Source organism: Phalacrocorax aristotelis, chromosome 5 (assembly GCF_949628215.1).
Source record: "Phalacrocorax aristotelis chromosome 5, bGulAri2.1, whole genome shotgun sequence".
Classification (NCBI taxonomy): domain Eukaryota; kingdom Metazoa; phylum Chordata; class Aves; order Suliformes; family Phalacrocoracidae; genus Phalacrocorax; species Phalacrocorax aristotelis.
The window spans coordinates 70,603,790-70,663,825 of record NC_134280.1 but is presented as its reverse complement, the minus strand read 5'-3'; the positions used below and the strand labels follow the sequence as shown (position 1 = coordinate 70,663,825).

General features: G+C 52.1%; 1 protein-coding gene across 1 annotated transcript; it reads right to left on the bottom strand.

Annotated features, from left to right (window-relative positions):
- Nucleotides 1-13,761: 13,761 nt before the first annotated feature.
- Nucleotides 13,762-54,548, bottom strand: BAHD1 (bromo adjacent homology domain containing 1). Its single transcript, XM_075095272.1, has 7 exons — nucleotides 54,116-54,548; nucleotides 28,033-29,685; nucleotides 24,201-24,562; nucleotides 22,042-22,201; nucleotides 20,970-21,046; nucleotides 18,456-18,547; nucleotides 13,762-17,084 (listed from the first exon to the last, which is right to left on the bottom strand). Exons 2-7 carry the CDS (start codon nucleotides 29,666-29,668, stop codon nucleotides 16,895-16,897), a joined length of 2,517 nt encoding a protein of 838 aa, XP_074951373.1. The 5' UTR covers nucleotides 29,669-29,685; nucleotides 54,116-54,548; the 3' UTR covers nucleotides 13,762-16,894.
- Between the last annotated feature and the right edge of the window lie 5,488 nt (nucleotides 54,549-60,036).

Here is a 60,036-nt window from a genome sequence, read left to right as displayed (position 1 = left end):
TACGTGTAGTGACACAGGCTTTAACTAAGTGGCTGTAGTGTTTTTTGCAACACTAGGCTAAACTACCATTAATTAATAGTTGCGCCGTGCTTTATTACCGTGCAGGTTTAGCAGCCCAGAGGAGAAGGAGACGCAAGTTACCTGTGCACAGAGCTACGCCGAGCCTGGGCCGAAAGCCAGAGGACAAGATTTGTAGAGCTTTGTGGGTATTTCCCCCAAGCTGCCTTCTTTGAATTACTCCAGCTGACCGGCTCCTAACACCACCTCTGCTTAAGGCAAACCGCTCGATGCTGAGGCTTTGACCAGTCAAAGTAGCAACAAGCTCTAACCGGCAGCTTGTCATTAGGGCCAGGTAGGCAGCCTGAACAGCCCGGAGCATTTTGCTCGCCGTAAGGATGCGTTTCTACATACAGCCCTTTCCGGAGAAGAAATCATTTCATGCTGCCATTGTTCTGCGTGTTTTTCCTCAATGCGTTTTCAGAGCGTACCGTGGGGCTTGTGCGTCGTAACGAGTCTTGCAGGGACTCTCGCTGTCAAAAAGCTTTCTTAACATCAAGAGAAAAAACAGCTTCCACTTAGTTTTCTTTGATCAAAAGCCAAGAGCGTTTTGTCAGCCAAGGCAGACAAAGCATTTGTAGTGAAGTACGAGAGCCTGAAGCTAGATTATTTTACATTTTACGGTTTTATTTTGATGTAAACATAGCGTTAGCGCTAGGAAGAGATGGTATATTCTACTCTGCCACCAGCAGCACAGCTGTAAATCTGCACGCCCTGTAGTGTTATTAGATCTTTGCTTTGATTTCAGAGGGCAGGTCCAAGGATCTGATCTGAATCTCAACACCAGCGTAAACCGAAGCCGCATCACCGTATATAACCTGTGGCCTCCTTGGAAAGCCCTCGTCTTAGAGAAGACGACTCTGATTACAGTAAACCCCAGCACAGGCACTGATACTAGTGCCAAAGCAGCCAAGGGAAGTTTTTATTTCTTAGGATGCATGTTAGTCTGGCACTGCTTGTCCTCTTTGGTTTCTATTCACCCCTAATATCTATAGGTCTGGAGGAGTTCTATATGATAACAGAGGGGTTCTGAAAATATATTCCAGACTGCTAGAAATAGGAGAGTGCCCATGACTGTGGGTTTATTTTTCTCCTTTCAATGCAAGGGAACTTTGAATTAAGGGCTGGTCTGAACAGCACAGGTGTCTGGTGGGACGCAGGGTCTCTATAGAAACACCACAGCCAAGCAGATGCACGGTTCAGGGGGCTGTTTAGTTCGCTTGCAAGGCTAAGGCCCGTGTTGCTGATGAAAAGCAACCGTGGTTATACTGAACGTACCTATTGCTCGCTCTGGGTGTTCATTAATGGGACTTTCAAAGCAGTTACAAGAAGCCTCGTGTTCAGAGTGTGCAAAACTACGGGAACGTGTTTCACAGATAGACCTATTTCTTCAGAAAAGGTATATTTAGCAAATAAAATGTCACCAAGGAAACCCAGCTTCAGGCTACCATGGTTTCCCTACCAGTCTATACTACAAACCACAAGTGATGGAAGCGTTTAGTTCTTTCTTCCAGATACAGGAGGAGGATTTTTATGATTCGCAGCCCTTTTCAAGGTGCTTTCAAACCCCACCGTTTACCTTTGTCACTTTATTCCAGATAGCTCAGGCAAACCCTCCTTGTTTTGGCCGAGTAAAGGTGTATTCTGGCTCTGCCCCAAGGACAGGAACCGCGCCGGGGGTGAACGTGGGAACAGAAGGCCCGGCAACGGCGGCATCTGCGCACATCTCGCTGATGCTAACGAGGAGCTGCGAGCCTGGGAAGGAAGAGGCTTGCTGGAAGAGGTGCTGCTTCATCTACGCGATGTGCCGACTCGTGGTGCTGGCGCACTCTGGACAACCTTTGGTACTTGTTTCTGTACTGCCGGTGAGTGTTTCCGCAGCCGTCATCATCCCGACTAGCGCGTAGCGACTAGCCACGGCCAACCGATGTTATCACTGGAGCTTGCCAGAGCACGCAGAGCACCGTGTGAAGAAACTCCCTTCGACACGGTCTGAAATAAAGCGTACCAACTTACTCTAACGTAAAATCTCAGAGTCTGTCCCTTTGCTTTTCCATGTTTGAAAAGACATCCACAGCAGCTGTAAAAGTCCACGCCTGCTGTGAGCTGGGGAGCGCATGCCGTGCGCGTTGCTGGTTGCCCCCCGCACCAGCAGCACTTGTAACTCTGCCCGGGGCAACGTTCTCTGTCCACCCGCCCCTGAGAGTGCCTGGGAAAGCAGGCAGGCTTTGCAGCATGCCCAATAGATTAACCAAAGCCAGCTGTCGCTACTACATATGGGTAAATCATGGCCTGCGCTTAAAGTGTGCCTTTTGTCCCCGGGAGTCCTGAAGTCCCTATAAATGGTGCAGAAGAGAGACCCAGTCGCCAGCCCCGAGTCATAGTAAATCGGTTGCATCCCATGGGCACACGCAGCTCCACGGGACAGGGGAAACCTGCACAGCCCTGCCCGTGGGGATGCTTTGCCAGATCTCAGACTGATCCTCATCCACCTGGGGGTGCAGCAGCAGCCTCTTCCCCACAATTACTTCTTACAGGTATTTAAGGAGGATTTTTGTAACTCTCAGGGCTTTCCAAGCTGCTTTCAAACCCCAACATTTGCCTTTGCCCGAAGAGCACCGCAGCAGCAGCAGCCCTCCACCCCCAGTAGCTGCCAGCTGGCGTCGAGCAACGCTCTGGGTCTTTTCCTCACTGCTAACTCACACGGGCAGAAAAGTGACATTAAAATGCGTTGCTATTATACGTGCTATAATTTTATACGTGTGACACCGAGCTAGTCTCCCAGCATCGTTTACACGGGGCGCGCTCAGGTTTAAAGCAGGCTGCGGGGCTCAGCCCTGGCTATCCGAGATGGTGGTCTAACAAGGGAAGTGCCAGTTCCTAGAGGGGGTGGAGAGAAAGACTGAGGGACACCCCTGTCCTTCGGCTGGGGGTGAGGTTGGGCACCGATTGGCATCACGAGCACCTCCACGTGCCCCACCAAGGCTCTGTGGGCTATTTGGGTAAGATCAGGTATTTATTTTGCTCTGGGAATCGGCAAAGAGGCCCCCTTGAAAAGCTTAGCAAGAGAAAGGAGGTTTCTTTAAAGTACCACGGCTTGAGCTGATGCCAACTTTCCAGACCAGCAACAGGACAGTGACTCCTCACACGGGCAAATGAGATGCCTTGGACGGCTCTGAGCCGCTTCGGATCAAAAAGTAAGACAAGCAAAGGAAGCAGAGATCCGACGTTGTGGCTGCGTGTCCGGAGATTATCCGGTAATTCAGTCTAATAAAGCCTCTTAACCAGTGGATAAGCACAGAAGCCATTTCACAAATCAGCAGAGTTTAATATCTCTAGGAAAAAAAAAAAAAAGCCTTTTTAAACAAAGTCAAACATGCTGGACGAATATGCTAAATAATTCAGAGGAGATTGTTATGATGGGCTCGGTCCGTCTCCCTCATAACAAAAATCACTATTTTCAAGGAAAATGTAGTGCTGAAGGATCTGCTTATCTTGCAACTGCAAATTAATTGATATGCAGCTGGCTGAACTTGCAAAGACCTTACGCTGAGCTTAGTTCCATTTCTCCCTGCTCCGTTGCGCAGAGCGATGGAATTGCTTTCGAACTGAGCCACTGCAGGCTTTTTAGTTCCTGCGCGCGAGGAAAACCGCCGCGCACCTACATGGTCAGTAGAAGCCGTAACAGCTCGTCCCTCCTTGGCTTCGCCCGGCTCGCCGGCACAGGGGCGCGACGCTGATGCGCGGAGGGAGGACGACAGCGCGCCCGGGTCCCTGGGCATCGCGAGGGCAGCAAGTCTGTGGGACACGACGCGGAGGCTGCCAGGAGCCTGCGGGGAAGCAGCTAGCACAGCTGGCAGGAGCCGCAGGGTTATACGTTCCCCCCAAGGGCTACGCACGCCGTATAGGAGCCGGCGTTGCACACTCCAATATGCTCCAGCTGGGCAGGAGGTCAGAGAGAGGTCAGAAATACCGCAGGCGCCAGCGCAACGGGGCCGGCGGTTCGGTAACTGTGTCTCTGTGGGTCGGAGCTTTCCCAGTGCTGCCACGGGCAGCTGCTCCTGGCTCTACCCAAACAGAGCGGGGCAGCGTGCAGGAACCCTTCCCAGGCTGGGCATGTTCAGTTTTAAAAGTCAGCAACAACCACAACTCCCTTTTTCTACCCTTCATCCTCCACAAACCCGCTGACCAACCTCTAACCCCTTTCCACCCTTTCAGACCGGGGCTACCTCTGCCTGCTGGATTCGCACGCGCCGAACGTCACTGGTGCCGGCAGCCAGCTGTGGTTTTACCATCAGTTTTCGACACAAGCACGTGTTAAATCCAACACAGCTATGAAACCTGCGTTGCAAGAGAGTCTCAAAGTCCCTTAACTCATTCTAGGAATAGCTGCTACCCTTTACAAGAAGCCGTTGCCTGAGGCTCCCAGGCGGCTCTCGCGGGGCTGTAATGAAGTCGCGCGTCCCGCAGGTCCTTTCCGGGGCTCACCCCCAGCCTCGCTCTCCCCTCGCACGCTTAAATAACGCCGAACGCTCAGGGCAGCCGCAGCGATCCGTACGGGCGGTAACCGGCTTCCCGCGCACGGCAGGGATGCCGCGGTGCCAGCACCGATCCGCGGAAATGGAAATCGCTGCAGGGTTTATGCTTTGCCACGTGCTAAATAGCTGACTTGCCTGGATTAGCGATCCAGTCTAAGCGTGCCAGGCAAGGCACTGTTTGCAGCAGAAAAATCATTTCAGAAGGGTTGGCCGTCTCGTGAAGACACGCCGTTGTCACTGATGCAAGCGTGATAGGTGGGCAGAGATGCTCCTCCATCATGAGTATTCCTCTCAAGCCTCAGCTAAGGGCAGAGATATCCATTAAGGAAGGGCGATACTGCACGGCTCCTGGTAACGCTTTTCTGGGCCTGATCTCTCTGAGCAGAAATCAATTATTTACATTCCTTAATAAACCAAATAAACCACCGTGCCCTGGGCGGCTCGCCAGTACGGCCTCTCTGCAGCACCAACAAGTTTTTTTGGCGTTTGTTGCTTAAATTTGTCCAAATAATGTTTTTTGTGACCCACTTAACCTCAGAGGCAAGCAAATGAGGGCCGAGTCTGCTCCAGCACCTCCAAAACCTGCAGCATCTCGTCTCTGACACCAGAAATCATCGTCACGGGGCAAAAAAAACCCAGTGTGTGGAAAGGGACTGATAATTACCCATTTGTCTCAGCCCTGTTTAGATTTTCAATATCCCTCCATGTGTCAGGAACAATAAATAGGCTGCAAACTACATGCTTTGCCCCAGGAAATTTGTTTAAGGGGGGAGGTTGGAGACTGGCGGCAGATGGATGCTGGAATAGGAAAGATGATGGGTCTGAGCTGAAAGAGAGAGGCTCCGGCTGGAACTACGGAGGAACTTGTCCTTGAGAGGACAGTCAAGTGTCAGAGGGGGTGGCCCGGAGAAGGGGTGCCATCTGCGTGGAGCCCAGGTGCCCTTTCAGACGAAGCCCGCAGGCGACGGCAAACCTCGTTGACCTCTCAGATGTGTCTCTTTTGGGGGAAAGGACCGGCTTTGGGTGAGGAAATAAATGCATCCCTTCCCCTCTTGCATCCCGCGAGCGTTCAGGAGATCAGCCGGGCCGGTCGCAGTAGGTACCTGCCACGAACCAGCCGGGAGGTCCTCACGTGGGTGGCGAAGGCTGGCTGAGGGCACGCCGCGCTCCTCCTGCGCCCTGCGGGTCTCTGCGTGCTTTGCAGACACGGGTTACCTCCCTGCCGCCCCACGCTGTGACTGATCGGCACCGGCGAGGCCAGCAGCGCGCCTGCTGGGACAAACCCCGAGATTTCAGCCGCGGTAGGTGCGTTGCAGGTATTATTTGGGGCGACAGGGAGGGCTGCACTTGAAGTGAGGAAGAAACCCAGCACCAGATGGCAGCCAGAGCTGGGTATGCGCCGTGCAGATCCCCGTCTCCACCGCAACGATCTGCACAGCCGGACCTGGAGGACGGAGCAAGCCCAGTCCCCGGTCACCTCCGCGAAGAGCCACGTCGCTGTCGCCACCGGGTCAGAGACAAAGAGCTGCCCTGGGAAGAGCTGGTGGGCAAAGCTAGGTCTGGAAGGAGATGCTGCAAGCAAAGGTTGATTTTTGTGGGTTTTGTTTTTAAATGAATAAACACGTATGATTAATCTCAGCATTTCTATAAATGCAGCGTATTTGGAAAGATGTTTCCAACGTTTTCAAGCCTTAAACGTGTCAGCATAAATGTGGTTTTGAAAACGAGCGCTGAGAAGGAGAAAATTAGGGAGGAAACTCAGGATCGGGGTAAAGAGAAACAGAAAAGAATAAGCAAATTCCATCCCTCATGAAAAATGAATTATTATAAAACATGCGCCATTGTTAATTAGACCAACTAATGCTCGAGCAAGAATTCCAGTCTGACATCTGTCCCAACAGGATTAATTTAAAATAAACATCAAGAAGAATAAAATAAATAAGTAAATCTGCCTCCTTTTCCTTCCTTACCGCGGAGGAATGAGCCTTTCTGCAGAACAGCACTGGAAAGTGGTTTTTTCCCCCCCATCTATAAATAACGTTGCATTCTTACCAGATTTTAGAAGAAAACTAATCAGGAATCTGAGCCAGGTGTTGCCATTCTCACACCAGATGATTAAGGACTGCAGTTTTGGCCCTTTAACAACGAAATCCTCTCCCCCCCAAGGGTTATCACACCGTTATACCCGTACCTTCCCAGCAGGGACTGTGCCCGGCGGGGACGCCTCGCACAGGACAGCCGGGGCAGAGCCAGCTCCCAGCGCAGCCCCGACCTGCCCCACGAGCCGCTTTGGGATGCGGTAATCCTCAGCCCCGCCATGGCTAGAACCTCACGGTAGCGGAGAAGTGGCTTATTCTCAAGCCAGGCCCATGATCATCCTCCTTAGACCACAAGTTCTAATGAAAGCCCTTGCAAGGGTGGGGGGGAGTTAAATTACAGGTAAACTTTCTCAAATATTAGGAAAAACCTGATCATCTGGGAGCAAGCCGCCTCTTCCTGCAGCTGGATGAAGTCCCTAGAAGGAGGGTCAGCGTACAGGCGTGCCCTGCTGCTTTCCTGGGCCCCGGTTTCCCAACCCATGCGTGTCTGTGGGGCTGCTGTCGCGGGGCGTTAAAGCGACCCCCGGCGTTGCCGAGACAGGGAGATCCCTCTGGGAAAGCCTCGCGGGGAGGCGAGAACAAAACCTGACCGTGCTCGTTTGCATGCATGAAAAGCGGCTAATACAGTAAAATAAATGGCACTAATATGCCATATAATTCCCTTTTTATAGACGGTAATTATACAACGTGGTATGAGTTCACCCTACTTATTCGTTGCACTTCGGCTGCGATACAGAAGGGGGCTGCGCTTGGTAACGGAGAAACATCCCCCAGCCAGGTCGGAGAACGTTTAATTGCCAAATCACCCTCGCTCTGAGCGGGCTGGAGTCCCCTCCGTGAGAAACCGATGTCCTCTGCCCCGCCGACAGCAGAGGAGGGCTGGGGGGGGAGGGCCACGCGTGTGCGCGTGAGGAAAAAGAGGCCTTAAGTAAAGGCAAGGGGACACGTGAGAGTGCAAACCGCAGCGCCGTAACCTGCTCACGGCTGCTCTTGCTGACCAGCACGAGGTTGCAAAGGGCCCCGTGCTCTGCTTTTTGAAGCAGGGTTCAGGGACTGCCAAAAAGACGTCTAGTGCTTCTAACGGAGGGGAGGCTGTAGCCGGCTTTGTGCGGTCTGATCTTTGCATATTAAAGAAGGAATAAAAATTCAAGGGACTGGGGAAAACCCAGAGGATTTGCTCCTGTGCCCTGAGCCGCGGCGTTAAGGGGTAGGGAGACTTCAGCTTCTGGAGGGGAAGGGAGGAAGGTTTTCTTACCAGCTCTTCCCAGAGCACTCGGTGCTTCCAAACCCACAACATTCCCAGCGCATGAAGCAGTAACGCTCTGGGAAGAGTCACACACCACTTCCTCGCAGGAAATCCTGCTGAGTGTCTGTGACCTCTTCGTTTATCAAGTGCTAAACGCTGCCAGGTGCCGCCGTCCCCATCGCGGCTTTCCCGCGGGATTCTCCACGCAGGTGCCTGCCCTCGTCCTGGCAGAGTCACCGGATCTTTGCGCTAGCAGCGGTGTGGGAATAACAGCGGGCACGGCTGTGAAAAAGAGCTGGATTAGTGATGAAACTCAGAGTAACAAAGAAAACTCCTCCTAACAAACCGGCCAGTGTTTAACAGATGTTTGCACAGGGGTTAATTTCTTTTCGGCTTTGCTCTGCCAACCTGCCGCGAAGGCTGCGCGGAAAAGCGCGGCATCACCCGCGCCGGGGTTTGTGACACACGCCTGACACGTGAAAGACCGAATTAATTTTACTCGAGAGCCGGCCGGGACCCAGATAACAGCCAGTTCACCCTGGCGTTCCTGGCTTACCCACGTCCTGTACGCTCACGCCTCCCCCGTCGGGGAAACGCAAACCAACAAACGGAGAACACGAAGGCAATCGCCCCCCGCTTGGCGCCCGGAGGCGTTTTGGTGGGAGCGCGCCGTGTCCTCAGCGCTACGCCGAGACGCAGGGAGGTGCCGGCAGCCCTGCGCCGGGGGAGGCCGTCGCGCGGGGGTTTGCAGAGACCCCAGGGAGGGCACAGCCCGGGACGGCGGCCGTCCGGCCACTGCGTGCAAATCATCGGCTCCTTTGCTTCCTCGCTTCATCCTAAACCTCCAGTCTCGCACAACTAGCAGAAGATGAGGTTTGCAGGGATGCAGGCACCAGCTGCCTCTGAAACCAGGCGCTCCCAATGCTGTTTTGCCCAGCTTTTCCTCAATATCCTTTTGAAAATACCTCTCCATTAGAACAGTTTGTTTGTTTTCTAACACACATATTTCAGCGCTCCCACTGCTGTGGAGGGCGGAAGAACATTCATTGAGATGCAGGATTTTTTCCCCAGCATTGTTAAATCGGTTTGTTTTTAAGAATTATTGGGCGGTCGAACCCGCTCCGACTCCAGCTTGTTTTTGCAGAACACTCTGGAGAGGTTTATTGAGATATTACAATTAAATACGAAGCCACAGAATAAATGGCGCTTCCATTCAGCGTATCTTGTAAATCCAGTTTAAATTGTTTCCTTTATTAAATATCCTTTCCTCTTAAAAATGGATTAACTGCTCTCACTGGAGCCTCTGACGGAAAAGCCATCTCATCTCTATAGCAACAAGTCACACAAACCACCCCTCGCTTCCACAGAGATGCTTGGCTTCGGAGGAGCCGGTGCATCGTCCCATTTCCAACATCGCCATCACGGCGCTTCCCGTTATCCATCACCTCCCTGGCGCCGGTACCGAGGGCAGCACCACGACCTCGCGTCGCGCCGGGGTTTCCTTTGCAAAGGCAACGCTAACCTTATTTCTCCTCCGTTCCCCTGATTTTGGGCTCGTTGCTTTCCTTTTTCTCAACAACTGCCCTCAATGTTTCCATGCTGCCCAGCAGCCGTGCGTGCCGGCGAGCGCCGGGGCGGCCCTCGAACGTGCCATTGCCGGTGGCCGTCCCCAAAGCTTCGCACAAGGGGCCCCGCGGAGCTCCCGACCCACGTTTCACGCTGGCGTTGGGAAGAACGTACCGACCCTGCGGCTAAAACACCCTCGTGGCGTCACAGGCAGAGTTCAGGTGTAACGGGCTGGTTTAGCTGAACTTTGGGGTTTGCAGGAGGCTGGAGCAGCGCAGTCCCAGCCGCTGCCCGCCACAGCGGGGTGGGAATTCCCCTTCTGCTGATGGCTTTTACCGCAGGAGGCGGCCTCCAGGAACACACACCTTGATGTGTCAGGAGAAACGGTGCTGGGCAGGGTGACCTGCAGCTTTCTGCTGCTCCCAGGCCCCGAGGCTGCGGCAGGGAATCGTTTCAGCCTCCGGTCCCAGCAGCGCAGGCCCAGGGATGCAGCGACTGGCAGAAGCAGCAGCCAGAGACGAACATTAACAGCTTAACCTTGTTTTTATTCAGCTTCAAATGAAACAGCCAGTGTGGGAGCAATACCAAAAGTGGCTTTGCGAGGCTGCGGATGCTTTGCCATCGGATGGAGCCTGCGCCGAGCGGAGCTGGTGTCTTGCTTTCGCTGCTGGTACAGAGCTGAAGCGTTCAGGGCAGCACTTACCTCGCGGCGGCAGAGCCAACGTCAGCACGTAGGGATCAGGGAGCGTTTGCCCCGTTATCTTCCCCCAAACGCCCCAGCTCGGTGCACCGAGCCTTTTTCCCGTATCAACAGGGTGAGAAGGGCGCAGTAAAAACAGGGAATTGCCCACGCTTCAGGTCCCTGGGGACACGGGGCTGATACGGGGGGGCTGCGCCCCTTCTCCCTGGGTGGCACCAACCCTGCAGGGTCAGGGGCCGCTCCTGCCACCGGCGAGGTGGCAAACCCCACGCAGCCCCACGCGCTGCTGCTCTGGCACAGCTCATTTATCAGCAGCTGCTTTAAAGGGACCGGGCTGGGAGAGTGACTGAGTGCTCCGTCACGTTAATATGACAGTCCAAATTGCTCCCGTCTCTTGGCTGGGATGAATTTTGGCACAATTACAATCAATTATAATTAGCAGCATTAAAGCAGCAGTTAAACGTAACCAGGAGCTCGTGGCTTTTGCTCCGGGTGGGAAGTCACTTGGGCAACAGGAGCAAATACCGAACCCCACTTCGGGTGTGCTTGGCTGGGAGATGTGGGAAGCAAGGCGCGCGGTGGCAAAGCCCCCGGGAAAGCCCCCGCAGCAGCGCGTGCCGGGGCCCAGCTGGCATCTCCTCTGGAGAAAGGAGAAGCTCCAAAACAAAGCACCAAGCCACAGAGCGAAGAGCCGCACCAGCATCCCCGAGGCTGCGGGAAACGGGAGCAATCATGTGGACGAACCATCCCGTGCTGCTCAAAGGATTGCATTCCCAAAGCTCGGCATGCGCTTTTGAGCACCTCCCACCCACCCAGCATGCTCGTCCCAGTGCCCGGACCTCATCCGAAGCCTCTGCAGGTACCCGTAGCCCCGACTGCTCCTTCCCAGCACCCCAAGTGCCACCTTGCCCCCCCAATTCCCGCAAGGCTGGTGATGCTCTGTCATCTGCAGACATCACACGTGGAAATGGGAGGAGATGTGAGGCAGCACGCTGCCTCTACCAGTTACCTTAATCGCTGCTGGGTCATCAAAACCACCCGCGGAGCCACCACGAGGAGCTCAGCTGGCCAAAGCAGTGCGGGATGCAGGCGGCAGCGCGGCGCTCTGCGTTACAGCCGGCGCGCCCGCCCCTGCCAGCGCACGGCGTCACCTCCAAGGCCGACCCTGCGGCCAGCGGGACCCCGGCGCGGCAGCAGAAGGGCCCCGGCAGCATCAGACGCGGCACGAGAGCAGGAGCGTGTTGAACGTCTGATGCAGGAGAGCTGGACACCGCTCGGCGCAGCTCCCTCGGGTAGCAGATTTCAACGGTAAATCCAATTTTGTTTGACATTAATCCCAACTTTTCAGTCCGCCACAGATTATCCTTTTGATGGCGGCTCACCCTGCGGGGAGAGCTGGGACAGAAAAGCTTTTTCTGAGTTTTCTTTTTAAATCAACCCCTACGAGAGGCTGCCTCCGCCCGGCAAAGCGCCGGAGCTGGCCAGAGGCGCGGGGCACACAGCGGGTGCAGGTCTCCACTCCGTTTCTGACGCCTCTGGGCAGCCGAGTCACGTTAAATACAACTGGAAAATTTTCAAGATGGATTTTTGCTGAAGAACCAAAGGCCACGGGGTCAGGAATATCATGCCTGCTGACCCCACACTGGCTCGCAGATTTAAACGTCACAGGACAAGCTCCTTACTCCCTTTGGGAAGATAACTCACAGCTTGATACACTTCATCAACAAGCCAGTTTCCTTTTTCAGCCTGAATTCTCTTGTTTTTAAGTGCTTCTCCAGGTCTATGCCTGACCTGCCCGCAGCTCCCTGCGAGGAGCTGTGCTGTAAGGAGGCTCCTCTTTAAATGCAACAGGCGCAGAAAGCAAAAGGCAGGGATCCTCTAGCAAAATCCCATGTCCCATGAACAAGTCCGACCAGGAACTTACGACCAGGCTACGAACGGCAGGGCTGTGGGGGGACGGTGATAAAGCAGCTTGGGAGCGGTGGTCCCAGCTCCCCGCACCCCGGCGCTGCTCCCCCGACAGGGCAATCTCAGAAATCTCCTGTTCGAGGTGACCTGGGAGGGAAAGATGCTGCAAAGCCCAGTTCTGCTGCTGCGCCGCTCCCTGGGTCGGCGAGGGGACAGCCGGGGATCCAAGGGTCGCGTTAAGAATGCGGTTACCGTGCCCAGCCCATCTGCATTCATCCCACAAACCACGCTCGCCACCCGCTCCCCTCTCTATAATTAGGAGCTAATTCAGCCTCAGTAACAGACGTTACATTTTCCTCCTGCTCATTTCGTTCCCTGAACTCATTCTCTCCTTCCCCAGGCGTGCAAGGGTCCAGCTCTAATTAATACATGGCATTATTTATCGAAATGGCCAATTCCGAGGGCCAGCCACCCGGCCAAGAACTACAGCATGTCCGTCGCCTCCCCAGCCCCCGGTGCCCACCCACGTGCGGACCCTCAGCGCGGCCTGGCCGCGGGACGGGCACCGAGCCCGCACCGAGGTCGCCGTGGCTTTGGGGCGAGTTCCCCGCCGCCCCAGCTGAGCAGCCCGCACCAGGAGCCTTGCCGCCCACGCCGAGCATCCCCGGCACGAGCGCAAGCAACACCAGAAGAGGGGCCGCAGCCCCAGGAAGCGGGAAACACCATCTTCGCGGGGAGTGAAAATCACAGAAGCCTGAGAGGAGCCTTCCCTGGGAAGCGGAAGGCAGCTAGAAATCATCACAGCGTTCGGTTAGTGCTGCAGAAGCCAGATAAGTCGGTCAAAACACCAAGTCAGCTACAGCCGAGGGAGCAAGGCTGGAGCAGACGTTCCCAGACGCGCGGGGAGCTGCACAGAGGAGGGTTTGTTGTGGAGAGATTCCCTTGCGGGGGTGAACTTTCTGTATTTACTCAGCGCCACAAAGGAAACCTTGACAAAGCCCTTTGGCTCGTCGAGCGGTAGCGCAGAGCCTGCAGCCAGCGCCACTGCTGGGGGCTGCGCGGGGACCATCGAGAGGCCACGGCGGCCGTTCTCACCGAGGACGAGTGCGCGAGAGCACTCGTAAGCCTCGCACACCCCTTGGGCGCGGGCAGCAGCTTTGGCCTTGCACCCCAAGAGCTGCCGCTCGCTGGCAGCGCCCTGAGCTCCCGGCTCCCGCCTGCGTGAGACCGCGGACGCTTCCGTGGGGAACGCAGCCCCGCTCCGGGACGGCGCTCCGAGGGGGGATGCTCCTCCCAAAGCAACCTTTCAAAAACGCCTCCTTCCCCGGTTCCTAAAGCACGGGCCGATACACCGAGCCTTGCGGAGACAAGCTTTGCCCCAGTGCCTTCCCTGCCTGAAAGGCAGAGACTTAAATATTCCTACGACAGCAGCTGCCAAGAGCAGATTAGAAAAAATAAGTCAAGCCCCAGCCGATCCTCCTTCCGCTGGTGCCGTTTTCACCCCAAAACCCAACAGCGGCTCCCCCCACGTCGCGCCCCCCGAGCCCCCGAGCCCGCTCCCGCACCTTCCAGCACGTCCGACCCCCGCGCCCCAACGGGCCCGAGCAGGAACCTCGGGCAAGGAAGAGAAGAACAGCGCGGCACCGGTTTGTTTTCTAAATCAATACGATTTTTCAAATTTATTTTTTAAGAATTACTTCTAATATATCTTTCTCACAGAAGGAGGGTATAGGGAATGTTCTCATTCCATCTGTAAACACTGAAATACAGATCTGGGAAACCGGGGAAGAGACACAAAAAAGTGCATTTTACAAAATTATCAACTAAAATATATTTTACATGTATTACGTTTCAATTTAAATTCTACCGACTGCATTTTCAGTTTCAAAAAATATTTCCATATCTAATAGATTAAAAAAGCATGAAATATTTTCATTATGGATAAGACATTTCAATTCATTTACATGCTGTTTGCACAACAGCATAAGCGACCACGTGAATCTCGAACAATGTTCTTGGCCTGAAGCAGGTTCTAACACGAGAAGAGCCAGGGTTTGTCCTCTCCAGACCCGGGCCAGAGCCCGTTCCAGACCCAGGGCAGGAGCAATTTCTCTTCTACCTGGAGAGGAGCCAGGACAAAGGTGGGAGCCAGGGGGAGGGGGGGCAAAAGAAGGGAATTTCAGCGAGTTACTGTGGTTTCCAAGGCCGGGTGGGTTTCTAACCCTTCCCCGATGGAGCAGCGATGCTCAGGGTTTGCCTGGCAGGTGGGTCTGGAAGCATCCTGCATCTCATGGCACTTCTGCGAGGGGCAGGCGGCCGCGGGCAGCTCGCCTGCCTCAGCCTGGGTGTCAAAGGAGTCCCTGCCAAAGGAGTCAAGCGCGTGCATTGAGGGCTTCCCGTCACCTTCCACGCCACCACCGTGTGCCCCCGGGTAGCTGCTCCGCTCCCCTCCCGCACCGCCCAGCGGCCACCATCCCCTTTTGCGATGGGCAGGAGCAGCTCGGCCTCTCCCGCGTCCCCCCAAGGAGGAGAGCCACTTCACGTCCTCTCCACGTCGCGTCAGAGACCACGTTCTCCACCGCCTCCTTGCGCCCCCCGTGGCACTTCCACCCGAGAGCCCCGAAGCGCTCCCGACTCCCCTCCACCGCCGCATCAGCGGCCCAACCGCGTCGTTCCAAGAGACCACCAGTGCCCAAGGTAATTGTTACGGAGAGAGCTCAGCAATTACTTTGACACTAACAGTATCTTGAGGTATAAATGAGATAAGATGCTTCACCCACAAAGTCTCGCTTGCGTGCGAGAGCCTCCCGGAGCTGGGTGTTTTCCCCTGGGCTACGCAGGCAAGAACGAACAGGGCTTTTCCAGCATCCTCCGCGACACCGAGCGGGAACCGTCCACCGGCGGCAGGGCGACGCGCGCCCCGCTCGCCCGCTGTGGCAGGTGCCAGATCTTGTCATCCCCTCCCGAGTCATCGTCTTCCAGACACGTCCCCCTCTTTGGTATGTAGAGCAGATCTCTGGAGAACTCCTGCGTTAACAAACCATTTCCACGTAACGGATTTGATGCTGTGGGGTTTCCTCTCTGGGCGTGGAGCCGTCGGAGCGAGCCAACAAGCCCTCCGTTCCCACCGTGCCAGCCTCCGCGGGGGGTACGGGTAGCGCTATTTCCACTGACAGGACAACATTAAAGCAGTATGAACACTTCCACCGTTCAATGTGAGTTCAGAAGCCCCAAAAGACCGGACAAATGCAGCTCCCTAGCTCCAATGAGTGACCCCATCCAGCAGGAACGTGGGCCGAGGTGGTGCTCGTTCTCCTTCTTTACGTTAGTGCAATCTAGAAACGGGCTCCCAGCTTGGTGCGAGCGACTCAACGGACTGTTACGCTGTCCTTTGGTTTGCTTTAGAGTTAACTCCAACAGTTTGCGTTAAGATAAACTAACGTCTATCTAGGATCTATACACGTAAGGCAAGAGGCAATATCTGCGGGGCTCGGGCCGCGTTTGGCGATGCGAACCTTTCCCAGCGCTCAGTTCCTTTCAGGAGCCGCACAGCCACTTTGGTGAGCTTGCTCAGATGCCAGGATGCGTTTGGAGGGGGGAGGCTGCTGATGGCTTCGACAGTACGGCCAGGATCAGGACACTCGCAGAAGGGGAGGGGGGTAAAATTTAAAACAAAAAATAAAGCCAAAAACACCCAAGAAAAGGGTTTGCCACTCCACTCTCTGCTGAAGACATATGGGGTTAAACAGGGACTGTAAACGACCTTACGGGAAAACAAACTGGGAAGAAAAGAGTAAACCCACTTCTATCACTACGGCCCCCTAAGCCATCGGAGGAAGAGCAATACTCGGAAGAGAAAGCACGGTTCTCGCCAGCGGAGCCCACTCTGTGGGCTCCCAGCTTCAGGGAGACACGCGGCTGCTGGCGCTGTGCTTTGTGGGGCACGAGATCCCCCAGGGCAAGGCCGGGGCACCTCCGTAACGCTGCGCCGGGATGAAAAGCCTAACGATCCCGCCAGCCCCTCTCCGCTCTGCGACGGAGCTTTCCCAGCCTGGCTGCCAAGCCCCAGTCCAGGCGGTGAATCACAGAACAGCCAGGTGAGGGGAAGAGAAAGATGAGGGAAAACAGGGGTCACCTCTTCCCCCGACGGAGCAAAACCTATTCAAGCACGACACAAGGCCGCTCTGCATCCAGGCAGCTCCCAAAGCAGCGGCTGTGTTTTGAAGCAGCTCTCACCCACCGGGAATCCTCACAGTCCGTCCTGCGGGACAAAGGCGGCTCTCCCGTGCTCTGCCAAGGAACCGGTCTCAGTCCTCACGCTTCGCATCCGGGCACGGAACCCACAGAACTGTCACAGCTTGACTCGTGCAACGCACCAAAGCATCCCTCCTGCACCTTTCCACCATTCCCACCAGCGATGGCTCTGGATTCAGTTTACTGGCTTTTATCCCCTGCAAACCCCTCCCGATATATGCATCTCTAGATACATATATAGATATAGATTTACATATGCAAGTACCTATATCTATATACATATATTTATTTTATACGTATATATTTTCATTTATGCTTTTAATGAAGTGCTGTGCTTTCAACCGCTGCCTTCCTCCACAGGGATCCGCTCCTGCACACGCTTTTCAGTCCGAGGAAAGAGCGCTGGGCGCTCCCGTCCGCGAGCAGCACAAGGGAAGTCGAGAGTGCACAGATGTCCCAGAGCGCCAGCCTGCCGTCGGCTCGCCGCTGCCGCTCGTCCTCGCCGCGGCCCGACCGAAGAAGGGTGCTACTGCGGGTTCTTCAAGATGCGCCCGTGTCTGAAGTCGTAGACGTGACGACAGAGGAAAACCAGCTCGGGGTCAGTGTCCTCGGGCACCTTGCGGTGCAGAGGTGTGGAGTACTCTTCTGAGGGAGGAACCATAACGGTTTTCCTGCCTGGGATCCCTTCGACTCGACGCTTTGCCAAGGCACAAAATCTGCAACACGATTACATTAGAGGAGTTAGCACCGGCTCGTTTCACCTCCCCCTGTTCGTCTGCCGCGCCAGAAGCCGCGGCTGCCCAAGGATAAGGGGTGGACGGGGAAGGGCAGGAGCGCGGAGGAGAATTAAGCTCTGCTCAAGAGGAGGACATGAAGCAGCTATTGCTTTTGATCCCACCCTGAACGGCAGGAAGCGGCACACGGGTTCGTATCTCTACACCGGAGGATGCCGTACAGCACGGAAGATGACGGCAGTTAAATCCACCTTGCTTTTACTACTTTGGCCTTGTTTTTGTTAATTAGCCCCAGGAAAGGCTTGTGCATCAGGCTGTTGTTTAGGCAAACGAAGAATTCAGGATGCCTTCAGGGAACATCTCTTAAAGGTGACCTTACCCACAATAGCATGAAAAAACTCCTACCCAGAGCTATTCCACAGGGCTGGGCTGTTAGAAAGGAAAGGAGCTGTTCGGATCCAAAGGGTTTATTTTGTTTGGTTGGTTTTGGTGGGTTTTGTTTTTTTAAACTCCCCCAAAAGAAAGAGCAAAATTCAGCTTATGAAGGAGTTTGTAAACCAGTTTGTTTTTAGAAATGCAAACAGCAGGGCCCTAGGCTAGGAGCAGGAGGACTAGGAAGGGTGCATTAGGGCTTAAACACCCCCTCTGCAGAAAAGGCTGCACAGTCAACAAGATGCACCCAGCAAAACCGACGGGATTTGCATTATGGATTTGTGTGTCCAGCCAACCCCTGTTCTCATTCTGCCCTGCGCATCCATCCATCAAAGGATGGCGGTCTTGAATATGGATGCTCGGAAGTTCTTACTGACGGAGATTCAAATCAGTCAGCAAGAGCTAAACAGTAAAAGCCTTAGTCACTACTCTGAGCGATGCCGCTGCCAACGCACCCAGATCTGCGAGCACATACGTCTAGAAGCACGACTGACAAAAGTCTGTCAGCAGGCTTTTTGGCTAACCACGGCACCTGTGTACCGCAGGGGATAGATGTACAGGATGATTCCTTGCCTCACTTAGGTTTTTTTAGCTCCAAGTTCTGGGTTTTCCTGCACTGTCCTCCACTGATGTCCACGTGCTGTGGTACCAAGGTCATACAAATACAAACACACACGCTTTAAAGGGCTCGCAAATGTTGCACAGAACAGACAGGTGATGAATCTGGAGCGGAAGAAGTGCTCGCAGGCTGCAGTACCGAACTGGTGTGTAGAGCGAGTGTAATTCATCCAGCTCCAGCAGGACCGAAGTCTGGAGGGCTGGGACAGTTCTGCTGAGTGATGGCTGGGTATGGGAAGAGTGACAAAAGCTGGAGACAGATGAAGGTCTCAGGAAGAGCAGCAAGTTAAGAGCACCACCTACCTGCAGTACTCTGCAAAGGTCAGCACGTAGCATTTCTCCTCTATGCAGGCAACACTGTTTTCATCCTGATGCCGGGATGCAAAGATCTCATTCTGCAAGAGAAGGAAGGAAGAGGTCACCCAGCTGGCCAGGAGCCCCAGGGAGGTAGGGCCAGCTCCACACCTTCACCCAGCAACTTAAAGGGGAGGCTATCAAAGCGTGCTCGTAGCAGATACTCCTTAGAGCCAGTATTTCGCATAATCCAGACGCCTTCCAGGTGTTTTGGGACCCATTTATGCATGCACCAGAATTTTATTCAGCAGCTCGTGAGCGAAGCGTTGAGTTCTGCCATCATTTAATGCTACCCAGCGTGCTTGGTGAGGCCAGGGGTCCAAACCGCCCCCACACCGCCTACATTGCAATAGCGCTTCAGCAGCAAGGCCACTACCAGCTACACCACTCAGCCTCCTCTTTCCTCCTGGGGATGAGAAACAGCCTGTGGCCACTGCAGAGAAGCGTCCCGGGAGATGAGCTTTTGCAATGCTCAACGCACCGGGAAAAATAAAAGCAGCATTTTGAAAGCGCTGTTGCGACGCCTGGGAGTGACAACGAGACAGGTAAGAGGGAGGAAGGCTGAGTCCATCAGGGGAGGTACTGCAGAGGCTCAGAAAGAGGAAAAACCCTGCAAGAGGTGCCTTTGCTCCACCTTATCCAATATCTGACTTTGTGCACAGACTCCACGTGGAAGGAGCCTTCAGACCGCATCCAGAAAAGCCAGTGGGCAGTGCTCCTGCAGGCAGGAGATCAGAGCACTCCCCACCCACACACTCCTCCGAGCTCCTAGGCATGTTCTTCATTCCTCTCCTCTTTCCTGGGCTGGAAACCCTTCCAATTCATTTATACAGCTAAGAATTGAAATGGAGGTTGAACAGCACTTTGCCGTCTTTACTACTACCCTTTGACATGCAACCAGTCCTTCGAACCCATCTCTACATCAAAGCTAAAGGAATCCCTTTTTTCCAACCCTCCCCTCATCCCAGTTCAATTAAAAAGGCTGGTTTAGTGAGGGAAGTAGCAATAGCCTTTTCTCCCAGGGTAGCTGAGGAACCTTGGCTCTGCAGCGGGCAGGACTGGTCAGATGTGGGGCAATCCAGACGGAGCCATTTGAAAGAATTTCAGGTGTGGTTAAATCAGCAAAGGTGATCTCTGGGAATAAGGATGCTCTGCACAAGTCTGGAAGCATTACCTGCAGGATTTTTTTCTGCTCGCAGCCCTGAGGAAGCAGGCTGGAAGGAAAGACTCACAAAAAGGATCAACTGTTTGGGGACTCGCTTAATCAGAGCAACTGAAAATGCCACACCTTCCTTCTGCACGTTGGGGTTTTGGTCTGGTCCTTAAATCAAAACTACCTGAGTCATCTTTGGCAAGCCCATCCCAGCTCCTCAGCCCAAACGGCACTCGCTCACTTGAGGTCTTGTGTAATTAAGCAGGTGTGCAAAAAACCAGCTTAATTTCTCCTGTCCAGACTGCTGGTGCTCCCTCTACACTAACATGTAACTGGATACAGTCACGCTTCATTTAAGGACCAGAAAAGTACAAAGGTACCACTTCTTGGTTTAGAAACTCATCTGTCCCTGCAAGTCAGGCAGGTACAGTTCCCTGGCTGGTCCCCAGTCCTGCTCCCATCCCATTTCTTTCCTTCTATTTAAAAAGGTTTTTTAAAAAAAGGAAAAAGGCAAAATGTATTTTGGTGGGTTAAGAACAGCAGCAAATTCTCCATTCCCAGTTTAAAAACAGCTTGTTCTGTCACCCAACACAAGCCCATGCAAAGCAGAACAAGGCGTGAAGTCATAATGATTCACACGTTTTTCCTTTTAGAAAGCGAACTCTATTATACTGGCACGACATCCTCGAGTCAGGCTTTAATTCTCATCATAAACCTGTACAGAGGAAGGGTGATGCATCCACTTCTCTGCACAGAAGAAAAAAGTTTCTGGAGTTTAAGCAGCAGATTAAGGGATTTATGATAAAAAGGCAGCACATGATATAGGTACTCCAACGTCGTGCAGAATTGCAGCAGGAGCTTTTGCATCGAGCTCTGTGTTTCTGGGTGAATTAGAAAACACTTTTTGGAAAGGGCCTGAGCTTAATTCAGGATAAACTCGCTCTTCCTTAGGAGGAAGGCAGCAGTCAACACTTGTCACTTAATGCGCAGGATTTTCTCAGATTAAAGGGAGAAACTTAACGGGAGCAGCCATGTAAAGAACACGGCAACTTCTGTTACAGCCCCGAGTTTCTACACAAGACAATAAACTGGAGGAAAGCCCATATGGAGAACACCGCCACCCAACACATCTGGCAACAGCTGCACCACCGCCAAGAGAGCGCTCCATTTGACTCGAAACAGAAGCTCAGCCCCCTGAGTTTGAGGCCACCCAGGAACGCAGGGAGATACTCAGGCTAATCCCCTCTTCCTGCAGAAACACACACACGTGGGGATACCCTTGCCCCGAGTTTCGCACTGGGATGGCTCACCTGGTGCATACTGGGATTGCGGCCTCCCTGAGTGTGCTCCGGTCTGTAATACCACAGGAGGCTCATCATCAGCTCCCCTGCAAGAAAAGTTAGCAAAATATGTCAAGCCTCAGTTTTCTTGTAGTGTTTCCCACTAATACCCAGCTTCCTCCTCCTGCTTCATCCCTTTCATTCCCACAGCGCTCACGTCGACGCAGCTGCGCCGTGATAAATATTTCATGCTGAACTAGGTGTCCTTTTGTTACAGCAAGAAGCTGTACGAAGGCGGTCACGTTGCTATTCCATTACACCTTCATCCCCTTCTACTTGTGTTACATCGCCACAAAGGGGTCAGTTAGGCACAAAAAAAAAAGAAGATACAAAAAAAATCAAACGTTTCCATCAGAAAAACCCAGCCATTCAGAGCACGAGCTGGGGAAGACGCTCATCCAAAGCTTGGTACTTGGGGCATCGACTCCCAGCTTGATGCCAGAACTGCTGTGGCAGGATGACATGACCGAGAGGGGCCTCGCCACGTGCTGATCGCTTCACTTTTACACAGAACTTTTTCACTTTTAAGCAAGACCCGTGTTTTACAATATTTGGCAGAGCTTTCTTGGCTCAGGTGTCGCTAGTCAGACACGGGATCTTAACATCAAAACCACGCTACTCCAACCACCACCTCCACTCGAATCCCATCAAGAGCTTCTGCAGATAAACCCGTGCTCCACACCAGCTCCCGGCCCAGATGTCGCAGAGAGCATCTGAGTAAACAGCAGCTCCTGAGATGTCTGTTGCAATGAAATAATAAAGGAGATCGTTGCTAAGACGGGCACTTGGCAGTTATTATGTGCTTTCACGACCAGGAAGATTTTGATTACCAGTCCCAGGCTAGTGATTAAAGAGCATTTCAGTTCCTGGAACAATCTGAAAGCAAGCCATGGAGCTAATCTCCTCCTCTTCATCACCCGGTCTGGCAGCACTGGAGTACCCTAACAAGCTTGCAGCTCTCCCGAGACCCATCACTTCCCCAGTTCCAGCTCACCCTCATCTGTCAAGCCCGGAGGCAATACGTACTCTTTTGGCACGGTACCTGTTTTGGGGTCTTCCCACAGTGCCGATATCTTCGCAACATATGGCATAGATTTCTTCCGGGGTCCTGATTTCAAGAGGACGGTATCTCGTACCCGGATAATCTCCCCATCTCTCTCCACAGCCTGATAGCTCTTGCGAACAGCCGGCTCTGGCTCATTCTATACCATTAGAACACACACAAAAGATAAACAAGCTAAGCGGAAGATGAGGAGTGAGTTTGTTGTTTCCCACCCCCAACCCCAGGCTCCTTTGGTCCTGCTGCAAATTAAAAACTTGCCTAAGCCTACTCAGGGCTAAGTGCTTCCACTCCAGCAGATCTCCGAGAGAAGCCGTGCAGCATACGACCACTCGTGGCATCTCTATTCCCACCAGGCTGGTTTATAACAACAAGATCAGGTCAAATGAATTACTTTTTCCATGGGTAGGGAATTCATAGGTAAAGGAAGTTCACCAAGGAATAGCATTCGAGGGCTCGCAGGTCATACGTGGCCATGGTTTTCAAATAAAGCAAAACACAACCATTTCTCCTACGTAGTGCTGGCAGTAAGGAGCAGCTCACCAGCGGGACAGCGAGCCTCACAAAAGCACAGGTTTCTGAAATTAATATCCTTATATGAAATGGAAAAACAATCGCTCCTTAAATTCTACACGCAAAAAAAACAGCCCTCAGAAAAATAATAATTTTATCTGCCCACCTGCAGGTGTGCATCTCCTTCATATTCAAAGGCATAGAAAACTAGGCGTATTTTGAATGCTATGTGTTTCTCTGATACAAACATTTTAAGATAACAAATAAAACATGAAATATTTCACATGAACTGGGCAGGGAGTGGCAGGGAGGCTGTAGCATAAAGCTGTTCTTAACACGATTGCCAACACTTCCTTTGTACCCTTTAGCATTACAAAATAATCACTTTTTGGACTATGAACTGGGGGATGTGTGTTTGTTTTATTTTATTTTTGCTCTGAAAACTCTTTCAGAATGCCTGAGCAGGATGGGTTGAACCTCCTGCCAGATCACCCAGGCAAGATCGGAAGCATTATGCACCGGGACTTAAGGAGATTAAGGGTGCGCTGCTCCTTTCAGAGTGTCAAAGTCTGAGCGACGGATGCAGGAGGCCCGTCTCTGGCTTTCAGCCAGGCTCCAGCCTTGCACGGCCCTTGGTACCTGCACACAGCCCTAAGAGCTGAAGCTACAAAACCCGTCCTGCATGATGCTCTCGGCAGCTCGAGGTTATACCACCGCTCCAAGCGGCAGCACAGACGAGGCCGCCTGGACCACAGCTCCCCTTGCTGCTGACATTTACTGCGCGCAGTTCAACGCCTTGTCCCACCTTCCCAGACAGCATGTGGGTCCAAGTTTCAAGCCCACAGCTCCTGTGTTTAGTTGCGTGAAGGATATTGCCTTCTCTCTCAGTTGGAGCGGACTTTGCTGTAGTTAATTAGATTTTCCGGCAGGAAATCTCCCACCTTGCAGGAGCCAGCCTCTGCCCCTGAACACAACAACTAGAAATCCTTGAAGGGGTGACTGGCCATGCCACCAGGTAAGTTACAAGAAGGGAGATACTGGGTGTTAGAAAAATTCTGTCTGAGAGCCAGGACACTGTCTCAGTCCTCTGTGCTCTCTGGGAGATCCCTGCTGGGCAAAGACACCATCAGTGAGACCCACCACCTTACGAGAGCTACCTTAGGCAACCGCTCCTTACGAGAGGGCAAAAACCTCCCTCACTTTCTCAAACAGGTTTGTCCTAACCCAGGAGGAAGCGGCTGGAGGAGAATCTCTCTGTAGGATGGACTCACAGGTGCAACAGGTGCCACCCTTGCAAATGCCGAAGCCAGAAGCATTCATCATCGTGGCATTTCAGCTGACGCTAGCACAGGAGTAGCAGGTTTTCCTTCCTTTCCAAACTGCCTGTCACGCCGTGCAGGGTAACGCCAGGGCACACAAGAACAACAAAGCCAACAGCAGCTCAGCCTCGAAGCCCAGCCAAAGGCACTACGTGCTCGTCCAGGAGGTTCTAGATGGCACCTGGTGACCACCTCCATCTTGAAGCACGACCCAAAACGCTCTCAAGCCTTCGCAGTCTTAGTCCCCTGAAGACGCACAAACGGGAACAGCCGTACACGCGCAAAGCCCAGCACTCCACAGACACCTACCACAACGTAGACGGCCTTCTCGCAGGCCGCGCCAACGGGTATCCAGCCATTGGTAGCTCTCCGCCTGCTAATGCGCTGCTGCTTCGGATGGGAATGACCTCCCGCTGCTTTGCTGTCCGAGGCGTGCAGACAGCCCGTCGTATTTCGGAGACCGGACTTGGAGCCGCTGGGAGGCTTTGAGCTCTGTGGACATTCTCGGGCCATGGTCTGAGGGTCAGAGTTGGGGGTCTGCAGATGAGGAACGGGTTCTGCAGCCGGTGGCACGCTGGGTACAGGACATCCTGAGAGCGGGTGGGCAGGCGACGCGGGGTGCCCTGCCACAGGGATTGTGAGGTTCAGCTGGTCCAGAGACTTGCAGCCCTCTAACAGGAGGGAAGAAGAGAGACATGTATCTCGTTTGCCATATAAGACGACTAGACAACCAAGACTGTCCCAAACTACCACCGCTTTCCCCTGAAATTCCCTTCATTGCATTATAGCAGTAAAGACCTTCATGTTGTAATTTCATTCTGCACCGTCACTGGATTCTAAAAGGAAAGATATTTCTAAGCCTGCGATGCTCCAATATGCTGCTGCCGATGGCACCGCACTACAACAAACCCGTCTGAAATCCCCCGAAGTAATGCCAGCCAGTAATACACATAAGGCTGGCCAGTATCCAAAGCAGTTCCAGCCTGTCAATATGTATAAAGGAAATAAAAGGCTTATCAAAACGATAGGAAGGATTAAACCACACTAGCAGAAGCAGCCAGCTTCTTTCGAAAAGGCAAATTCTACTAAGCAGGGGAAATTGAGAAGATTCTCCAAATTAACTCCAGAAATATGAAACAACGTGGAACAAAACTCTAACAGACGATACACACCGCTGCTTTCAGCAGAACTGTGCCCCTAAAGCCGACGTGTGAACCACAACAGGTTCGTAAGTTGGCTGACGCTGCCTCTCGAAAGCACCCCAAGAACACCTCACACGGCTCCGGGAGTCACAGAGCGAGCCCTCAACCCCAGCCAACGTGCCCGACAGAAGAGCAAGTCGGGTTTGAGTTACCTACTGTCAGCAGGAAGCAAGCTCCCAGACCAATACCCAACGCACCCCTACCCCAAAAGCGTGCTTTTTGGGGCGACAAAAAGGGCAGCTGCAGGCAGCGTCCGGGAGATGCCTCCCATCTGGAGCACGTCCTAGCAGATCTGCGGGATGGCGCTGCTGCAGAGCTGCAAAGAAAAAATAATCTAAAAGTGAAAAAACATCTGAAGTCACCAAGCTCCAGCTGAATAACTGCTGGGATCCCCTCGCAACAACAGGAAATTATTGCCTCCTGTCTCCCACTTGACCCTCCCTGAGAGGGCTGCAACAAAGCCGCTGCCGAACTGCAAGCGCGAGGGCTGCTACAGACCGTCGCGGGCTCTGCTGACCCGGAGCAGCAAATGCCGCAGCAGCTCCCTTGGCGAGCCAAGGCATCAGGATGTGAGTTGAGGTATCCTGCCTGGCCTTGGCAGGCACAGGACCCACAGAGCTGTGAATCACCTCTGGAGTATTTTGCTTACAAAAGCAGTTTTCAGGCTTGAACTAAAGCAGGATGAAGCTTCACAAAAGTATCTACTAAACCTCAGGAAAGCAGCGCAGACCTGGCCTCGCGGGCACCCCTGGGACTCCTTCCTTGGCTGCACACACTTCCAGCCCCTCCACCGGCGCTGGGACTAAAGCATCCCTCGCAGCCTGTCCGATCCCATCCCCACTACCCTGCTTTCGAAGTGCATGCTGCAAACCCTCCGCGGGACGGGGAAAGCAACGCCTCTCCCCCACGTATGGCAGACCACGACTGCGCAAGATTACGGCCTGACCCCTTGATTTGCACCAGACACTGATATTTCCACAGGAACATCTCGAACGCACCAAATAAGACAGATATAACACAAGGCATGCGACACGTCAAGCTGCATCCCCTCGTACCAGTGCTCTTGGATGGGAGCCTGTTGCTTCCAGCCAAAGTACTCCTTTAATTCACTAAAATAACCCACTCTAGGGAAGGATGAGATTTCAGAGGCGCGTACATATATAAAAATCAACTCCTAAGCGTAAGTTCCTGTTAATATTCTAGGAGACCTCCTTATACACTTCAATCCTCAAAACAAAGTCTAAATTATTCCGATGTTGTAGGCTTTTAAATCAAAGTTGCTCACAGGAAGGAAATCAGAATCAGTGAAGCATTTATACTTACAGTCAGCTCTAACCCAGAATGCACCGCATCCAAAAAACGTGCTAGAAAAAGAAGTTGTCTTGCCACTTACAAACCCGCTCCGAGAAAGATCTTCACAGCAAGGTGACACACCGCTAGTAAATACATGCCCCTGGAACCGCTACTGCCTCTGCCAGCACCCTGGGAAATTACCAAGTTCGCAGGGAGGGCTGAACTCCAAGAAATACCCCGTTTGCACCACCTGCATCCTTCTGGTTGCACGAAGTTAGGGGCACCGGCATGCAAAATTTCAGGAACAAAGTAGACTGACATGACCTCGGGGCACTACACAGAAAACTGTCAGACGAGAACACATTGCTGAGCTAGTTGTCTTGCAAGCATTCCGTTTTAAAGAGCAATGAAGCCACTAGCGAACACTGTCTAGCTGCTCCCGTAGGAAGCGACACCATGACAGCGGGGATATTTAGGGAAAACGGAAATTATACTCCAACCAAATGCTCCTGAGTTTCAGCAGCTTCCTACAACGGAGGATGACAAAGCCTCGCTCAAACCGAGCGCTGAACCAGAACTTCATCCACCTACCTGAAAATCTGTTTTAGGTGGATAAGTCATGCCTCCTTTTGACTCGAACGTGTGATTAACTGAAAGACCGATGTTTAGGCTCCCAACAGCCGAAGAAGCAGCCGCCTCTGTAGACCGTACCGCTTGCAAACGGCAGTGCCGTCTAGCAGGGTGGCTTTTATACAAAGTACTGGTGTCTGATAACCCCCACGCAACAATCCAGTTTTAAATATTTCAAAAGACATTTTTCAATAGCAAAGGCAAAGCTCCAAGGTAAAGCACGTTGGAGGACGAAGTCTGAAAAACAGACGGGACAGAAGAGAGCCGGGCAAATAACCACATCACCTCTTCCACTGTCACCTGTTCTCAGTTTCAGACGTTGCTTAAGAGCAAAGATGGGACCACTACTCGCCGAACTAACAGCATACCCGGCACTTAGATCACCACAGTGAAATTCAAGCACCTGTCCAAACAGTCCGCTAACGGAATTGCTGGCGAGCCCTGCCAGATGTCATCTATACAATCTTCAAAGACCGCATCCCCCATACACCTTGCGTCAGTAAGAGTCTAACGAGCGAGGCAGCGCCCGCTCCTCCACACCGCTCTGCTCTGCAAGGATGCTTCAGTCCCGAGAGCGAGCTTTGGGGAACGGAGGAGTAACTCAGCCCGGCCTGCTTTAGACCCTCCGCTCAGAGCGGCACAGCAGGACGGCGAGAAGCCTTGCAGAGCATGTAGGAACTGAAAACCACTCATTTTACACAGATCAAAGCTAAGCGGTTAGCTCCAGCGTGACAAGTCATGAGTCACTTTCTCACTGCCCAAATCCTTTCACCAATTCTATGCTTTCCACACCAATAAGACCTTTCAGAGGGAAAACGCCTCAGGGCTAAAAATGGGGGAAGGGGAGCAGAAGCACGGCTTCTTTCCGAGCCGCGGCTCGGCTGCCAAGGCGAGAGGCACCGCGCGCAGAGGGAGCTTGCCTCCTGGCAACGAGATACCTTCATTAGCCACGCCGCCGAACCAGCCCTCTCCTCCCAGGAACGCCGCGCGAGGTTTGCTCGCACTTTGCGCCTTACCTGCTGCAAAAGGCATTTTGTAGGGGTAGCTGTTCCGCCCCGCGTGCACGCTGCTAATCCTGCCCTCTGGCACGTGCACGACTCCGCAGACGCTGTAACTGTTAATCGCCGTTCCTTCCCCGCAACAGTACGGAGAGTTACACCAGTGGAGTGGCTGCAAATGAGCACCTGACGGCAAGGAACCGGGCGATACCAAGAGCCCCTCGCAGGTAGCGGATTGCGAAAGCTCGTCCTTGGGGTAAACGGAGCAGTGAGAGTAGCCATTGTATCCACTTTGGCCATAATAAAAGTAAAACCTGTTCAATGGAGTCAGATCCGAGGATTCATAGAGACATCCACAATCCGTGTGATTTCCGGGCACGGGCAAGGGAGGGAACTGCTGCACGGGAAAGGAAGGCTGATGAAATTCCTGTTTGGGGGTCGGGGATTTCTCTCCGGGTCTTCCATACTCCGGCTTCATGGAAGCTTGCCCACCCATAAGCAAAGGCAGTCTGTGGTAGAAACCCTCTGTGCTAGCGTAAGAGCTAGACAGCGACTCGTAAGGGACGGGTTCTGTCATCCTGTAGAGCCTAGAGGAGTCCCGCTGCTCTCCCTTCCCAAAAGCGCCTAGAGCGAGTCCTCGCCAGCCATGCTGACCTTCCATTTTCAAGCTAGCCATTTCCTTCTTGGATTTGACACAGTTCTTCCTACCGGCTTTGGCCCATTTAAGCGTAGATTTTGAACAGTGGTTCTCGGACTTGCCCTCTCCATCCGATTTACTCCTCTGCTTCAGGGGTTGGTCTTTCTCGTGGGTCAGCTTCAGAAAGGCCACAGCGTTCAGGCTGGCCAGTCTCTTTGGGGTGGGATGATAGGACATGGCACCGTCCTCCCGCTTTGTCCCATCATCAAAGACTTCATCCAGCGAATGGTCACAGCTATTGCATTTCTGACTGGGCTCATGCCGGTTTTTTCCTTTACCGGTTTTCACAGCCGTTTTTTCCAACGCAGGCCAGTTGTCACCAGCCTTGCAATGCAAGCTCTTCACGGTACAGTCTCCCCCAGCTTTAACGGAGTCTCTCCGAAAACGCCTGCCGGATAATAACCCATCGTCCCGTTCAAAAAGCAGATTGTTCACTGCCTCCGCGTTCAGCGAGGCCAGCCGGCGTTTCCTGGGCTCTGAAGGAGCAGTATCAAGGTCTTGCTCTGTCCCTGGATAAGTTATTGTGCACTTTTCCCCAGATGAATCACTCTTCCCTGCTCCCACAGGCTGAACTTGTTCGGAGAACAAAGCAGGTCCCAAGCCCTCCATCCAACTGGGAAGGTCCTTTTTTTTACAGCTCTGGGCCTGTTTCGACAGAGATCCAGCCACATCCTCCAGCCTGGTGAGGAGCACTTTGCAGGTCTTCTTGTTTACCGAGGGGATCAGGCGTCTCCGCAGCGGGTATGTCTTTCGCACTTCATGCAAGTTCTTGTTTTTGTTCGTCCCCACAAACCCACTCGGACAGTTTGGAGCCTCGGTGGCGTCTCCGTCTCTCTGCTCACCACACTCTGCCTCGGTCCTGTCCATCCTCCTGCCGCCTGTTGGGGATGAAGCTTGGCCAGCAGAACCAGCTGGATGTTTCAGAAGGAAAAGCTGTTTCTTCCGGGCATGCGTCATAGGATCAATGTCCAACCCTGAGAAGGAACAGAACAAAACATCTATTAGTATCGCAGAGAGGGACCCATCTCCTCACAAAGCACCAATGACCAGTTGGGAAATATCTGGGGAAGCTTGTTTCTATAACAGTAGTGTCTTTTTGGGTGACGGCCAGTTAAACCAATTAAGAGACAGGATGCAATGAGATGTGGTTTAATATTAAGCCATAGAACATGACAGTAATTAAAAGCAAGGCGGTGGCAGCAAATGCCACAGGAGCTGGGAAAACCAGGGTACGGCCGGAGAGCTGTTTCAGCTCCCAGGCCAGGTACGTTCCCTGTTACACCGGTGCCGTTTCTAGCACATTACAAATTCTTATCAAATCTACTAAAGCTGATCTGAATGCTGGTCCAGGGCATACAGCAGAAGTAAATCCCAGGTATTTGACTGCTTGCGTGTTGATACAGGCAGGCTGTTTCATTGCTGTTTTCTGAAACAATTAGACAAAGGAAAAACAAGAAGTCCACCTACTCATGTGAAAAGTAAACTTGGCCTATTAAGCACAGATCTGCCAACATTAATAAATTAAATACATGCAAATCCTTATGCAGGTTAGAACCTGGCTACTTGCTGCTGTTGTCGTTCCCCACAGTTGCATTTTGTAAACGTTGTAGATGTTAAATAACCAAAAATCATCACATTCAGCAGAAAGGGCCTAAAAATATGTTCATGGGAAGAAAAAGCACTACTCATCTGTATGTGACTCCTGACTTTTCATCTAGATGCTATGTCAAGTCGCTGTTCAAAACCAACACAAATTACTAAAATATAGGAAGAGAGAGAAGAATCTGCAGCCGGGACAGGAACCGCTTCGCTGAAGGCACAGCTGAGCAAACCAACCCCCAGCACCCTAACGGAGCTGCTGGCAAACCCGACAGCTTCAGCACACCTGGGCATCCCCAGCCACGAAGAGCGTTACAGAAACGGTCCTGCTGCGATTTACCCTAAGAGGGGACTTCTGCAAGCAGACCAGGCACGCCAGCCTCGGGAGGGGGATGGCTCGCTCCAAGCAAGACATCTCAAGAGGTCTCCATGGAAAGGCAGGGAGGAGGCCCAGAAGAAATGGAGGCAACTTCTGACCGCCTTCACCCAAAGCTGCCCACCCAGTCATGCAATGAGCACATCCCACGCTTTCTGGCCACACCACGAGTAGCAGCTTACGCCTAAACGGCCTCTAAACATTGCGTAAGCAAGTGATAGGAGAGGACCAGCGCTGATAGGAGAGGACCAGCGCTGACTGGAGAGCCCCTTCAGCCATGCGTTGGCTTCCCAAGTAATCCAGCAAACTAAACCTGGTTTTTAGTTTTCTTGTTCCATTTTTAGCAGAAGGGTTACCACGTCTTTGTACTCTTGCGTTCCAACTTTGGCAAGCGACCTGCAGCAGGCTTGTGTCAGGTGTTTGAGGAATTAAGCAATTTTGCAGTCTGAAGGAACACACATTCATGTAAGAAGCTGTAGGTCTAACACTAAGAACGGATACAGGTAGGTGATACTAACCTATGAATATTTTAAAAAGTCAGCCTAATGGGGTGATATTGGAATAGATTTCATTAAGTCTGTATCTGAGCATTGGAAACAGTAGAAAAAGGACAAATGCTTGCATTGAATGGTATTATTAAATAGTCAGATTCCCTTTATTGGCACCAAAGAGTTGGTCTTCATATTAGCATAACCTAGGAGCGGTTTGATCCTCCCTGCAGTCGGGTATTTGCCGGAACACCCCTCAATTGACACAACTGACACTGGTCTGCCACTTTTGAGGCTCTTAATTAAAGCTACTACTGCTTTTGCAGTGATTAGAACAAAGCTCCCGAATTACAAGAACTGTTCATTTGATATGGTTTAATCAAGCTGATAATTAGATTATCTATTTGAAATAAGCCTAATCTGTTTTAATTGACTTGCTTATATATGCATTAACTGAAAGAAACTTGACTGAAAGCCACTGCGGTTTGCACACCGCTTTTCTAGATGTCAGACTCTTCCCGACATGTTTTGGGGTAACTGACCCCTTACACCTTGTTACACACGGGTCACCCCCCTTGGCCAGGGCCCGGACGAGAGCACTCTGTGGGGAGCAAACGTTTACGTATATCCATGTTTTTGTGATAGGAAAAACCAGTTCTGGTAATTAGGAGGACGCTTATCAAGTCAGATGGACAATTTCCCCCAAACTGGAATCTTCTTGCGCAGGAGGCCAAAGCAACCACACACAACCTCAGCAGTTTGCAAGAGGACTGTAATTTAAAAAACAAATCGGGCAGAGCGGGGCTTGGCAGCGATAGACCAGGCATCCTCTATGACCATGCCCTGGGGAGGGTAACGTTTCCCAGGCTATATGGACCAGTGGTTGGTTTCCTTGCAACTCTCATCCTATTTTTCCGCTGCCCTCACAGAGAGGCTCAGAGAAGTGAAAAACCCAAAATAAACAACTGTGGCTTGCCTTAAAAACCAGCATCAGCCACCTCTTTCTCCTCAAGCTTTTGCAAGCAGCAGTCTGACCTCCTGGCCACTCACCACACATCCTTTGCTCGCCAGGGCTCTGGAGCCCGTTAGTATTTGAATGAGTTAGAGTATCTGTCCAAAACTCAGTACTATAGATGTGACTTTGTTCATGCCACATCTGCTCTAAAGCTAGAAAGTCTGGTAGAGATCGAAGGAAAGGGATTTTTCCAACACTGAAGCACAGAGTCATTAACAGCACAGTGACCATCTCCCCTGTTTGACCCTACAAGGGATGCCAAGACAAACAACAGCTTGAATAAAGTATCGTTTCTGGAACCTCAGCATAGGAATGCTTTAAGTGGCAATACCCGAAATGAAAACTGGTTTTTTTTTGGTGGCTTGAGTTTTTTTGTTCGTGTGTGTTTTTTCCCCCCCCTCTTCTTTTTTTTCTACATCCATTTCCTAGAACTGTGAGAAATCTGCCTCCCTCTCCGAAGTCGAGATGCGAGACCCATCTTCCAGTGTCGAACAGGTAGTAACGTCTCGCCGCGCTGCAACCCATTTACAGCTAGTGCTCTGACCCAGCCTTCATCACTGACAGGCTGCGGCCGGGAATGTCAAGAGAAACACTCGAGTTGAACATGCAAAGATGACAATAGAGATAGAGTCAAAACCGCATTAAAGCGGGAAGAGCACCAAGACCCAATGCAATCCATTTTAAGAGCCTCAGACACGCAAGTCCTTTGACTCAACATTAATCAAGCAGTCACAGGCGGTTGGGGGTTTTTATTTATTATTTTTTATTAAAAGGAGGTTATTTCTGCATAGATCTCCTCCTTGGCATCCGGTCTCCAAGTTCTCTCTCCCACACCCAGAGGTCAGCTGCTCTGACACTACAAAGCACTCGCCTACAGATGAGCAAGTAAATATCTGGAAATTTGTGGAAAGGCAAAATAAGCCAACCCCACACATTCCGGCATAATAGCCAAGCAAATCCTTAAAGTGCCAGCAAGGAAAACACCAGTACCGCCCAGCAACACCTCCACGACTGAACCCTCCGAAATCCAGCTTTACAGCAGAAACAGATAAGGCGCAGAAGTACAATCAAAGTAACTCAAGCAAAGGCAGAAGTTAACATTACTCTCTCAAAAATTTTCATGGCAGATTCCTTGTCTCAACAACAAAACAAAACAAAAAACCCCAAAACCAACAAACCAAACAAAAAACAAACCCGCAGCCAAGTTTCTCCCTGACCTACTCAGTCTGGAGACCCAGAGAAGGTCACTCTTCCAAGATCACACCACATTAAAAACCTGAAGTCCAAAGTCAGGTGAATTCTGTTTGAAGCTAAACACACCACTGCACCCCGTTTGCTCTGCGCTGGCTCAATACTGTCAGTATATTATCGGTAGAAATAAACCAATTTTGAGTGGATCAGTTACCAAGCGCGGTTAAAAAGGTTCAGTTTCTACACACAAGGAACTTCCCCATCGTATCACCACGATAAACCAACTGCCATGACCCACAGAGTGGTTTGTAGAAGCCGAAGCATCATTTATCCTCCCAAGTCCTTTGTCTGACACAATACTCTGACAGAGGTGGGAACAACCAGGTTTATCATCCATAATGAACCTTGTTATTCCGGAGCCATGCGCCATGTGAATTTATTACAAACCATCGTGACCAATGGGGGGAAAAAAAAAAGGTACCAACAGTTGGCTCCATATCCCACAGAAGCCAAGTGCAATGTTTGAGATCTATTCCTCGACACCTCTTTTGGAGAAACTCTCATGTCTCCACAGAATTCATTCTCAGCCTGGAGAATTTCCTGTATTTTTCTGTTCTCCGTGACGTGTCATACACAGGGTGCAGAAAGAGCCACGCCGAGCCTTGTGCTAAGGAGGGCTTGCTACGAGACTGCTACCGTGATGCCACTGCCTGTTTTGGAGAGGTGTTGTGATGGGCACGAAGGAAAAAGCCTACTAAACCAACAATTCACCCACGTGGCAAGCATGCATCCAGCAGCAGGCACCAGCCAGCCTTACGAGATCACTCTGTTGAACAAAAGCCACCTTTAGGATGCTGGACTGCCAGCAAGTCTTTCCATGCCTCCCGAATCGCTGGGATTGCAGGGACTGCATCGCTGGGGGCTGCCCCTGCTCATTCACTTCTCGGCAAAAAGCACGGAGCAGCTCAGACTACTGGCTCACCTGGGACCTACAATCTGTTTTCTCCCCCCCCACATAACGCAGAACCGGAGCTTTTGAACGCTGCTCAGAACTAAACCATCTGAACAGTCAAGTGTATCCTGCCTCAAAATCAGGGTCATGCCGAGTTTACTTACAGCAAGTATTGTACTCATTTCAGCTCGGAAGGGAGAGCATCAGGGCTCCTCATCCTCTTTCCACCTTTGTATTGCTTCATAAAGCAAAGAAAAAAAACATCTGTGCCCAGAAGCCTCCCAGAAATCACAAGATAATCCGAAGAACTGAAAGTGAAGATACTTAAGCCAGCACTACCCATTCACTGCTTGCAGCTGAGGAGCCGGGTTAACTGCGAGAAGACATTTAGGTGTAACTCTGTCGGAAATGAAACAAGTTCAACAAAGCAGCTTGGTCTAACCAGCTGCATCCAGAGCCCACCAAGCATTTTTAAGCTAGCTGGAATTGCTGCCTCCTTCCTCAAACTGGACTAGTTCTGAAAAATTATCTTGACAGCTGTTGAACCCAAACCAGATCAATAAAGAAAAATTTTAAAAAACCCAACACAACACCGGGCCAATTTTCTGCTAGAATGAAACCACTACCCAAACAGCAAAATCAGAAGAGAGTTGATGCCTCATTAGTAGGAAAATAAGCAAGTGTGTTAACAGCTGCATTTTCTGTAATCACGCAGCTGCAGCATCTGTCTCTCCCTCCCCATCACTTGATTGCAAGTGAAATTAGAAGAAAGTAGTCTGGGACTACCCATTCAAGCACCATTTCCTTTCCAAAGCTTCACTACGGAGACGCGACCGTTCCAAGGAGACGATGCCAAAAGCACAGGAATATAAAGCTTTTAAAGCTCCTAATCCATTTGGCACTTCAGAAATACACAGAGAGTTACGACAACACGAATCTTCCTCTCCGTGCGCAGCATCGTTTTGTCGACTTTCAGCCCGTCTACTTGAAGAAGTTATATCCATTTAAATTGGCGCAGCTTATGCTACGACAACAACCCTGTAACCGTGTCTGGAGGATTGGCTCCTTTCTCCCTGCTGCTTTTACAATCGAATAATTCTCAGTGCTACAAGGAACGTGTTGCATGAAGGAAGCCTCCCAGGAGCTCTCGGAAATCTGGATAAATCACAGAAGCTTCAGGTATCCCAGGCTGAATTAACTAAATGCTGCACGAGTCCCATGAGCAGAAGCATCGTTTCAATCTCAAACACTCAGAAAAACTGTAATTGTTGCAGGTTGCAATTTGTCTTCCCAGGGTCCAGCCCTGATTTTTCTCTGGAGGCCCATCGAAAGCTCCATCATCCACATGCTCCAGAGAAAAACATTTTTCCAGAGCTCATTGGGCCACAGAAAAGGCTTGTTTCTCTCTCTCATCAACACAGCCCCAACCACCCGCCAGCACCACCTGAAAACCATGTGAATGCTGTACCGGCGGATGCAGCCCATGCCTCCATGGCTTCAAAATGGTTTGCAAAATGGGATCCGGGGCAGCCTCGCACAGCCAAGAGAGGAGCTCTGGAAGTTGTATGGGACTATGCTCTGCTCCACTCCCTGGTCCGACACCAGTAATTATAAGCGCGTTGCGAAAGCCTGTGCTCCAGCCACGTAGCTGGGAGTGCTGCAGAACATGTGTGGCCGTGATAAATTACAGTGCTCAAACAACTGCAATTATCATCTGATGCTTTAAAAACAAGAGCGCTGTACCTGTCTGAAAGCGATGGCAAGCTGAGAGAGAAACACGCTGGGGCGCAGTCCCTACTTGCACGGCTGACCACTTGCGTAAACACGAGCTAGACCTGTTAATGCTCCGGCAGAGAAGTTCCCCAGCTGATTTCTCGGGAAGGCCTTCCTAGCTTTCATTATCTGGTTTCAGATCTTGCCTAGTGGCAGTGCTCTGAAGTGCTTTGCAGGGAAGCCAAAATTAAATTTCTCCGGCTGTTCTCACACTCCACAGCCCCAGCAAGTGGTGCTCTCAAGGAAGAAAAAGAAGGGAAAGAAGAAGAAAAAAAAAAGAGGTAAAAAGTAAAAAGGAAATCCCTGCTGCACCACCAAAGCCCGACCTCGGTGCATGAAAGCCCAATAACCAGGAGCCTGCCCCACGCCCGGAGCCGGCGCAGAGCCCCGGGCAGAAGGCAGCTCCTGAATCCCGGGCTCTGATCTCCCCCTCTGCAGGCAGCATTTATGACCAGCACCGCGACACAGTTTGCCAGCCCCGGGGGAAACCGGCGCTTTCAAAGCCTCCAATGCAGAAAGCGGAATTCAAAATTCCTTGGCCAAAGCAACCTGGAAAGCACGAAGAGGCAGGCTGCACGGGCAGGGAAGGCGTTTCGCATCTGCTGAACCTCCTCTGCCACCGCTGGAGCTACAGCACAGCCGCCAGCCAGCAGCGACGCGCAAGCCCCCGCTGCGCCGCACTCGTACGGAGGCTGAGGGTCAGACCTTCGCATCTTTCAGCAAAGGCAGGCACGCGCTTTCGGAGACGAGATCCTACCAAGAACTGTTCAACTAACTTCACTTTGTATGCACATTTTTTCACTTAGGAGTAAACTGCTTCATTTAACTCACATCTAGCTGAGAAAAGCCAGCTCTTCTGATACCTGTGGGAAAGAACGACGTGCACGTTTCGGGGGGAGTGGGAAAACGTTTCCTCAAAAATCGATGCCAAGGTGCATGTTTGGGGGACTAATGCAACGCCTGGAAAAAGCACATTCCCTTTTGGAAAAGCACCAGCTTTCCATCCCCCGTTACTGATGCGAAGAAGCCGTATCACTGCGTTATGCTTTCAGTGAAAGGCTGCCGCTTAGGCTGAACATTCAGTAAATGCTATAATTAAAAAAAAAAATGTGGGAAGTAATATGTGACGTCCGCAACTCAAACATCGGTCACCAAAACCAGATCAAGCCGCGTAGCCACAGCCTGGGTACGTTTCTGCATTAAAGTAAAACCAAAGTTTCTGAACGCAAAGCCTTCACCAGACACCCAACGGTACCGCCATGGCCAACACTTGCAAAAACCACTTCCTACGGCCTGTGAGAAGTACAGATTTCCACCCCCAGTAGTTGCCACAAGCCTTCTGGCTTGTGACCTGAACATAAAGCAGTGCCCTTCTGCACATCTGCGGGAAGCGTGGATGCTTTTGCTGTTTACAGCCCTGCCAAACTGCCCTGTAAAAGCGGCTCAGGAGAGCTGAGGGCTCAAGAGGCGACGGCACAGGCACACTTTCACGCTCGGTCTCTGGAGAAGGGATGCAAAAGCTGTGCTTATCCACAAGCAAAGCCACCCTCACCTCCCCAAAACTCCAAACCCAGGAAAAACTGGAAGCAATCAGAGATCAGGACTTTGTTCTGCTCCCTTAGTTTGCTCAGAGATGGACAAATGACCACCTTCCCTCACTCAGAGGGGACACGTTTCTTTTGCTTTTCAACAGGTTGAAGAGGGATGCACCAGGATAAGAGCAAAACTGAGCTAATAGATGTCTTTGGGGTGAGAGAGCGTACAGCAACTCCTGAGCAGCATTTTAATCTTGCATTCATCGCTCCTGCTTCCTACAAGAGAGCCTCTCAGCTGCAGCAGCAGGAACCCACGCCCACTTCAAAATTTGGGGCCAGCAGCCACCAGCTTTGGATGTTATTCTCTAAACTATCTGTTCACGCACTGAGCGGTTCAGGGGCTCTGGGGAAAAGTAATACCCAACCATGTCATTAAAGGCGCAAGCAAACAAGCGTACGCTCAGAAAGCCAACTCCCCCCAACAGAAACCACTTCTTTGCCAATGCAAACACTGTAATTATTCCCGCAGTGCAAAGCCCACCATCAGCTTCTCACCGCTCAAAACCAATCTCAAAATTAAAAAGAGAACCACGGATAACCAGACCCAACCACGCTGCTGCAACAAAAGCCCAGGTAAGGCAAAGGAAACCCCCGGCCTTTGCAAGCACAGAAGACGAGTGTGTGGAGGTGGGGGTGAAAATCAGGCTTAACTTGTCTCAAGGCTGACAACGTTGAACGAAAGCACTCACGCTTAAGAGGCGCTTTGACGCTTGGCCTTTACTGTATCGCTCCCCAGTGAATCAGATGTTAAGGCTTCTTTCTGACGAAGACAGGCAGAGCGCAGAGATAGGCAAGACGAGCACTGGGAAGGACGGGAGGCACACACACCGGACCACCTGCGAAACGGGAAGGCTAAAGCGTACACGGGTTTTGCACTTCTTCTGAAACACCCCAGAGAACATCAGCAGCAACTGCTACTACGCATCAAATACCGGATATATTGAGTGTCACTCATTTACAAAGAAATCGCCTATTAGAACTTTAAATAGGCTCCGCGTGAAGCTGCCTACGTGACAGCTACACTAACAACGCCCTGGAAGATGCCTATAAGTAGTTTGAAAAACCAACTCAAAAATATTTCAGGACAGCTTTGACAGTCATGTTTTTAGAAGGAGCACAAGCTTTGGCAATCAAGTTAATCAAGGTTAAAAAAAACCAACCACCACCACCACCCAAGCCCTGCTCATCTGATTTTCCATATATGCAAAATGCAAGCTAAACTCCTTCACGGCAGAAGGCTGAGTCTCGTAAAATATCAATCACACGTCACTTTGCTCAGATAGCTCTGGCACCATTCCTGGTTATACGGGCAAAATGGAATAAGAAATTATTTCCAAGGCTTTATTTTGAAGAACAAGGTGCAAGATTTTTCTATAGTAAATATTAAAGCTCTTCTATATATTATAATCACACTCTTCCGCAACTGCTTTAGGAACTTGCTCCAAGCTGCTCAGCTTAAATAATTCAAGACGTGCCGTGATTCCATGTATGACACGTGCATCTGCAAAACCACGCTGCCTCTGGGACTTTCAAGGACTGGTGCATCCCTGCCGGCTCCCCTCCATCGCGCGGCGCTGGCGCTGCCGTCCTATGCCTTCTCTCTGCTACGTCTCAACTCTTTCAATCAGAAACTGTTGGCGCAGCACCCTTGAGATCCAAACCCAGCATGTAACTGCTCAACAAGCTCAAAAGTTGCTTTGGGGAGAAACCAAAAACAACGCAGGAAATTCAGGGAAGGGCAAGGCATTCCTTCAACATAACCTTTAATTAACCATCCTAAAATCTGACCCCAAAAAATGCAATTTCAAGAACCCCCTTTAAGTAATCTCCATCTTATTTTCCTCACCTCAGAGCATCCCTGGAAACTGTCTGACACCCCGGCGCCCACCTCAGCGTCTGAATCCTTGGCATTGCAGGTCCTGAATCCCTCAGTTACCATCTCCGAGAGGAGCGACGGAGACGGGATTTTAAAATTTAACAGACACGCATGTTTAACCTCGACTTAAGTTTACAGAAGCCTTAAGCCCAGGCAGGCAAAAAAAGGCTATGTTAAATAACAAGATCATGTAATATTTTTGGGGATTCCTGTGTTCTGACTCATCCCCAGCTGAAATACATTGACCAGAATTACTTCTTCAGACTAAAACTGTAATCTGAATGTATTTTCAGTTCTAGAATAAGTACTTAAGACAGTATCATCTTTCATTTGGAAATACCTATTGTTTCTAGGCAGTTTTAAAAGTAGCGTCACATTACTTCAACCTCAGCTTGGCCTACACCAAGCAAGCTGCCCATAAAGCAGAACACCTTTCTGGGATTTCAGATTTCCTCCATCAGAGGTTTTGATTCCTCTTTATATTCAAAGCACAACAGTCATTTCAAAAGACAACGAGACTTTGAATCTTTATTCTCGCTCTCCTACCATCACTTGAAATACCAGCATCCTCCGCACACTTCCCTGGCTGAGGACGCAGGTGACAGAAGACGACTTGCACTGAGCAGTTTTCCATTTGAGAGCTTCAACCCCAACCCAGAATTCAAGTCACAGAAAGACTTCATGAAACTCTTGTGTTCCCACCAAAATCCCTGTAACCAAACACCCTCCTTCCCATACGTCTTACAAACTACGGCGCCACACCAAACACTAAGCAGAGCTTAAGTCTGAAGCCGACTTTGCTGCATTTGAACTTATGGAATAGAAGATATGGCTGAAGCTTAAGATATTCTCATCAAACTGGGCATAACTTCTGCAGAAACCCGGAGTTCCACGCAGGGAAGAGGAAAGTTATAGGACACCCATTACCATCCCAGTACCTAAAAATCATCAGGCATCCACACGGGCTTCCTCAAGAAGCTAGCCCACCTGAAGACACCTCTACAAAGTGTTTTAAAATCCACATACAATTATACTTTTCCTTCACAAAGCACGGTACCAATCAGCACCGCACACAGAGGCATTCACGGATCTTCTAGCGGCACGGTTATGGCCAAGGCAAGACTGCCAAGCCTAACTAAACTTACCGTAAAACCTTTCCTCCCTCTTTTTAATGCAAGAGCACAGTATTCACAAGTGAGTACAGGGTGTGTGAAAAAGCTCCTCTTCAAATTTCACAACTGGTTTAATGTATTAGGTCAGTAAAAAAACCCAAAAACTAGCACAACTGAACGGTGCTGCAACACCTGGTTTCTCAAAGGAGAGCAAGTCTTTTAACACCGCCTTAGGAATTAACACGCTCACCTGTATGGCTGAACTCAGACAAGAGGAGGGTTTGTGCTATTGTTTTGTTTTTGAAAAGGCAGTTTATTAATTGATTCTCCACGAAGGGAATTAGCACGCAGGAACAGATGCTCTGCTAAGGCAGCAGGTACGAAGGTGGAAGACAGTTACAGGCTCGGGGAGTCAGCGTGGAGCGTGCGGGAAGTCCCAAGGCGCAGTCGCACTCGTACGGGAAATGGATGAGATTTTAGTCTGGGACCTAAAGTTATTAATGTCTTCATCAGACCAGCCTGAACCTCCACCAGCCACTAAGTGCTTAAAGTTAATTGCTTGGTGATTACACTTTTCATTACTAAGCAATTAGCACTTCAAGGTTTTAAGTGCCCAGCACTGGCTCTTCCCAGAATTATTAGGGGTCCAGGCTGGGCTGGGGAAACCCAAGCACTGCGCGTGGACCACTCACCATGTCAAATGCCGCGCTGCCACGCCACTTCTGGCCGAGGCAGAGGATCCAATGTCCCCTACACAATCTTAATTTGATAATTTAAGCCCAGGAAAGCAGAGGGACTCAAGGCCCACGTTGCCAAAGGTCCCAAGCAGAGCTAGAAAAGCGTTTCTTGTGACCAGGAGCTGGCACGATGTTGTCACCAGAAACCTGGTGAGAGAAAACGCTCAAGCAAGACAGCTGGATGTTGTTATACGTCTCCATACAAGACCTGTTAAGTGGTATTAAAACAACAGAAGCCACAAACCAAGCATAGGCAATTCAGCCACTTTCAACAACTAGAAGCCCAATCGCTGGAACACTGCTTCCACGAGAGCCCATTTAACTCCCATTAGAAGCTGGCCCAGCTCTTTCATCCTTTACCCATATCGTTAGAGGTGTATTTAAACACACACATTTGCTTGTGCCCCAGGTTTGATCAGTCATGGCAACAAATATCACCTTTAAATGGACTGGACAGCATTTGCAGACCTGCGGTGGGAGTGATTTGTTTTATATCCACTCATTAACTTGCATTTATCTACTTACACATGCGTGACACTATTTGGCCATTCAGAAAGGGAGCGATTAAACACACTTAGCTTTCAAAGCAATGGGTATGATAAGATGTTTTCAATAAGGTGAGCCATTTAAACTACATCACACCAAAGTACTACTTCGATTTTGTTGTGTCTTGCACAGCTGGAAGGAAAAAACAGACTTTAAAAAAATCAGGAACAATTAAGGCCAATGAATAACTTACACACTCAATCCCAAGTGCTCTGGCTGTAATTACGTGGGTTTTGGTTGAAGAAGGTGGCCCGTGTCCCACGGGGCCCCTGGGAGGTTACGCTCCCTTGGTTGCAGCACAGACACCGCCACTGCTGCATGGCCTTAGGCAGAAAGCATGCCCCAAGAGGGGCACGGGAGCAGACCCGGCTCGTGGCAGTTGTCTACAAGGACAAATATTTGGGATGGTCTGTTGAACCTGCCCGGTTACTGCCTCTTAATATGTCCAGTGCTCCACTGGGTTTTGCTCCTCAGTTATTCACAGGCTGCTTCCAGATACATCCCTGGGAACCAGCGAGACATATATGGCTTGAAGAAAACCACCGTAAGGTAGGTTTGGGGAAGGGCTGTGTCTGAGTCTAACGGCCAGTGACAAAACCCAACAGCAGACACAGCATTTCCCTCGGGGCAAGCCCGAAACGATCGAATATTTTATCAGCAAGTCACACAGTATTTTATTAGCAAGTCACAGACTCACCTGCAGGGAGACAGCAAGCAAGTCAGGAGGGAAGCTATGGGTTCACATACGGTCTTGATGGACCAGAGAAGCATTCAAAGAAAAAATTTTAAAGAGCCCAGCAACAGGGACAAACACACAACTTACGCATGGCCCAGCAGGAACCATCAGCCGCAAGGGCAGAGCGGGCAGCAGCCAGCAAGGTGGCTCTGCAGAAAGCTGCGGAGGTTTGCCGAGGAGCACAAGCTGGATGAGTCAACAGCATCCCACTGTCGTGAAAAAAAAACAACAAGCCAGCCTCATGCTGGGGTAGATGCCCAGGAGCACCGCGTGTCAGACAGGCCAGGCGCAGCGTGGACGGAGGCCAGATGGGAGCAGGCTCCAGCTGGCCCACGTCTGTCTGTCCGTGCTGCGCGTAATGCTGGACGAGCAAGGGAGCGGCGAGGGCGAAGGACTTGGGGGTGACCAGCAAGGAGAGGGCGTAGGGGCTTATGTCATGCGATTAAAAAAAATAGGGCGGGGAAAAAAAGTTTGTCATGTGTAAGAAGATGGTGATATGGCATTCTCTAGGGAATGAGAGGAGAAGGAAAGGACTTAGCACTTAGGGAGACTTAGAAAAGTCTTTTTCTACATCCTTCCTTCCTGCTGGGCTAGAAAAAGCCTAGATTGCCTAAAGAAGTTGAGATTTTAAAAAAAAAACCAAAACTGTTAGAAGAACATCTGTCAGCAACGTTTTGGTACAGCAGGGCTGACTACGATTGCTCCCATTCTCTTCCCTATACCTGCTCCTGCCCCGGGCACACATAAACCGGCACCATACAGCTAGCACAGGCGCTTTAAAGCTCGATTACCATTTTCACCATTTATTTGAAAGCGCACACATTCCGTATTGCGTCTCTCCCCAGCTTCCACATCCATCTAGCACTGCCCTTTCAGGTAACAGCACTTCTCGTAAGACTGCACTAAAAAAAGCGGCTCGTTAACCCGAACAAGTGCTGCCGTAGCTCTATACCACGCTGCCGTGCTACGCGGCACAGAGAACCACCAGAAGCGGTCCAGCTCACATACAGCACCAGCGTTTTCTGATGCAGATAAACCGTGTGCCAAGAGCTATGATTTGCTTTGAGACTAAGACAGTTTCACCACACGGCGTCCAGCTTCAGCGCAAATCCCACCTACAGTTACTCCGACTTCATACCTGGACTCCACACGCAAACCTGTGGCTACAGAGGGGCATATTTAAACATGTGTTCCCTAAGCAGAGGCACCGCCTCATCTCAGGGGGAACCCAGCAACATCCACCCTTTGAAGACTTCCCTTTTCACAACAGTGCAGGTCACCACGAAGCCAGTGTGGACTCCAGAGGATAAAGCAACAGCAGGTCTCTGGCAAAGGAGCATAATTACAGCTTCCTCTTAGGAACCACAAAGCTTTTAAACAGTTCAGCCTGGTTTTATGGAAAAGCCATGGGTGTCTCCACCTGGATCTTCAGGAAGGTCCCTTGAAGTCAGACTGTGGCTTCAAAACATCTTAGGTGTGCTGAGTACTGGGGACAAGAGTCCTACAAATGCTACGCAAGCTCTTCTTCACAAACGGGTGCTCCAATTCTTCAAAGACACCCCCGTGCCTCCTCCAACTCCAGCTTGAAGGTCAATATATACGTAATGGGGAAGAGAAAGAGCAAAACTTTTGAGGAACTCAGCACTGACGAGTGGAGAAACAAAAATAATCAGTATTAGCCCTTGATTGTCAGCTACAGGATTTGAGAACATTAAAGAGGGGAAGAGAAAAACACCCTCATACGTCCAAGTCACTGGCACAAAAGCTCTAGGGTAAAAGATGCAAACAGTTTAGAGCCACAGGCTCCAGTAGGCTGGGATACAAGTAGACAAAATCTGAAGCTAGACCATGGTGAATCTGACCGGAGAGGCGATCAGAGAGGGATGCCTGCAGCTGCAAGAGCTGCCAGCTGAAGCTGAGCCAAAGTGGCAGCGGGAGACGCTCGCAGCTACCGGTCGAACAGCAGAAGAACTGGTAGAAAGTTTCCAGGAGCTGCTGGGAGATACAAGAAAGCTGCAACAAGCTCTGCTTTCCCATGCTGGGCCCAGGCGTGAAAGGGTAAACAGCTGATAAGGAGATACGGCCTGCAAAGCCCTGCTCTGCGGCCAGAACCAGAGTGCTGCTGTGTAGCCTCAGCCCCAAGGTCGACTCCCAGCACCCGTGCCCAGGTGCCCACCTCCCCGCAGCCGGCTTTGCCACTGGCAGTCCGAATCTCCGGAGGTTTGATCCAAACAGGATCTGATGCTGGACAACAGCTGCAAAGAGCTCTGAGCTGAGGAGTTTCTGCCTCATATTGCAGTTAGAGCGCACGAGGATACAATATACCCACGCAGGATATCCCCAGATACCAGAATTTCAGCTTCTCCTTCAACTATTTGTCACAGTAAAACATTTTAAGCCCAAGCGTGCTAGCAGCATTCTTTAAGCTAAAATGACAGATAATATCCCGTTTTAGAGCTCCAAAGCGGGAACCTCGCTACTCATTTCAATAACCAAGATAAACATTTTATTTAATGGCTGTATTAACAGGCAGAAATACATTTCTCTTTGGAAAGCAAGGCAGCCTTACAATTCTGGCTTCTGTAGAATTTAAACTCTCAATTAAAGATGAATTCCTCTAAATGGGAAAAAAAAAAACCCTCGTTTCTTCTAAAGAGGAACCAAGTGCAAATTCTGCCTGTCTCGTCTCTGCTGCTTCCCACCACGCTCACAACGCTGTCGGGGAGCGCCGGCAGCGCTGAGCGGAGCTTCCCGGAGCCCTGCAGACATGGGGCATGCCACGAGCCCTGTCGGTTCTCTGCTGGGGCCAACTCGGCCCGCCGGCGGGGTCTGCAAACGGTAACGAACACCAACGAACCTACGCGGCCTTACGCTCAGCCTCACCGTACGGGTTTCCTTTCTCTGAAAAGCTAAGCGTGCTTGAGCTGATAAGTGTCTGGAAATTCTCACGCCTTGGGTAAGGGATGAGCCCTCAGGGCTCCCCGGCACCTTCAGCTGGTCTGAGCGAGCAGAAGCAAACACCCAAATACTCATCCGCCTTCCTGCTCCCCAGGCAACACGTATCACCACCGCTGCCCTCCAAAACAGCGCAGAAATACACCAGCGTGCAGCACTAAGATGCTTTGTTGCTCTTTTAACGCGACCAGGACACTGATCTTTAATTTACCCAAGCACTTTCAGTTTATATTTTTGGGAGGGTCTAAATATAAAGACTCTTTTGGGTAGAACAGGGAGAAAGCGTTTACAGTGTGCTTTGTTCAGCTGAGGGGCTGGATGGGTTTTTATACGGCTGCATGAGTTCTCCAGCCTGCTAGGAAGGAAAGACAATTAGGACCCCACTACACAAAACCATAAGCTATATGGGAAAGTATAAAGCTCTAAGAGCTGGAATGAGACCTTGGGGGCAGCACCTGAAGCCACTTCCCTCTTCCTTTTATTTTTACATTGCTGATGTTTCACTTACACAACACAGACTCCTCCAAGAGGAACTATCTGACCTTCAAGTACTCTAAATACCGCTCTGTATAGGGTTATTACAGCTAACTTGGTTTTAATCACATTTAAGTACTGAAAAGTAAAAACGCTGCTGTTGCGCTTGCTTCCCTGCCCCTCCATGGTCCACTTCTCACCATTGCCTCCGATGGTTTCCTTGGAAACATATGCAAGCTTAAATTGGATTGACATTCACTTAGTGGACAGATGGAGTTTGGAACAGCCCAGCGCCTGAAATTCAAGGCCGAGTCTTGGGGTAAGTCACATTATCAGTATAAAAAACATCCCCTCCCCCCTCCCCAAGCTCCCAAACCCCCCAAACTTTGTGGAAAGGTTAAGGATCACCCAATTATTCCGTAATGAGCTTTGAGGTGGCATCTCAGGCAAGGTCAGCGATTACCCATTGTGCCTGTATGAAAGCATCGGGCTAAGCACGCGACAACATTTTTGTTTGGAGGGAAGGATTTAATTTTTGTTAAGCACCGAGAAAACAGGAGAGTTCTTAAGCTCATTAGTGGTTTCAGGCAGGACAACTGATGCAAATCCCACAAAGCCCCAGCGCGGACAAGAGCCTTTCGCAGGTAGCGATGCGCTATCGGCACCGTAACGACGCTACCTGCGCCAAAAACTTCAGCGCCAGGCTGGAGTTATTCCGAGCGACGGATGCTGACCCACAGCCCCCACGCAGAGCTGCAGCCCCCTCCTTCCCCAGCTCTAAGAGGGGCAGGGCTTTTATCACACCTTTATAGCCCCGGAGGTGTGAGGACTGCCATTTCAGCAAAGCTGGTAATTTATTCTGAAGTGGGTATTATTCTCTGGCTCTTCTTCCACTATATGGGAAAAAATGGAAATGGCAAGAAATGAAAATGGCTTTTTATTTTTCCTTTTTAAAGGCTGGCTAAACAGCGCTTTCCCAATCGCGCTGCCTGTCCTCTCTGACAGGATTTGAAAGGATTCACCTCTTTGCAACCAGAACGCAAGGACGACAGTAGAAATCCCAAATAACTACATTCCTAGAGATCTTTCAAGAAATCCAGCATCTAAGAAAGGGAAAGGCAAGATGACAGGGCTCTCGTGAGGGAAAAGGGGGGCCGGCAGGAGTCGTTACCTGTTCTGCCTCGCCTGGCGCTCTACCCAGCACATGCTCGGTCGTACGTACCACCTCTAGGTAATGAGGGACGTGTGAGAGAGTTGGGGTTACTGAGTGATGCTTTAGGGCACAAATCCCCAAAGCACCTGGCTCGCTTCCGCTCCTCATGCGATTTGCTGAAATCTAAGGAATTCCCAGTTTGGGATTTACTTGTCCAAGCCGTCAGGATTTTCATATCTCTCCGGCCACCTGGCGTTTAGCCAGGATTTTAAGAAAAAAAAAATCTCCTCTTCTCTGTCTACACGTGATTATAGCTGCCAAATCCTTTTCCTTTGCTATCTTGCTCACCTTGGAGAGATGTGCTGCATCTCCTCACTCTGAACCACCTCCAGCCTTGCTTTCTTGAACTGATTTTGACTGAGCTAGACAAACAAAGAAACAAAACCAAACATGCCTCTTGCATCTGTTTTGGGGCTTTTTTTAAATTAAAAAAAAAAAAAAAAAACAACAAAAAACCGAAAACACACCAAGCCATCCTCCTGCTGCCCACTAGTTTCCTTCCCAAGCCTGCGCTTTCTTCTTCCTTCCAAATCGTCTGTGTTTATCAAGATGTGATTACTGCTGCTCATTCCTCACCCCCTGCGTTCCCCGGTGCCTCTCTATCCTCCCTCCGCAGAGGGAGATGCCTCAATACCCTTCTCCACCCCCGCCCCACCAAATCCTTTTCCTTTTTACAGTATTCCCAAACCTAAATCAGCAAGAACGTCCTCAATCTGCCAAGCGCCCTAATACCTACAGCGAACGATCGCACAACGCCGTCGCTCTCGCAGAGCAGCGAGCCCCCTCCATTTTAGGGTCTAGTTAAAACGCTCTTTAGTTTAAAGAACTTCCCCGGCTCGGGTTCGGCGTGAGAGGGTGCCTCCCGGCTCGGGCAGCATCCGCCTGCTCTGCGAGCAACGTGCTGCTGCAGCTGCTCGGCCGCGCTCCCCGCAGCAGCGCCTTCTCCCTTCCAGCCTGCAAAAGTCAACTCAACCATCTTTTCCTTCGCATGCCTGTAACTCCCAATTTCTTTTCTTGGCTGTCAATTTAAGCCTATTCCAGGTATTCCGCAGGCACTCAAAGATACAATGAAGACAAGCGGCAGAGGATAATGCCGTACTGTGTGAAGGCAGGCTAAAGCTTGCTATTTTCAGTGCTTCACACAGGCCACAGCCAGGAACAATAGAAGGCCATGCATGGTGTACATATGAAGCAGCACAGTTCAGCGATGCCCATGGATCTCGATGCTTCTCTAGCACCGTGATTTTATTTAAAGGATGATAATTCAGATACTGAAAAATAAGCTGCCAGCAAAGCTGTTTTATTCAAACCAATGCTAGAAATAAAAAGGAGGCATTTTCCTAAGAGCATCGTAAATAATTTGAAATATTGGTACACATGCAGTCACTAAAAGCCAAGATCTTATTAAAAAAAAACCAAAACAACCCTAAAACAAAACCAATCAAGCCTGCTGAGCTAGGCAAGCTGTATAGTTTCAAAGCTGAGCATGAAAAAGCCCTTCAAAAAACTGCTTGAAGAACAATGGGTGCCAGCAAGCACTCCTGTGATGTGGCTTACAAAGGGGGCGGGGAGGGGGGGGAATCATAATATTCTTGTTTAGTCACACCTTTGTTCAAGAGAACTGGGACACGAGGAGTACAGCAACTGGCAGCTCTGAACCGAAACATCAGCTTATTCCTGAAGACGACACATTTAACGTAAACCCCGCGCTCTTCAACGCCAAACGCGCTACAGCTCAGCCACGCAGGAGCCCACCTGCTTCGCCTGCAATTACCGAAGCGCTCGTGTCCACGACGCCCGGGACAGCACCCGCATCGGCAGCGTCGTGCGGTGGGAAAGAGGAGCCCACCTGGGCTGCGTTACCCCGCTCTCGGCCGGGGAAGGAGACAGCCACGACACACGCATCCCAAAGCCTCCCTGCTCCGAGCCGCGGCACCCAACGCGGTGACGAGGGGAGCTGACACCCTGCCGACGCCACGAGGCTCTTTCATCACGGTGCCTGGCCGCACGCGTTACAGCGAACACCTCTCGAAAGCCCGTACTGCAAGCCTCTGAACGCGCTGGGAAATAAACGGCAAAGGAAGGAGAACTGCAAAACGAATGACCGAAAGCAGCCCTCAGCAAGAATTCAACTGAGCATCTTCATTTAAAGACGCACCTATAACCTCAGTCGGACTTTTTTATAAAAAAGGTGATAAAAGCAGCACTCCCAGCTGTGCCACGTGTGAAAAGCGCAGGCGTAAGGCCCTGAGCACACCATGCTCTCGGTGAGCTGACACACATTCCTTCCCCACCTCAATCGGCGTTTATTGGCTGTGCTCCGCTGCCGCCGGCACAGCTCGGACGCCAAGCGCGGCGGCTGGGTGCCACGGACGTACGGCGCGTTACCCGGCGCGCTCCCACGTTTCTTAACCGGCCAAGGAGAGACGCGTTCAGTTCCCCGTCGCCGAGGCCGTTTAACGCCTGCCTGAGCAGCGAGCAGGCTCGCACCGGAGAGAGCCCAGGCAAAAATCAGAAGCACCCCTTGTCTTATTTTTGACTCCCAGGGAGTTAATGACCACACACCTTCAACGAAAGATTTCATGAAATTCAATGTACACTGGTGAATATGGGAAAAACAACTGCTTCGCCAGACAAGTCATCCTCGTCTTCAGCTACGTCTCACGAGAGGCAGAGAGCAGCACTGCTGTCCCCAGCTGAGGGGCTTCGCTACGATTTAAATCCAAATACTCTGTATACTGCTGTGCTATCGATGGTTCAGAGATTTTAAGAGGCGGCTCGGGTTGCTTACTTCGCTCAGCTGACTGCACGTTTTACATCCCGCCAGCTCTCCACACTCTTCTCCTATTTTGTTTGGGTTTTCACCCACATTCAAGAGAAATGACACGTAACATGAACGAAATTCCAGCGGCACAAATAGTGACAGGGGACAGAGCGCAGGTGCAAAACAAACTCACTTTAAATCAGATTTATATTTATTCTTCTTAATGACATCCTTTGGTTTAACTTTGTAATGATAACATCAGCCCCTCATTTCGCTTTACAGCGAGATAAAGATTCCCATGGTCCTCCTCTTCTAATGGAAGATTTCTTCTTTTTCACTCTCACATGAGATACCGCTGCGACTCTACTTTATTCTACTCCTTTATAATAAAGCTTCATGCTAGAATATCAAGTCTGGACAGTAACGGGAAAAAGGCCTGTTGCATTGTCCCATACAATCACATTTCTTTCCGTCTTAAGACGCAAACCCAGCAGCGTTAGATTTAAGCGCATTTTCCCCGTTTATAGAACATCAGTTGCCAGCACGGGGGTGCAAGCGCGAACGCCGAGAGGGTTAAAGCACAACGTCTTGTTACAGATAACTCATTCGCTCAGAGTCGCAATCTGGCCATGAATTTTAATTTTTTTTTTTTTGTCATTAAAAACTGCGCCTTTGGTCCAAAATGAAAGAGGAGATCGCTGCGCTGGACAGCTATGAGCTTTTCTGAAGAAACCCTCCCCTGCCCCAAAGCCCTACGGTCCTCACGGTGAGCCAAGAGGCACGGCTCCTCCTGAGCACTGCCTACAAAGGGCCCCCTTTCCTCCCCCACCAAACGCCGTCTGCATCCAGAAGCCACGGACCCTCCCCAGCCCTCACACTTAGGAGACAGCCGAAGGCAGGCGCAAACCTGCAGCCGCAAATACCACCAGTTCAGCAGCTCACCTGCAACCTGCCGGCAAACAGGCACACAGGTACATCGCGAGGCGAAGCAGGGGAGCAAAACGGACGGTATAAAAAGCCCTCTGGATTGGGAGGAGAGCCCCTGGGACCACCAGACTCCCCGGGCCGTCGCGTGCACGGCTACCCCGGCCCCAGACAGCCTACGGCAAAAAGCGCAGAGCTTGCATTTGAAGCTATTTTTGGTTTTACGGCTTTTTTGGGGTGTTTATTTTTCAGTTTTTGTATTTCCCAGTTATCCGAACTGCCATTTCAAGTATTATTAACAATAAGATAGTTGCGACTTAATTAGTTCGGCTGGTTGGGCACGAAGCGGGGGTTGTTCCTATCGTTACTTCCATGGGGTGTATCGCCACGGTTAACTGAGTATTAGACGGGGCAAAAAAAGCCCCGCGCAGCTCCTCGCGGATGCAATACCTGCGCATCCGAGCATACCCGCCTATTTTTGCAGCACCAGATATAATCATTCGTTCATTCTTCTCATGATCTGAACCTAACGTCAAACAGCAAGCACGCCTTTGCCTACCATTTCTAATTATTTTTCCAATGTTTACTTTGGATAGATTTGCTGCTACGGGCTTATTTTCAGCACTGCGGTAGTATTAGAAAAGCATTTGCTGAAGGGTTTATTTTGGGGAACCACTCGCCAAGCGCTATCTAAATCGTTATCCACAGACTGTACCAGCACACGCGTCCCGCGGTCCCTGCAGCCCCCCCAGTCGCACGGTAGCAATTAACACCATCACAGCAAGCAAAATTAGCTTACATATTCTGCCCAGAGAGGTTAAAAAACCTCCAATAATAAGGCTGTCAGGCTGGAGATGGAAAGGTGATGCCGATGACTGGCGAGATGGACAGAGCATTAGACTAATTTATATAGTTGGATGAGAAAACCTCAGCGGCTTCTCAAGTAACGACGTATGTGCTCCAGGACCAAGGCTGTGACCGCTCCCGCCCAGCCCCAAACGCTAGATTTCTGAGTGGGATTATACGGTTCTGTGCAATTGGCACCATCAACCCTCAGCGAACAGAGATCCAGAAAGGATCCGCTGTCACAAAGTTGAGGGCGTTATTTTCACCTGCAGCTTTGGCGTTTTCCACCTAGAAGCGATGCTACACTTCACCGCGGTGGCAATTCCGCCCTGCTCGAGGACAGCAGCTGGAAAGCCTATGCTGCTGCTCCAGTTAAAACGCTGCACTGAATTCATTGGGAAAACAAACAGAAATCAATGTTTAAATCCAAAATGTCCTGTTAAATCAGACTAACGCACAGTCTCCTATTGCAAGCAAATATTTAGACAGTTCCAGCTGAAGCTCGGAAACCATTCAGGTAGCCAGGACATGACAAACGTGAAGGATGGTTCGGGATGAATATGTTAGCAGGGTATTTCTGTTAAAGCGATCAGCAGCGTGCTGGTATTTAAATCGCATTAAGATTTCAGAAGCATCAGTCTATCATACAGTTCACATCACCCTCCCTCTCACAACCGTAAGGACTGGAAACCCTTCAAATAAAAACCCGAGACCCCAGAACAGAGTCCTGCAACCGCAGCACCAAAGATCACACAGAGCCCGCCAGTCTGGAGCGAGCGCTTTCTAATTGTGGCAAACTGATGGACAGATCAATTAACCAGGCTAGCGAAAGCCCAGAAAAGCCTTTCGCTTTGAGGTTCGCCTGCTCCTGACAATGATGACTTCAGATGGAGAGCGAGCGCGAGGGGCAGCTGTATTCTTTAAAACAAAACAAAACCAGAACCTCTTTCAGATAAGCACTCGTGGGAAGAGGCGGGGGAGCGAGCGGGGGAGAAGGCAAACAGAATAGATCCCAAACGCTTGTATTTTTCAAGTTTTTGTGGCTGCTCTTTTGAAAGAGAGGGTGACCCTGCGACTCCCCGCGCCGGGACAGGGACAGAGGCAGCGGGGCGCGGGCATCCCCGCGTCGGTGGCCGTCTGTCGAGCAGTCGCCCCGAGAGCACTTGCTAGTCTGCCGAGATCTGCCCAGTCACATGTGCTGGCTCCTGCGCCTTGTAGAAGCAGCTGGAAAAGAGGGAGCCAGCGAAGCTGCCTCCATTAGGAGCTACCGCTACACAAAAGGAGAAGAGGAAACAAGCTCTCAGCCACCGGAGCTACCGACAGGAAAAGAGAGATGTCCAGAGCCAGGGGAAACGCGCAGCAAGTGCGGCTGAGGGGGGGTTAAAAGACGACGAAAATTAAAACTCCTCCGCCGTCGGCCAAGGAGGCTCGATGCCACCTGCACGTCGACGCGCCGCTCGCGACCCGGCGGCATCGCCGATACCCGACAGCCAACGATGAGAAAGTCGACCAACTTGCCCGGCTGACGGTCGGCCGTCCGGGCGAGGGGGTTATCCCCACGTTCCGGTGTGGGGTGCGTGTGTCCCCCTCCCCCAAAAACACCAGCCCACCGCCACGTCTGTGCAAACTTCCTGATGGGCAGCGCTGGGCTCGCCCTGAGCCGCCGCCGGCCCCCCCCCCCCCCCCGCACCGCCCCGCGAAGCGGCCGGGGCACAGCAAAAGCCCGGCTCCCGGTGGTCCCCCCCTCCCGGGAACCGTCTCAAAACCGCCCATATCGAGGGGGCATCCTCCGCCCCGGGCGTGGTGAGCCCCCGCCGACCCCGCACCCGCTCCGGCCCGGGTCCCCCCCGCGCCCCGCCGCCTTTGTCCTGCCGGAGGGGCTCGCCCCGAGGGAGGACCTACCGGGCCGGGTTAAGCTCGGCCTGGCAAAGCCGGGACTTGGCAAGTTAACGGCCCCAACCGCCGCCCGCACCGGCCCGGCCCACCTGCCGCCGAGGCCGCCGAGCCGCGGCCGCCCGCGATGCCCCCGCAGGGCTCCGGCCGCCGGCGCCGCCCACCAGGGGCGGCGGGAGGAAAGTTCCCGGTGGCCCCGCGTCCCCCCCCAACCCCCCCCGCCCCGGGGCGGCGGCGGCGGCACCTGCTCCCGGCCCGCCGGAGTTACCGGTGGCGTGAGGGAAGGAGGCGGCGCCGCGGGCTCCCGCGGGCGGCGGGCACGGCCGCGTGGGGACTCACCGGGGCGCGCTCCCGCGTCGCGGGGCTGCCGCAGGCCCCGGTTCGGGAGAGATCCGGCGACGGGAGCCCTCCCGGGGCGACCGAGTCCCGGGCTCCACGCTGCTGCGTCAGCGCCGCCTCCTCCTCCTCCTCCTCCTCCGCCGCCGCCACCGCCTACTTCGGTAGGTTGCGGGATGGGGATGAGGCGCCTCCCGCTGCCGCCGCCGCCCGCCCGCCCTCGCCGCAGGGCGTCGCGATCCGGCGCGGCCCGGGCGGGCGGCGCGCGGAGACCGGGGGCGGGTACCGGGGCCGCGGGGAGGGGGTGGGTGGAGGGCGGAGAGGAGAAGGAGGGGAGGAGGAGGGGGAGGAGGAGGAGGAGGTGCCGCCGCCACTCGCCGCCGCCGCCGCGAACTCCCCGCAAGCCGCGAGCCCCTCCGTCCTCCTTCCTGCTTCCTCGTCCGCAGCCAATCGCCGCCCGCCGTTCCGCCGCTCGCTCCGCCGCGGCGGCCAATCGCACGCGCTCCTGTTTGCCGCCACCGGCCAATCGCCGCTCCCGGCCCCGCCCCTCGGCCCCCCCTTACGGCCCCGCTCCCTCCCGAACCCCGCCGCTCCCGATGCCCTCCCCCCGCTCCCGGGACACCGGGACCAGTCCCGGCGTGCCGGGGGTGCCGCCCCTCAACCCCGCGGGGGGGACACAGCCGAGGTGGGGGCGCCGGGGAAGCCCCCCGACCCCGCCGGTCCCCTCACAGGACGAGGAGCGCGAGGCGCGGCCCCGCTCGCCCCGTCAGCGCCGCCCCGCCGGCGGGGAGCGGCGGTTCCCCTCAGCGCAGCCCGGGCTCCCCGAGCCGCCCTCGTACCCCGGGGCCGCTACCGACACCTCCCCGCCCGGCCACCGGCGGCCCGCGCGGCCCGGAGCCGGGCCCTGCCGCCCCATCCTCACGGGGAATCGCACCAGGCTCAGCCTTGGTTCCCCCACCTTAAACCGAGCCCTCGCGTGCAAACTCCGGAAAAGTTTGAAGTCATTGCGGGGGGTTCATAGAATCACAGAATCATTAAGGTTGGAAAAGACCTTGAAGATCATAAAGTCCAACCCCAGCCCAACACCCCCAGGCCTCCTAAACCATATACCCAAGTGCCACGTCTGCACGGTGTTTGAACCCCCCCAGGGACGGTGACTCCCCCACCTCTCTGGGCAGCCTGTGCCAGGGCCTGACCCCTCTGGCAGGGAAGGCATTTTCCCTCATCTCCAACCTAAACCTCCCCTGGTGCAGCTTGAGGCCGTTTCCTCTCGTCCCATCACTGGTGACTTGGGAGCTGAGACCGACCCCCCCCCACTCCAGCCCCTCTCAGGCAGCTGCAGAGAGCGAGAAGGGCTCCCCTCAGCCCCCTCTTCTCCAGGCTAAACCCCCCCAGCTCCCTCAGCCACCCCCCAGCACACTTGTGCTCCAGACCCTGCCCCAGCCCCGCTGCCCTTCTCTGGACACGCTCCAGCCCCTCCAGGGCCTTCTTGTCCCGAGGGGCCCAAACCTGAGCCCAGCATTCGAGGTGGGGCCTCACTGGGGCCGAGCACAGGGGCCCCATCCCTGCCCAGCTCCTGCTGGCCACACCAGTGCTGACACAAGCCCGGGGGCTGGTGGCCTCCTTGGCCACCTGGGCACTGCTGGCTCATGCCCAGCCGGCTGTCAGCCAGCACCCCCAGGGCCTTCTCCACTGGGCACTTCCCAGCCCCTCTGCCCCAGGCCTGGAGCGTTGCCTGGGGTTGGTGTGACCCAAGGGCAGGACCCAACACTTGGCCTTGTTAAACCTCACACAATTGGCCTTGGCCCATGGATCCAGCCTGCCCAGGTCCCCCTGCAGAGCCTTCCTGCCCTCGAGCCGATCAACACTCCTGCTCAACTTGGTGTCATCTGCAAACTTACTGAGGGCGCACTCGATCCCCTCATCCAGATCATTGATAAAGATACTAAACAAGAGTGGCCCCAACACTGAGCCCTGGGGAACCCCGCTCGTGACCGGCCACCAGCTGGGTTTAGCTCCATTCACCACAACTCTCTGGGCTCGGCCATCCAACCAGTTTTTTTACCCATTTTACTGTTTTGGACAACCGTGTGTGGGCAGGGGGAGCAGAAGGGGTGGCAGCCTCACTGGAGGCTGCCATGAAGGGGAGGAGCGAGGCAGGGTGAAGGCGCGGGGTTTTGGGTGCTCATCATCCCCACCTGCCTCGTCCCGGGAGAGCTGAGGATGGGCACCAGTGTATGTGAAAGATCAAGGACCCTCCTTGGTTGCTTGCTTTCCCCACCAAGCAGCTCTGTAACCCAGCATCGGTGAAATGCCCTGCTCCTTTGAGGGGGGAAAAGGCAAATGGGGAAATACCAGGTGCCCCAGAGCTTCCTTCCACCTTGTGTCCTCACTGGGATGTGGTCTACACGGACTGCACCAACAGGCCTGAGACACAGCAGCGATTTCTTCTTCCCAACCAGGAGAGCATCTGTAACTCTCCATACTCTCCTGAAAAATGGGTTTAAAAACCTAAAGGGGATGCAACAAGCCTTGGTGGTTCTTTAATTGGTGCTATCTTTGGCAGGACCACAGCCCCTGCCACTGAAGTCTCCATCAGTTGCAGAATGGGGTTCTTTCTTTGTCATATTTCTTTAAAACCTAAGAAACTTCTGAGCAGCAAGCAAATAGCACATGCTACAAACAACCCAAAGTGTAGCAGGAGAGACAAATACACACACGATGAGTTAAACCCCTCCAAGCCCCAAGGGTCTGCTTGAAATACCACTAAACTGGAGGAAACATGGGAGGGTAAAATACTTTCTCTGCCTTGTTCCTGTGGTCCTTGGTCCACAAGGACCTCGCAAGCAAGAGCAAGATCAGTCACTGGTATGATCTTTGCAGGACCCAGATGCTACGCAGAGGAAGATCGAGGGAAAATGCAGCTATTTGGAGGCACTGACTCCAGAAACGCGTGGTTTCCTTTATATCTGAAGTGTGAAGCTGAAGTGTCCCTTCCTTCCTCTGAACGAGATGAGCGATAAATCCAACCATTCTCTGCCACCAGGATTTGTGAGCTCCGAGCGGCCGCCGCTCCCACACGATGACCAGGTGGCACTGTGGACAGCACAGGCTTGGCAGCACCGACTTCAAGCAGGGTAGCACACGTAGGAAAAGGGACCAGCACCTTTTTCTTGCCCAGTGGAACTGTACCTGATGGCTTATCAGTGAATGTGAGCCCAGTGGATATATTGTGCTCACCATTGTGTTTCTGGAGTGCCCTAGGTGAAGAGGAGGCCCAGCTAGGCAGTCGGAGCTCGGCACGGGAGTCCCCAGCAGCAAGCACTGCATCTGAGCGTGACATACAAATAAACCAGAAGCCTGCCTGAAACAAACACCGATCATTGGTGATGCGGCAGAAAAGAACAGAGCTAAAATAAATAACCTTAACAGCTACAACCCTGGGAGCCCGCAAGGGCAACGTGCAGTAGCATCTGCACCTTCCCAGCGTCGCATATCCCGTTTTAGCATACCCGGAATATCATCCTGTGTGCTCGTGTAGGACTGAACAATGAGCTTTCCCGGCTTTTTAGGCAGCATTCGAATGGGAAACTGCTGGTGCAAGGAGGTGTTTGAGACCACCGCCAGATCATTATCTAATGAGTAGTTAGCAAACACATTCCGTACCCAGCAAAACATAAGAGGTGGAAAAGTAGGGATACCTCCTGCATTTCCCTAAAGAGACTGTCCCGGGGGGGCTGTGACCATGTTTTACGATGCAGTCACACCCTCCGTTTAGTCACTCGCTGAAGCCTGCACTTGGCGGGGTAAAAGATGCAGCCCCATGCAAAGGCTATACTTTTTTAAATAAGTAGGTTTGTGACAAAAAGCACAGGACAGCCTGCTCAGTGCTGCATGCTCGCTTTTGCTCTTAGGCGTTAGCAATTCTTAAAAACACTCCTGTATCACCCCATTTCGCGCTTCCCTTAGGGGCTGCAACGTTCACAGGCTCCACTGAAGACAGCCAAGCACCACCAAGAGCCGCTCCAGAAGTGCGAAGGGTTGCGAGGTGTTGCAAAGGGTTGCCTCTCTCCTCAGACCGGAGCTGTGCTGCACCACTCCCCACCTGAAAAGCAGAGGCAGCTCATACTGCTGCTGAAGTGCCCCCTAAAAATGACATTTTTAGAGAGTCCTCCCCTCTGCTGTGAGCCCCAGCCGACAGGAGGGTAACTGAAGCACTGCTGAGCACCAGAGCGAGTTAAATTTTGGTGTAACACAAAGCGCGCTCACGCCGGTCGTTAGCTGTGTTTGAATGACTTCAGAAATCTACTGCCTTGGACTCACTTAGCCAAACAGGACCGGTATTTGGAGCAGGAAAATGAAGAGACTGGAAATTATACAATTTCAGAAACTCGCTGCTGCGGTGCTCGCTGTGTCGATACGCTAATTTAGCAGGGATGCTCCAGGCTGGTTTTGCAGGGAAAGAGGACCAGAGCCCCTCAGAGCACTGCTACAAACAGGCTGCCAAAAACCTTCTCCCGCACGGAGCTACCCACGATGTGGCTGCAAGAAAAAAAAACAAGCGCAATTGAAATGGGCTGTTTGGAGAGAAAGCATTCAGCTGAGGGCTCAGACAACCACCCCCAGAAGAGGCCTGCCCACACCGGGGACCAAACGGCTGCAGCAGGGTAGAGGTTTTCCCTCCCCAGAAGAGGAGAAGCTGTGCAGGAGGTTGGGTTAGGGGCATGGAGACCCTGCTCCTGGCCAACAGCTTGCTGGATGCTGAAGCGGTTCCTAAAATCCTCCCTGCTCAGCAATTCGTTTTGTGGGATGACGGTATAGGTGTAAAATCCCTCCCTCGCACCCGCATTGAGCCCCTGCACTTCATGAAGAAGTGTCGCACATGAACAAACCCCACATTTTAGTTAGCGGATCTTCGATAGCCCCCGGCCCGTTCGTGCCGCCACGCCTGCTCCACGTTAGGCTCGGCTGAAGCCCCACCGCGGCTCCAGTGGACCAGCAAGAAGCCTGCAGCTTCACAGCGTTCGGGAGGCAAACACTTGGATAAAATTAATGCTGAAGTTTAAGGATGAAAATCAGACATTTAACAGTTGCTTTTTGGTGAGGGTGAAGGTGAGGCCACCTCCCCTCTTCCAGGTGTTCAGAATACAACATCTGGAGCACGGACAGGTCGAAGATGGGGGACTGCGTGCTCTAGAGCTGTACAAGAGTGGAAAGCGCGACAAAGCCATCTGCAGAGCTCCCTCCTTTTTGAGAAACTAATTTATTCTGAAGTGGGGCCTTTCCTTGTCCCTTTCTCAAAGGGATGGGGGGGGGGGAAATAAAGCTAATTGCTGATTACAGAACAATATGGCTGCATGTCCGCTGTTCTTCAGCCTGTCAGCGTACAGGCACAGACGAGACACGGGGTTTGTTTTTTTTCTTGTCTCATTAACTAGGAAGAACAAACCACCAAAGCTCCAAGACAAGATTTTCCTACCCCAACTTCTGGCTTGTTTTTTGGGAACAGGACATCGAGGGCTGTTCTGCTACCTACCGCCCGAACAGCCGCACAACAGGGATCTGCTGTCGCTGGCTCCCCGTCCCATTATTTGGGCTATGGCAGCGGCTTGCAGAGGTTGCCCCTGTTGGCAGAAGATGCTGTAGTAGCAGAGAGTCAGAGTCAGGCTTTCTCTCATTGCATCCCTTGTCTCAGCAGGTGTTGGGGTGGGAGAGACATGCACAACTGAACCAGGCTAAAAGGTAAAGGAAGGGAAAATAAGGATTTCGCCACTAAACACAGCAGAACTGGAGGAAAAGGATCTTTGCATTTCTTGATTCTTAGTCTCAGGAGTCACAGCTTGATACATCCCACAGGAGCATTAACAGCGGAGAGGCTGGGGAAGAGCCGCAGCACCACCCTGCTCGCTGCAGCTCAGCAACCC

Coding starts and splice junctions, on each gene's coding strand:
- BAHD1 (XM_075095272.1), bottom strand. CDS start 29,668: ATGACGCATGCCCGGAAGAAACAGCTTTTCCTTCTGAAACATCCAGCT. Junction 21,047..22,041: donor GTGGGAAGACCCCAAAACAG/GTACCGTGCCAA, acceptor CTTTTCTTGCAG/GGGAGCTGATGATGAGCCTC. Junction 18,548..20,969: donor GCAATCCCAGTATGCACCAG/GTGAGCCATCCC, acceptor CTTCTCTTGCAG/AATGAGATCTTTGCATCCCG.